Consider the following 50,998-nt stretch of genomic DNA (forward strand, 5'->3'; position numbering starts at 1 on the left):
TAAATTGTAGAATAAAACCGCGGAGGAAAACAAGTAAAAATGACAGATAAGTGATGTGTGTTTGATGAGGAGAGAGCAGCAGGCGGAGCGGCGAAAGGGAAAACAGGACGAGGGAGGGGTGATGAGACAGTCGAGAATTTGGACCTCACAGTATAAATCAGGGAAATTGACAAAGGTTGAGTCAAAAGTGAAAGTCTGACCTTTTTTCCTTTCCAACAACAAACATTAGCCATTCAACATAAACGGAGCTGACACATTTCTCAGTCATGCCATTTAACCTGCATGACACACAACGTCCACATCAGTCTGTACTGTATGTCACTACTGCGACATATTCTCATCTCGAGAGCCCTACGATGTTAACGGTCACCTTTCTGCCTCACCATTCATCCCTCGTCATGCAGAGTCTTTCTTTTTTTCCCTCCGTCTTTTGTCTTTCTTGCAGCCTGACACAATAAAGTAATGGTAGTGGTTAAAATGTGAATTAATCATCATAATTGGGAATTGGAAAAGCCTCGGAGAAGCGACAGACACCTTGACAGTGATCGTCGCTTGCCTTTCTCGTCTCGTTTTTGTCTATATCATATCTTGATCGCCAATGCTCCCCCCCCCATTGAGATGGACTGAGGGGAGATACATTAGCACCTCAGCAGGTGGCCTTCAGTCTCTTTTCTCTGCTCTATTCTCTCTCCTCTTCTTCCCTCAACACAACCCTTCAATCCTCATAGAGGCAGCAGACCAGGCATTGTCCAGCAGTGTGAACATAGTGTGTGTGTGTGTATTCACTGATGCATGCGTATGTGTTTATCTCAATACAGGCAGTCAGGTGCAGTGAGTATCATGTGTGTGCCCCCTGCACGTATATCTGCACCTCTCATGCAAATATGTAGCATGACCAGAGGACCATGAACTAAACCAAAGCTTGCAGGGGGGTTTGCGGCTTTCCTCTTGACCTACTGTTGTGCACTCATCTGCAGTAAGTGGTTTAAACCTTTCCCAGTCACAGGCCTTTTATCTCCATCACATCTCCATCTCCTCCTTAAGGCACAGACCGACGCACATACACACAGACCGACCAACAGACTGGCTGACAGAAGCCATATGGTCCCATTCACATCCAGTGGCGGGAGGTAGCCATCAAAAGACCTGTTCAGTGCAACCTCCATTCAGCCACGGGCCAAAGGAGTGAGACGCATGAAAGGTAAAAGGGAAGAGGGGAATTATGAGGAGAGGGCAAACAGAGGTAGAGAGTGGGGAGGGGAAGCAAAGAAGAGAAAGATGCACTAAGTGCTCAAGAGTACAGAGAAGGACAGTAAATCATTACAAAAAGGCACATAGTGAGGCTGAAAATGGCATGTGTAGAACTCCGGGGTGGAACATTGTTGTACGTCTAAAACTGTTCTCCAGTTTGGCTGACGTTATGGTTCACTACACAGTATTTTTGGTTAAAGCTAGGGTGAAGGGTCAGAGAATAAATCACGTTAATGTCAGCTCTAATTAGCCAATCGTCAACTATGTTTTTGCTTGGATGCACGAGGAATGTTACTCGCGCCACGTCACATAAAACAATTTCACAAGCGGCGTGAATTTAACTCACTCGGCTTCCCGTCAAACCCGACTTCATGATGTCATAAATGTGGGCCTGTAAACCGACATTTAGCAAACCTCATTGCATCTTCTTTACTGTAAAGCTTATGTTTATTCAAGACAGTGCGTTAGTCACAGGATCATAAATAGCAGTGAAAAAAAAATGAAAGAGTGCATGTGAGAGAAGAGCTGAGAAGAAGGAGGAGGAGGAGGAGGGGTTGATGGTTGGAACAAGTAAGGTGGAGGAGTGTATATAAATCAACATCCATTAGCTGGGGGGTTATAAAGTCACTGATGAAGGAGGTGGACTGAAGCTCAGGCCTTTTATTGTCTTGTTGTTGTCTTTTATTGCCTGTGATGTCATCTAATGGTATACAGCTAACGACAGGGGAGGGGAAGTATGTACATGGGAGGGGAGGATGGGGCAGTAATGGGGCTTTGTGCAAGTTGCTTACGTCTGTGTTGACACAGTATATTGATCACCTTTTGCCAAAGACCGTGTGCATTTGTGGGCTTCCTTCGCCAATACATATACCGTAAGTGCACGTCTGATCTTTATTTGCGTCGAGTCGTAATGAAAGAACAATGGCACAATCCTGCAGCCTTGTTTCTCTCAAGTGCCAATATGTGGTTTTGAGAGGGAAGTCTGGAGAGAGGCCAAGGGAAAGGAGAAAAGCACCAAGATAACCAGGAAAATAAATGTAATATCCTCAAGTACAAATATTCAGTGAAACCTCAAAAATGGCTTGCAATGCTTTTAGCCATCAAAGCCGCTAAATTCCCCTTTCCTAACCCGTTCTCATCATCACAGATGAGCAGCAGGCATTAAATATGATTACATGCTGTACCCCCCCCGTTTCAAACATCTGCCCATGTGTTGGTTATTGTCCAACATCATGGAAAACCACTGACTCAACCACTCTGTTCCTGCGTGGAACCTGAAGAACAGTAATCACAGGCAGGAGGCAGTAACAAACAAAAATCATCACTGTCAAACACATGCATGATATGCTCGCAGTCACAATGGATACTATTATGTAATAAAAACACAACTAACTTTGCGTTAGTGAACATTTTCAAAAGTTCTTATGACAGGACTGTAAGTTGCGCTGTAATGTTACATCAAAAAGAAAGAATATTTAGCGACTTTACAGACCTCCGGTGACTTTTTTGGCCACTAGCAACAAATCTACCGACTTTCTGTCATAAACCTAAATACTTTACGAGAAGGAAATGCACAATTCTGCAGCACGAGTGAGATCCATCTAACTGTATTTACTGCGGATGGAGAGTCCGACACACACGCAGACAAGAATGAGCTGTGGATGTGCAGTGCAGTGGACTGATGTGTTTTATTTTCTCCTCTTTATTTAAAAATTCAACACTTTTTTCACCCCCCTGTGTGAAATCTCTAAAGACAGGACATGTTCTTGTGATGTCTACCGTTGCTTTTCCTGGATAGTAGTTGGTAAAACTGTCAAATAATCTCCAAACACAAGACAATGAGTGAATGAGAGCTGGGAATATGACCTCATCATCGCATTCGCCGTCTACACTGAATCGCGAGGCCGGTGTGTGGACGGAACGCCTCTTATTATCTTTCCCCCTCTCTCCTGTAACCTCGGCTTTTACCACATGACTCATCTCCAGCACCTGTTGTAAGGGAGTGCAGCAGTGGGCTGCTACTGCTGCTGCTGCTGCTGCTGCTGCAGCAAAATGTACACAGCAAAAAAAAATAGCTGTTATCACTGGTGGCCTGCTCTGACCTTCACGTCTTTGTTTTACTTTCACCATCTTTGTCTTTTGTGTCCACATACAGCACTTTCAATGCAAGTCCCTTTTCGACCGGGAATATCTGGCGTATACGGTACAACATCTCCCACAAACTCAAACTTTCAGCTCTCCACTGCTTCCTTCAGACATTTCTCTCTTTACTTCTCTCCATGTAATGCTGGATTTCCCAAGCCTCCGAGTGCCCAGTGGCCAAGCTACCCCAAAAATTAGTCTCAGTCATGCAATGTGCTGTATGTGTGCTAGAGTGTGGGAAAGGGAGGGGTTAAAGCACAGGAGCTACCCACATTTCTATCACACCTTGTAGCAGCATGTCATCCCATTAGCCCAGGACATGGCTGCACGTGTGGGAGGGAACGGGAGCATGAGGGGAGCCCGAGGTGGAAGCCACAACATGCCAAATCCCAGCTTGACCAGCGCTGCTTCACTGTGACAGGACAAATCGTGTTCAGCCAAGAGCTCTTCTGTCACATGAAGTGTCAAGTAATGATCAGCGATAATCACAACTAGTAGTCACACAAATCACTTGACAAACATCACAAGTACCGCATCATTTTCTAACTCGCCTCAAGAAAGAGATAAGAAAAAGTTTTGCCTTATCGATTCTGGAACATGCTGATCTGTGCTGTCTAGCAAGTTCTGTAACATGCTGATGTGTGCTACAATCTGCCCCCAGGGGTCTGGATTTCATTCAAGTCCAAAGTGAAGGAAAAGTACGGCGGCTACTCCTGATACTGTGCGTACACTGCATAAGTGTGTGTGTGTGTGGTATATGGTGCAGTGGATGAGGAGGATGTTGAGAGATATCAGATAGGCTTGGCTCGAGGAACAAAACCCCCTCAGGGGCTCTCCTGATCCCCCTTCTTCCTCACACACACACACAGAGAGAGAGGTAAATTCTCTCCACAGAGAAGTACACACACTTACTCTTTTTCACTCTCCCTCTCTTCCTCTTACAAATACAGCCAACTCAGCTGATTTGACTGAAAGTCAATCTACCTTACGAGTCCCATCCCGTCCTTCCTCCAAACCAACAGTCCCCAATTCCCAGCCTCCGCTGCACATTTTCACGGCGAGAAACCGAATCTCTGCTCTCATTCGTCTCACCGCTCCTTACCTTCTTGACGCGGCCACTTTTGGTGCCGACGAAGACAAGCGAGTGGTTCTTGTAGACGTAGGCGATGACGGAGCTCATTTTGTCGACGGCGTCGGAGAAGAGCGGCTTGCCGCGCACCATCTCGGACACGCCGAGCGGCGCGTTCATGTCGAGGCCGCAAAAGTCGTCGTCGATGGTCAGGAGCTGCAGTGCAACGACAAAAAGGGAGTTAGTTAAGTTAGTTTGACACAAACATACGACTCTGTTTTCCTTTTTAGTCGAAAAGTAAAACTTCCCGCTTGTGCAAACTTGAGTTATTGAGTCAATTTTGAAAAGAGCTCGGGGACACACTGGGAGAAAGGTTCAGAGTGTCCTGCGAAACAGAGTGTGCTTTCCAGATAAATGTACAACTCACCCGGGAGCTCAAGATTAATACAAACAGTAATCAGTGTCTTAGTGTGAGTGGATTTCCATAAGGCACACACACACAGATTCATACATATACATTGGAAAACAGAGGTGAGTGAGAGAATTTGCAAGCATTTGTATGCCAGTGTGCTTCTGCTGATCCGAGCCATTGCGGTAAAAAAAAAAAAAAGAGAGAGAGAGGAAGACGAGAGGAGAGGAGACTACAGTCAGGTTCTAGCTGTGTAATAGCGCTAGAGGCTGCTCTGTCAGGCACAATTCCCCACTGTCCACCCAACGCTACAGCAACTGCAGAAACGCCAGTGCTGCAAGATATTCACTGTGAAACTGTGAAATGATTCAAAGTGAAGTGAGCGAATGAAAAGAAAAAAAAAGTGGTACATCGTCACACTACTTTGAGACAAATCAAGACTATGCAGCACTCTTGATGGAGGTTCATCTGTTATGCTTTCAGTGAGGACACGCTGCTGTGATTTGCTGATTATAGACAGATAGGTGTGTGTGTGTGTGTTGTGCCTCTCTATATTTTGTGTTTTGAGAATATTCACACTGCTCACTGTGGGCAGAATGACTTATGGGTTTTGATAAGGGTCATTGTTCTGTGTGTATGGCTGATATTTGAAACAAGGAGTTTTTGGTTTCCGAGCAGACGTGTTCTTAATGAATAGGTTTTCGAATGTGACGCGTGTTTTGCTGTGAGGAAAAGTACTTTGGCAAAGAATATTGGTATTCTAGTGAAACTAGTGGGTGGGAGGAATGAAAACTACTTGACACTGTAATGACTTAATGAAGGCATTATTGGACATATCTGAACGTTGTAGGTTCAGATACTGTAGTACAGGTTTACTTTGCAAAACAAAAAGGAACATATCAGCTAAGGAAAATAAGATATGGTGAAATCAAACATTATGCTGAGGGGGAAAAGCTCCCGGGTCTTACATGAAAATGCAAATAAAGGAAAAAAGATTTTTCCATGCAGCTGCTCAGAGGAGGGTCTTTTCAATGCACTATACGTCTTATTTGCCCCCGTTGTCTTCCTGGAAGTAAACCCCTGGACTCAATCAATCAATCTTCAAAGCACCAAGTGACTCCTCGCAACAATTCACTACAGGCCGTCATCATCATCTGAAGCCTCAGACTGAGCCGCAGAGGAAATATGGTGTCTGCTTTCATTAGACAAATGGAAGATGGCCAGTCTTGGCCACAACAAGCTCGAGGCAATAACACGGGGGGGTTATATGAAGTGGCGTCAAAAGATCGATGGAGACGATTCGAATTTGATTGTGTCATATGATCTAAGGGTTGAGGACATGGCGATGAAAAGAAATGGCAATGCCGGTGAATATTTGTGTGAAGAATGAAAGACATCTATGTGGACATTTTTCCCCTCTGATTTCTCCATGCACACGCCCCCTCCCCCTTTGTTTCTCCCTCTGACCTTTTCAGAATGAGCTGCTGTCAAGAGAGTGCACTCTCTGTCCTACACACCATGTGGTGGCTCTCTGCTAGACCGATGGCACTGCGATGTGAAGCACGGTCACTCTGTAAAATCACAGCGAAATATCACTGTGTCGCTCCGCTCCCGCTCCTCCGTGACACCGAGGATCTAAGATCAAAACTCATTTTCAAGCCACAACTGAGCTCTGCTCTGAGATTTGACCGACAGACACAACAACACCCCCCTCCGCGCTGCCATCGATGGTTAAGGAGCCTCATTGTCCTAGTTCAAAGGGTTAAAAGGGTTCATTTGTCGTATTCAGGGTCACTGTGATGGAACGCTTCCTGAAAAGCTAATAAAGCTATAATGCAGCCACTCCCCCCGCAGATTGATATCTTCTCCGAAAACCTCATTTTCGCCATTGTTAACACGTCGTTGTGTGCTCGCGTGAGTAAAAAGGTGACGAATATGAAGATGAGGATGCAAATCTTTTTGTGTGTACGAAAAGAAGTGCGAGTGTTTTTCATCTCTCGTCACTGACATGTTTGTGTTGGGGTTTTTTTTTCGCTGTCGGTTGCCAATCACAGTCACCAACTCTGTCCTGCATCCTGCAATATAATGAAATACGTATTTCTCCCCGTCTGTCAGCCCCTTTCAGCAAGAAGACACATTTTCATTACACCGTCACCAGGACATGACATTTGCAGCCGCGATGCCAAAGATGTCTCGAGTCAAATAAAATGAGTGTAGCCGGTGACGTCGTCGACCAGCACGACAATGCTTTCACTGTTTTCATCATGTTTTCCGTCCCCGTGTTGTAGTTTCTTTTCGACTCATCTCCTGAATGTGTTTTCCAAACTTTGAGGGATGACAAGTTTTCACAGTCTTGGCCAAGCTGAGCAATAAGTGTTCTTTCAATCTTCTTTGCCCTCCGTCTTCAGCGAGGATGTGATCCACACACACTCACTGAACAACTTGGCAGATAAAAACTCCGAGCACCAAGAGGTCTACAAGAGATCTGAGCGCCGCTGATACTGATAGGCTTAATCAACATTGTGTGTTTAACAAAGTATTCATTTACTTTACTTCTTTATAACTGAAGTGCAACGTTCCAAACACTCGACTTGACTGAGCACTCGGAAAAAAGGAAACGCTACTCTGTGTCTCAGCCCGAGTCCCGCAGCATAGCAGGAGAGAAGAAAGACAGGGAGGTTACTCCCAAAAGACAGAGGGACAGGAAAACAGAGTCTCTGTATTTGGACAGGGGCCAGGCAGAATCAGGTCACTCTCAGCCATATCCATCTCTCTGCTTCTAACTGCCTGCCAGCACCAGCACAAAGAGAGCTCTCTTTTGGACTGTGCATAGGGATCAGCAGATATACAGAGTGCAGAGAAAGAGAAGGGCCAGTGGGTGTGCACACGAGAGAGAGAGAGGGAGAGAGAGAGAGAGAGAGAGAGAGAGTTGCTCAATGCGATTAGAGGAGGGACGGAAAGAGATCCACTCTCCAACGCTCTCTGATGTATGGCCTAATCTGGGTTTGCACTGTTGTGGAGGGCCTGTACCGTTGGCCACAAGTTCACAAAGCTAATGACACATATTAAACCACAGAGACATACATTACCCTTCATGTCAATGCTCAAGATGCTCCAGAGAGTCAATTTTCTTGCACTTGTAGCCATTTCCCTTTTTTTGTTGATATTACACAGCATGCAGCGAATTCAATGGCTTCCTTCCCTAATCTTTTTTTTTTTTTTAGGTATGCCAATTCTGTACTTTTTTATTATTATAAAAAAGTCCTTTTTTGTCCTTTGTCTACTTGTCCTACTGCAGTCCTAAACGATAGCAAGGAGAAACCTTACGTTACAAAGAAATACCGTCGGAGTGAAATAAGAAAATTGAATGCCAGTGGCTCCGCTTGTGTAATTATCCACTTGGATATTCGGTATTTTCCTCTAGTCCTACTGTGCTAAAGGGCCGGCCTGCCAGGATGATTGACGGCACTCAAGAATTATGTCATGGCTAAGTGGGTCTGTGGTGTTCAATCTTAGATAGTGTCAACATTCAGTTTCACTACAGTAAAACACTGGCTGTGTGACTCCCCCAGAATGAGCGAGTCATTCCGTAGTAAAGAATAAGCTCACACGAGATTGATTACTTAAGCTTTATATTATGGTATACAATGATTTGAATGCATCTGAATTACAGACATGCTTAAGAGGAATCATTGTCTCGTTACTGATTTTGATTTTACTCATTTGAGGGACAACTATAACCACAAAGGACAGACATTTAAACAAGTGGATGACTCGTCATCAGCTACAAATAACTCTAAGATAAGTCCACATGTAGTCAATTCCCATTGTAGAAAGCTGAATCTAAAGGCTCATAGAATAAAGGTATAAATGATGCTGGAGCCTTTTAGGGAGAGAGACAGCGAGTGTGTGCGTGCGTGCATGCGTCTGCTGTTGCGAGACAGTCTATCTGCGTAGTGACCCATGGTGCCTTCAATCACAGGAGCAATGTGTGACAAAACAAAACATCACTCTGCCCTTCACACATACACACAGTGAGATGTTCCAGGCACAATTCTTTTCCCACTTCACTAAAAACGACTCTGCCAACCCACTTTGCACCCTTTTTTTTCCCCTTAATGTTGTTTCGTCTTCTGTAATTCACCTCCAACAGCATCTCATCACAACCTTCTGGCTCGTATGCCCCATTTCCATACATGCTTTTCTTTTTCTATTTCCCTCCACACAGAAACAAGTCTGTTTTGGAAACGGTGCAATCTTATACACAACTGCAGCCATTCCGCGGACTCGTCTCCTTTAAGGTTTTCTAATTCAGGCAGAAACTGAATCAGCAAGTTAGAAAGAGCACGCAATTACTTCTGAATACAGATGTATAAACATATAGCCTGGAGCACATGACGCAGTAAACAGCTCCAGGATACAGTCTCAAGTGTGCACAGAGATTAGTTCAAGGTCAAGTAATGTTTAACACGTCAATGCTTTGTGTTTTCTGTCATATTCCAACCCGTTTGCAGCCGTCTGTCTCGACATAAATCACAGGTGTGCAACACAGGGACGTCGCCTGATTGGCTTAATCACCACTGTCACGTCTTTCAACTGGAAGCTTGAGGGTTTGATTCCCGGTTCCGCTCGTCTATATGCAGATGTGGCCTTGGGCGAGATATCCTTTATTTAACCAGGTAAGAAAAGTCTCAAAATCTCTCTTTCACAAGAGAACCCGGCCAAGACGGCAGCATCGGTATGCATTTAAAGTTGCATCGTAAAAACAGACAAATACACAAAACAACCACCGCAACGCGAGCAAACGGGCCACTAATTAAAACTCAATTAGAGCAGCTACATCCATCAAGAGAACGCTTTTCTCTGTCACTTAAAAGTGATTTAAATTCACCCACGGTGATCATTGCTCCTGACAGCTGTGCCGTGTGAATGTGTATGAAAGAGTGACTAGTGAAGGACGAGGGTTTTGACTTTTCTGAATGTCTTCATATTAAACAAAGCTGGAAAAAGGTGTGCGCACCGAAACAGAAGTTGATTTAATTGTGCGTTCTCTTGGCAGGTCGACGTTGAGGAGGCAGGCTTTGATAGGCCTGTAACGTTTTGTGAATTCATGTTTTTGCGGATGCTCGCACCTGCCAACTGTTATCTGAGCAGCTACATGGGATAATAAATAATAAACACCGGTTACAAGAAAGCAATGAAATCAGGAACTAAAACAAAAACACCCATGACGATTCCGGAATGAAACTAAAACATCACGAAAAGCAAAGAGATCGCCCGGGGGAATGGATGCAGAATCCAACTAGGAGCCGCGTGCAGGAGAGATTACTCTGCATTACAATTTCATTTTTCACGACTACGACTGCTTTTGACGGATCAATTGACGGATAAAAATAAAGAAAAATAAGCCTGCTCGCATTACAGAGTACACAGCTGACAGTTTATTAGGTATAATTACTTCATAATAATATACTTTATAATAATTACTTTCAGCTCTTGCGATCCAGTGGAACGGCGATCATTTTCATTCTGTTGATGCCGCGTCAGAGAGGTGTTGATTCAGCTCAGCACTTATATTTCACACAGCGGTGGAGCTGGATCGAGTTTCATTACATTAACAAGAGAATCATTTGTCAGTGAATTTAAGCAACTGTTCTATCCAATAGTATCACATTCAGGGTTATGTGTATGTTTGATATAAGGGAAGCGACGGAAGTAGAATAGAATAAAGATATTTTATGACTCAGAAGACCCTCGACTCGAAGCTTAACTGTAAGTTAAATACTGTAAAAAGGATAAAGGTTGATAGTCATAGAGGCATTACTTGAGATCAGAAGACTTCTTGTAATAAAAAAAAAACTGCAGCTATGACAAAAGTTAGAAACCCTACACATCGGATGCATTTACATATTGCCATAAACTACAATGGCAACGCGGTGACCAAGCAAGAATCACTTCTGTCAGTGTTTACAGTATGGTGACGGAGAGAGGAGACATGTTTAATCACAAAATAATGATATTGTGATGGATTCTGACCTTTAACAAGTGGTATCATGCATGGAGATTTAATTAGTGAGCCTGGATAGCGGATATGTGGATGGAGTGGGGTGAATTGTGAGGGGGAGGCGACGGGGAGCTCTGTCTGGATGTCTGGATGTTTTTTAATGAATCCACAAGCCATTCCCTTCCTGAGGATGTGGCCGAGACTGACTCATCAGCAACCAGTCGCTGATTAAGCTCAGCAATCAGGAGGAGGACAGAGTACAGGCGGCGACACTGTTCAGCGGTTGGTCAAGCACAGAGTACAACAGAAGACTGAGAGTCAACAACGTGAAAAATGAGCGTGGACGGCAGATGGGGGACGTCACATAAGACGAGTCGCTTTCAAGCGGATGATGAAACACGGGAGGCTGTGATCAAGAGATCAAGGAAACGACTACAAGAAACAGCAGCAACCAACTAGAATAATCTAATTAATTGTAAGGAATTTAAAATGAGAAGTCGATAGCACATGACAAATGTGGAAGAATCGCCCCGTGGCATGTCAGCTAATGACATGTAATTAATGATCATTAGCAGAAAGGATGAGGATGGTCGTGGTCCATTGGGAACTTACAGGCGACCTGGTATATTTTCAATGTGCTTATGGAGAGCAGTGTAAGGGGGCAACGAAGGGGAGAGAAGGACAGACACATCATCCGGGAACAATGGAACGAGAAGACAGGCTGGGGATTTTCATAAGAACGTGACGAGAAGGACACGCGGGCAAAAGAAAAGCATAGGCAACGCGCTATGAATCAAGGATGAGAGAGAATGAGAGCAGAGTGTGAATTTATTGCGATCCCGCTGTTTTGTTGTTGTGTGTGTGTGTGTGTGTGTGTGTGTGTGTTTTTTCTTTTTCTGCTGACACAGTGAACATGGAGGGGAAAGGCAGTGGGATTTTTTTATAGGTCACATGCCACTTCACAATGATCTATGGATACAGGCCCTTTGCAGACTTATACTGTTGAGCACGATTATGTGGCTCAGCCAAGCATGGCCGTTTGTTGGAAGCTGACCCCCAACCCCACCCCTTACTCTCTCACCTCCCATTTATCCTCTCTCCTGCCCTCATACCCATCATCCCATTCTTTGCATGCTCCTGTATTTTATCCTCAAGTGTTTAATTTGTCATATTTGACATCTTACGATTACTTACTTACTGAAATCTAAACGCTAACACTTCAACTAATATGTGAATTTTAAGTAGTTAATGGGTTATAGAATAGATTGGTGAAGGTATTATAGACTAGAGCTGAGGCGACTAATCGATTACTAAGTTAATCGACAACTATTTTGACAATCGAATAATCGGTTTGAAGCTTTTTACATGATTAGAACAAGATTTCTGATTGTTTAAGCTTCTTAAATGTGAATATTTAAAAGTCAATCATCATAAAAGTCAATGTCAAAACAAGACATTTGAGAACATCATCATTTCCAGGTTTGACGAACACCGATCAACACCTTTTTAAGGTTTTTTTATATTCTGAACACCAAACGATTAATCGAGAAAAAATAATCGTTAGTTGCGGCACTATTATAGGCCAAACAATACAAGATGCAAGGGTGTTAGTACACAAACAAGCAGCTGCCACAGTTGTGAGAGGCTACTGCAGTCATGGCTGTCATCCATCTACTCTTACAGAGAAGGTATATGTACGACATGTGGTATCCACATCGAGTCTGAACGTGTTCCATCTATATCAAAATGTGTGCATGTCTATTTTGCGTTGATGTGTGTGTGTGTGTGTGTGTGTGTGTGTGTGTGTGTGCATTTGGCGTGTTGGGCCACACAGCCAAGCTACTCTAATGAGCCTGGGAGCTGTTCATCCACTCTCTAATTGGAGGAAAAACAACATGTTCAAAATACGACAGCATTTGAAAGGTTCGGGGGGGGGGAAAAAACGAGAGTGTGGGAGGAAGATGGCGAGAGAGGAAAGTGGGTAAAGATAAATGGGCATAGCCTTAAAGCGGGGGCTTCTTTCTCATCTATGCTCCCTCTGCAGTAACTGCCAAGTCAGTGACATGCAACCATCCATTTTTGTTCATGACATTTGCTCTTATTATACTTTATGGGGAGATTTTTTTTAATCACGACGATTGTCTGGAACCTTCTGTTGACGACATAGATTCTATTTCTAAAAGGACTGAATTGTGTTTACGTTTATTTTATGTCAACTGCAATTTGTAACTAAAATGGGATGGAAGTGAGCAAAGAAATGCAAATTAGGTGCAAAAAAGGGCAGGAATTTAAAAAGAAATTGGACTGCTGAATAGTGCCATCACTGGTCCTGACATTTTAAAATGTGAAAATAATTTCTATCCATTAGATCTAGACTTTTATCAGGGAAAAAAACACGAGTTTGTGTATTTGATGTCTCAGAGCTGGAAGACTGCAGGCGAGAATCTTATTTGATATTTATATTATTTTATGACTCCGCAATTAGTGTCTCGTTAATGCAGGATCCTAAAAAGAAGAAGTCTGCCTTCCACAATTCCCTCAGTTACCTTGTTTGGTGTATTCAAAAATGATCTCTCTGCTGGCTCACATCTAAGGGAAGCACAGCATGGAGTGAACAATAACTTTGAAACTGTATTTCTGCAGATACGGAGTTGTGCATCATTTAAAATGCAAAAGGAGACTGTGAGAGAAATACACAAAAGCACCCGTCATGTTTCCCCACGACTAAGTCCCTTAATATTTTCCATGTTCTTATTGTGTAAAAACCTGAAGGGAAACATATATATATGTATATATATATATATATATATATATATATATATATATATATATTAATTTACTGATGTTGAATGAATGGTCTGATTTTATAAGAGCGTTGTATTGTGTTTTTACGGCTAAAGCATCAACTCCATTTTAAAAGGGGCCCGCGGAAAGTCTTTACAATCTGTATTTTTATAGATTATTTACTAAGTGTTTATACAACAAGTTATTTTATGGCCATTACTCTACAGAAAGAAAGAGCATCATATCCCAATCTTCGCGGAAGTCACTCTTACCAGTGTGGTGATGTCATACGTGTGTGTGTGTGTATATGGGTCAGAACTCATCTATCTCCAGCAGAGTCCAACGTCACCGGTTCAGCGGGGTCTAATTTATGCAGTGGTGGTTGTGGTGATGATACTGTGGCTCATGCTGAACTGGCATAATTTCTTAGCACTAACCCCTGTGTGCTCCCCTCACACTTCCCCCCCTCCCCGCTGACAGTTCCACCTCAGGCATGATTTATCAGGCCCTCGAGCAGCAGACAAAGGCGCCTCGGCACGTGTACAGTGCCAAAGATGGATTAATAGATAAACACAGTGATTCCCTGACCAAAAACACTAGAGAGGGGTCAATTCCACAGTGTCTTCACAGTGGATTGCACAGGTCAGACTAGGAGGATCACATTTATGTGTTTGAAATATGACAAATAAGAAACTATTTGTTTTCTGAATCTTTTATCACTCAGCTCAGTTAAATCAATAACCCAGAATCATTCCGCTGCAACAGCAGAGCTTTGTCTTATTTGACCCTATTATCTACACACTATTAAGGACATGGTTTATTAAACCCCGCCGTGGACAATAACTACAAATTCACTCCGATTAGGGACATTTTCTTCTTCCCGAGGTTGGCAGTTTTTATTAATAACACAATATGTAAACATGTACCACTTTTTTTTTTGTATGTGCACACAGTGAGAAATCAAATGAACTGAATCACTGAATTTGTGAGGCTTTTATGGAGAATAGAATTATGCTAATTTGGCTGAGCATTCAGCTGCATTTAAAGGGTGAGTGGAACTAAACAGGCAGTGGATGGTTAACATCTCATCGCTATGGGATGGAGCGTGAACCCATCGAAGAACAGTGTCCCTGTGAGCCTCCCACTGTGCACCCGGCGAATGATTTTCCTCAGTCCGTCAATAAAAATTAGAGAAATTATTATATATTTGTTTTACCAAAGTCACTCTTGTGCTATTTTTCCCTTAAATAATCTGTTTATCTAATTCTACTTTAAGCCCAAGTGCTTAACACCTGCTGTTCTGGATATCACAATGTGTGAACTTGTGCATGCACAGCATGTGTGAAATACGTAAATAAGATCTATAAAAACAGTTTTAGAGAGTTTGCTCTTGTTCAACTTCTGCCATTTGCTTTTTTTTGTAATTCCCAGTGCTCGCTTTAAAATTAGAGTGCTGAAAAACCTCACACTATGCATGTGTGTGTGTGTGTGTGTGTGTGTGTTAAACAGTAGTACTCACCGCACTGCTGCAGGGGATATCTTTGACTTTGAGCCAAGCCAGGTCCAGCGTACCCTCGCCCTTGTAGCAGGACTGCAGTCGCTCCTTGATTTTCTCATTGATCTTCCGCAGAGAGAAAACACACAGTGCCGAGTCCTGGGAGGCCTGCCGTGGACGTCGCTTCTGACCTTTTGAGAAGACGGCAAACAACACGTCGTCGTCTGGTGCCACGTCGAGAGAGCGCGCCAGAATAGCACCAGCTTTGGACAGGTAGGCCGCCTCGAGTAATCGGTACTCCACGTTGCCACTAACGCATCCAATAGGCACCTCCACGTAGGAGTTGAAAGCAGTGTCTGCCTTACAAAGGCGGACTATCTTGGAAGTGTAGACCTGTTCCCGACCAGTGGACGAGGATCCCGCAGTCGGCCCGCCCCCCATTTCGGGCTGTAAAGTCAGAAAGTAGACAAAGTTCCCACTGGCAAAGCCATAAATGTAGTATATGTCGAAGTCCGGAATGACGGTGAAGGTATCTGAAGGGATCTTGATCATAGAAGCCACAAACTCATCATGAAAGACATACGCAAACATGCCGTCTTCCTCGGAGTTTCTCGCCAACTTGCGGCTGGAGATGGTGGGGAAGTATTCTGGCTTGCCGTCCACTGCAGTGGCTACGAACAACATGTCCGGAGAGGCGTTTCCATACGAAACAATGACGCCAAACACCGAGCCGCTTTCATTGACACCAGAGAGGTAGTGCTCCTTCTTGTGGAAAGGCTCTCCCAATTTGAATAGGTCATCTAGACGAAGGAGTTTGCAGATGCCCTGATAGAGGCTGCCACACGCCAGCAGCCGGTTCTCCCGGTAGTCCATCAGGAGCATCTTGTTGACGTTGTTGGTGAGTGTCAGTGGCTCACTGCAAGGTTGGACGATGCGTGGAGGATAGCACTTGCGGTTGTCTTCATCTGGGCCAGTCTCATGGGACACTTGGACCTCCAAGGCCGGGGACAGTTTATAGATACGGTTGACGGCACCCAAGTAAACGTTACCATTGCGATAGTCCACCGCCAAATGGTTGAATGTCCACTCGGGGTTTTCAGCGTGAAACGAGGAATACTCCTCCTCCTGAAGGGACACTGTGATCACCTGGGAGCTGGAACTCTGAGCCTGTGGGGCTTGCACCACAGTCTGTGACGCCACATGAAGCATCAGAGTTGACAGAAAGCAGCATACAAAAGAGCAGGTCCATGTCCTGGCCAGTGACGTCATGGCTGTGCCGATGGTGGGAGCTGTGACGAGAGGGAAGCGGGCACAGACCAGTGCTGTCACCGATCACAATCAAGCCTGTCTTGAGATGGAGGACATCATACACCTGAATAGAGAGGAAACAAACCAATTACTACATGTTCCACCCAACTGTCAGTGTACATGAGGCATTTGAAGACACTGTGACATTTGCTCTGATCCTACAGAGCAGAGGTTTAAGCAGAACATCATTAAAAGAAGACTAATGAGGGAATCGGGTAAACTGGTCACACAAATGAGACTCTGGCCCAAAAATGAATGAGGCCAGAACAGTGCGTTTAAATTTAAAATACAATGTGAAGCTTCAGTAGAATCAGTTCATCGATTGAGAAAGTGGGCATAAGAGGAAGAGTAACAACGTCTAAAAAGGATGTTATCACACTGTCTTTGCATAGACCCCTGCATCTCTGCACCCCCCTGTGCCTTTCTGCTCCAGCTACTATGCACCTAATTGATTCTCCCCTTGGACTAGCAATTTGCATGCTTTGGCGATTTCTCTCTTTTCTCCCCAACAGGGATGCTCACCTGCTGACACTGCTAGCAGAGAAAAAGGACCTTCCCTCATCTGTGTAAAGACACACAACACAGACACACTCTCACAAAAGTAGCCAGGTTTGTAACGAAGAGAAAGAACAATTAGGGACGAAAACGCAGCGTTTGCAGAAACACACTTCCCTGCAGTGCTAAGGTCATTTGCAAAGTTCCAACAACACACACGCATTCAACCACGACCGACAGGTGCAAGCCAAGAAACACACACAACCTGGTGTTTCAATGGAAATGTTGCATGTAGCAGGTAGAAGTGGTGGGTCTATATTTATACTATGCACTACGAACACCAGGGCTGCCTCAGAAAACGCTGGACACACGGTATTATTAACAAGCGCTGATTATAAGGAGGATATGACAGAATTTCCTGTAAACATGGGTGTCCTGTGTGCGTGCTTATTACATCTCTCCTGTGGCAAACTAGGTATTACAAAGTAGAGGTGTTGTCCACTAGGGTTGGCTCTGGAAGTTCTCTAACAACGATAAAAATCATATGTCAAGGTCACATTATTACCATGGAAGGGAAATGCTAGAAACACTTGTATTTAGCAGTTTGTCCTCTATATCAAATTTGTGGTGCAGGGTAAAGACAGAAACGAGTGTCCTTGCATAATTACTGTTGTGGTAATGTTCCAATTTTAATTTGCAGACGTAATAAGGGATCAGATGTTGTTCAAATGCACGCTGGCGCTACCTGCCATTGCATTGCTGCAGATCTAATCACAAGTTGAAAACGCAACCTCACTGCAATCTTAAAGAGAATCAATGGAGCGATAAAACCAAAGAGACAATTAAAGGCTGTGGACAAAATAACAGAAACAATCCCAACATCATAACATATCCCGGCAGTAAATATGCATTTACATGCTTGAGTAAAAGACTAAACCCACAAAATACAGTTATATGACAGACTAAGGGGGGGAAAAGCATGTTCACATAGTTAAAGAGGTTTCTGTTATTGTGTCCAGCCACTAAAGAGAGAGAGGCATTAATTTAAGAGGAAAAGAGCTGTTGTTACTTGAGGAGTAATGACAGGGCAGTGAGCCTAGAATGCTCCTCTAAAAATAAAAAGGGGGAACTGCATATTAATCTCACACGGGGAACAGAACTGCAACTCCCATCTCTCATTTACCTAGCAGGGGAAACAGCTTTAACAAAGTGTTCCTGTGAAATTCCCAGGCAACTTTATTCAGCAGGTATTATTAATAGAAAAAAGAGACAAGAGCGGAGGAAGGTCACATGAAAGGAGACTTGAGCCTCTTTTTTTCTTCCCACAAAGCAGAATAGCGCGCGCAGTTCAGCTCACCGCAGTACGCTTTGCAACAGTACACCGAGTACCTGATCTGACTCGCACCACAGGGTGTGCGACACGGATGTGTAAATTACGTTTCCTTAATATGCATCAGCCACGCCAATAGCTTCACGTCATACCGCCGCTGCACAGAAAACAGAGGACAGAAAACGGAGGACGCCGAGCGTTCCATGTTCCTCTCAGCGTGTGGCTGTTTTCTTACATCCTCGGGAATATGAACACGGCAACACTCAGAAACCGAGGCGACGTTCCAAAAAACAAAACAAAAAAACTCAAGATGAGCAAGACTCCCAGACGTCTCCCCTAAGAAATAAATGGGAGATTTGCAAACATGAAACCCCTGAAAGCCTGAAAGAAAGAAAAAAGGAACATCCTCATCAGAGGTTCCCTGAATGGCTGTGTGTCTGCCACATGAATCTGTTGGTGAAATGCAATTATCCTCCCTGACAGGGGGGCACACTCGTTTAGTTGCTGTTTGCCTTTGCCTGCTGATGATCAAGCACCATTAATTAAAGCTTGCAAGAGTTCTGTGGATTTACACATCACACACACAGGCTTGCACACCTATCTTTGTGGGGTCACATCATTGCATTCTCTTGCCATGTTCCAGACACTTCATTCACAGCTTCAATCGTGGTAGCCAACATTTTGGTTCTCACAGAGACTCTCAGACCTTTTGCGGAGGTATGCGCAGCTCCCAAAACACACACACACACACACACACACACATTAACGGCATATGATTTAGCTTTATCCACTTGTGTGAAATTGGTACAGTGGTACATGTCACGTATCTTTGGCGTGACATTTACATTTACTCGTAGTAACATTGACAAGCAAGTGAATGTGTGAAAAGTGTGCAGCTTCCAGAACTTTACATGAACATTAATTAACATTAAAAGCAGAGAGGCTTTAAGTCATGTGACCTGGGTGCTCCGACAGCTGACAGATACTTTAATATCAACCGCACGCACACACACACACACACAACCACGCATTCACAGCTCCATAGACATCAAAGAGTGCTAATGAATTCATGATTAGCACCACACTCTTTTCCCGGCACACGCTTTCCATCACATGGCTGGAACTGTGGGCTAAAGCAGTGCTCTGTGTGTTTGTGTGTACACTATCTCCATGTGTGAGACTCAAGACTGAATATTAGGGCTTAGAGTTTAATAAAAAATAAAAAATAATTGGCATGTATCTGTTTTCCTGCCTCGTTTCTTTGTCTTAATGGGCTGTCAGCAGTGAGCCAGAGGGTTGGAACTGTGGAGCTGCATTTACATTTATAAACATCTGACTCTGAAGAGAAGAGAAGAGACACACACACTCATTAAAACACGTCAGTATAATGTTGTAGTTGTTTTTGTGGCAGGGACCCAAAACTAGAAGTCACATCGTGCCAATAATAGGCGACACGGACCTGCTCAGGCTTTTCGCGGCATTATTTGATGGTTGAAATCCTACATTGTGTTCCTGTGAGTCCAGAGATCAGCTGCACCTTTGTCAGCTGCTTTCGACGCTGCAAAGCTAATTTCATGGAGGACAACGTTAGGTAAAAGCCATTGTGGATGTGACAGGAGACATTTCTTTGCTTTGGCTATCACTGTGCAATGGACGGCCAAGGACAGACACAACAATTCAGAGACAACAAACGCTAGCTTTGACAAGATAATCTTCAATTTATAGCGTTGATGGCATAACATGAAAATGAAGAAGCTGTCAAAGTCTGTAGTAAACAGCTTAACTTTAAGTGTGTGTGTGTGTGTGTGGGGGTGGGGGAACAAAAATAACTATCACATTCATAAAACACTGAGTCGAATGGGATTAGGAGATTATGAGTGAATAAGAAGTAGAGTAATTACACGTAATCCTTTACATGTATAAAAGCAAAAAAAGAAAAATGACAGCTGTTTGCATACTTCTAGGTTAATCTGTCACAGGGGGAGAGGAGATATTTACGTTTACAACAGCTGCATGAAGGACGTGACAGAATGAGGAGAGGAAGTTATAGTTTTACAGCACCCAGTCATGCAAAGTAAAAAGGGAGAAAGGTCAGAGAGGTTCCAGAGAGAAGTGATAGAGATGTACAACATGTCTGTCTCCAGCTACAGCGCCGAGCCCATTTGGAAGATATAGGAAACGATGGATGAACGGAGAGATGGACAGTTTGATGCTTGTTGGAATGCTGCTGGTGGATCGAGTCCTTATCTGCACTTCAACACTGGCACATTCGGTACATTGTGGACCGGGCCATCGCTAAATAGCAGATGTGGTGTTGTGCTGGCTATTTGACATTATGGCAGGGGTGTGGCCACGTCCGACCGTTCATCAACTGCCATCGGCCGCACCACCACTGTCCTCATCACTCTGTGTTTTGCAGGTGTGCACGTTTCTGGCTGATGTGATATCAGCTGGCAGAGTCGGGACGGTGAATGACTAAGCAGTGCTTCGGGCGATGCTGCTGCTCTTATGAGACTGTCGAGGTGTGCTCGGCAGCTCGGAGGGAGGATGAGTCTCCCATGACCAACTGTTTGTCACGTCACTAGGCACTGGGATTCCCAGTTACAATAACAAGGCATGCACGGGTCCTGAATGCTTTGATTAGGCTCATGATGATGTGTTTGCACATCAAAATATTCTATTTTATTGTTTGAAAATACACTGATTTGTTCTTTGCACCATAGTTTTTTTTTTTGTTTACGATTTTGACTGCGGGCGGGCCTTTAAGGAAGATGCCTGCTGGTTCTGGGGCGACAGCTCAATGGATCCGGAAGTAGTCACAGGCTTGGAGTCGCTGTCCGTCGGGAACTCGTTCTCCAAGTTTTCCCCGTCGACATCCAACAAAAAGTATCTAGCGTTTATAATCTGACAAACGTTTGATACTTAGAATTATTCTGTTGATCACAGCAATATCAATAGCAACAACAGCAGAAGGAGAAGCTGTCATAGTATTAGTGGGGCTGTCAAACCATTCTTTTTTGAATTCATTCCTTTCCATCTTGACTAGTATCAAATGAAAGCAAAGACAGTTACTTTATGAAATAGAATTTTCAATCAATTTCATCACTTCAAATCAAACAGATGAGCAATGTCTCCTTTCAGATTATATAAATGCAACAGCACTTACACTTTGCAGGAGTTGTACTTTGCTTTCTCCGTTTCACCCTAATATGTATTAGTCTAAACAGTCTAAAATGAAACAGCCAGAGTAATTCAGCGACACAGAACGAGCGAAATTATTTCCCACGGCGTCTCTCAGCAGAGTTGTTGAACACAATGATCATCTGCTATTTATCTCTCTCTCTCTCTGAGTGCAGAGCCGCAGAAACACTCCATTGTGCGCCTGATATTATACGTGATTAAAGCAATTTTAAAACATAAGGCATTGTGGTCAGCCCTTAATTAAAACGAGATTAGTTCGGTAGCGCTGACAGCCCTGAATACACGTGTTGCGGTAAACGAGAGAGTATATGGGACTTACGCAGGAACTTTGACTTTCAGCCCAAAACAGAACAAAAAACAAGTGAGTGACAGACCTAGAGAATGAAAAGACAGAGCAAGATAGAGAAAGACGGAGACGAGGACATTTGGAACGCACAGAAACGTGTGCGTTCCAAATTAGTGGATTGTGCTGACTGGAGTGGTGAATCCACCTCCCTCCCTACCTCCCTCCCTCCAAAATACTCCACCCACCGCCCTCCCCTGCCGGGCTCTGGCACTGAGCAGAGGAATGAGCGTCACTCTGCATCGCAGCCACACACTGGGACTGCAGGAAAACTGTGTCCCTGCTTTCAGCCAGCATATTCACAATCACAGAGTGTGTGCAAGTACACACGCACGCACACAAGATCCACACAAACCACAGCACACTCCAACTTGACAAGTCTGCAGAAAATACATACTCACACCGCATGCGTACAGAGCAGGAATGTCCCCCAGCATACACACACACACACACACACACAAACACACATTATACCATATCACTAAAAACAGTTTAAATTATCTTATTCCCCCAACAACACAGCACAGGCAAAAAAAATAGAATAAAATAATAAATACTCCGGGAAGGTGCCGTCTAATACAGACAGATGTACTATAAGCTCAACTTTAATGACACCAAACTTGGAAAATAATCTGATCTTCGATAAACTCCTGCATTTATTAACGTCCAGATCAGAATTCAGCGTCAACAGCATGATTTAACTAATTGGCAATCAACATATTTTGGACCCGTTGATACCAATCAATCGTTGGTTAAATATCAAAGCCTATGGTTCCAAGGACATAGAGGACAGATAGAGAAGGCAGGGTGTCCTTGGTGTTTACATCAAATTGTGGATTAGCAGCATGGATTACTGTCACCAGTTGGAAGGTCTCATCCACCACAGAGCTGTTGGCATTATATAAAGATGAAGATTGTACTGTCAACTCCGTCCGCATCACATGAAAGGGAATTCTACCTTTTTATTATTAAAGCTGATATTGAATTTCAAAGTCTTAACTCTGTCGTGGTCAAGAGAATTTAGTTTTCTGATTGACCGCATAAGTGGCTTTCCAGAGGAAGCGATGTACTCACCAAAGAGAAAGATGATATTAATGACTCCTGAAAGACCCAGGTTGCTTTAAATGGCAATGTTTATGTTGAGTTCTTGCCAAAAGTATAATTCCTCCTGACAACAGTCTGGCATGGGGATAGCAATTTGATTAAGGTATGTTTTTTCCATAGTGAGGGGATCAAAGTGCTTTTGGCTTGGCCCAGTGCCTCGCTGAACACAGCTTCCATGTTTTGTTGGTGGGACGTCTGTGAGGAGATCGTGTCCCTGTTGCTGTGCTACTAGAGACCCCAATGTTTTGGTCAAGGGTTACCGAGCAGAACAAGGAGAGATGGTGACGTGAGAAAACATGCGTTCGCAGCATAAAAGAAACAGCAAGTAACGTCACGTGCATCCGCAGGGACATGCGTGTCCAAGTGAATGTTGGACACAATACAGACAAAATGTCCTGAAAAAGACTCACAGCCAAGACAGTGAATCACTGATCCAGCAAGTGTGTGGAGCATGAACCCATTTTCTGTGTCACATAATTTCTGATGTTCTTGCTAGCTGTTTTTTTTTTTATGTCTATCTCTCTGTCTCTATATTTCACTCTGTGATACTCAGTCAGAGCATTTTCAAAGAAGGGGTCCAGGCAATGATCCAACTGGACAACTGCTCTGGATTTTAGAGAAATAGACGACATCTGCCCATCCCCTCTCTTTAACTCAATCTCTTTCATTCCAATCCCCCACCACCACCACTCCTCCTCCCGTCTTTTCCTCTTTCACATCTGAGACTTACTAATCCTCCTTAGCAGAACAGGGTTCAAACACACTGGTTTTTGTAAGCACAGACTCAGAGTCAGGCCCCTCCAGAATGTTTTCTGATGCAGAAATAATTGTGTCTTTGGTTACAATATCACAACTGTTCTGGAGAGAGGGAGAGGGGAATGGCACAGTCCTTATGGGAGTATGGCGCTCCAAAAGTCCTTGGTTACAAAGTAAGGTCACTTACCCTGACAAACTACGCGCACACACACACGCGCGCGCAGCACAAGCAGTGTCGCGCTGATGCAGGCTCAGATAGGTGGAGTGTGTTATCATCAGCCCAGATCAATGCGCTCTAATGTCATCATGACTGTTGATGAGCCCACTGGACTGCCATCAGCACATCACTCTGATTGGGTTAGACGATGTCTAACTTCCTGAATGGGCGGGGCCTCCTGAATTTGACACAGGACCACATAGCAGTGATGGGAGAATGATGCTCTGGATTCAATTAGGATGGCGTCCTGGCAAAGACACACACACACACACAAGTGCGCGCAACTCATCAGTGAGCAACAGGGACAACTTGCGACAAACTGTGCTATGAAAAGGATTAAGAGCTTCATCCACATGTATTAATTAACGGTGTAACATGTAAACAATAAACAATTACCATACTGGGCCATACTTTGAAGACCTTGTCATAATCACTATTATATCAACACTTTCTATTGATTCTATCTCAAAAAAAGCGTATACAGTGGAATCTGTTTTGCAAATGAGTGCAGCCGCGCTTTAATATTTCCCTTTAATATATATTTAACAAGCAGCAGACATGACATATTTTGTGTCAACAAAGACGACGAGCTCTCAATCATGCTTCAAACTGCCCCCTAGTTATAGTCCTGTTGTGCCACATAAGCTCATTTGGAATGAGAAAGGCAGAGATATTTTGCAGTAATTACTATAAATGCAGCTAAGAACCCCCTCTTCAATGGTGTTGCTAGGCGCTGTCTGACAGCTGCTTTCACAGAACAAATTCAAAGCCTCTAGCTCTCTTTCCTTTTCCTTCCCTCTCTCCCTCTCCTCTCTCTCTCTCTCCCTCCCAACTCCCTTATTCCCCACACTCACGGGCAGACAGGAATGCGGGGCTGTGTAGACAAATCGGCACTCGTTTCCATCGGTTGCTGACTGGCAACATCCGAAGTCCCAACACATCCTCCCTCTCCCTCTCCTTCTCCGTCCATCCCTTCATCCTGCCCTATACTGTATCTCCCCAGCTTCCACCTCTCCCTTAGCTGTTCTTGCCATCCCGGGAGTGACATCTCTCTCCCCTACCTTCGTTTGCCTGCCTCACTTTTAGTCTCAGGTCTTGTTTCCCGTATCCCATTTCCCTCTCGACAGAGTAATTATGAGTTATAGTTTGCTTGAAGCCGAAATGATGGATGTTTTGCCGCAGCAACACTGAAACAAAATATGCCAGTGTAGTGTTCTCTGTGTGTTTTGGTTTTCCGTCTGTCGCCTTCAAGGCAGCGTTTTGCTGTGGCGCTGCCAAAATATCCTGCATTCATGTCTATCTGGAGAAGAGCCTGGCTATTACATCAACACGGCCAATAATACCTGCTAATCACAGCTCATCCCTCGTTCATTCATTATTATTATCAGGATGTTGTGAATGTTGACTGATAAGAACCATAGAAGTTATTAAATAAGTGTTGACATTACCTAGTTATTTTTTTAACTCAATCGTCTCCTGCTTTTCCCTCATTATCCAAGTAATCAACTGTCATACGGATTTACATCACCTAATTTGCCTGCAATCGTTATAAACAGACTATGTAAGATGTATGAGTGGAGTGAAACGATTAATGCAGGAGCTAAAGCTCTGCTGTGGGTCCTTTGTTTCAGCTTTCCTTAAATTTTGAGTCTCCAATATTTAAAGTGACACTTCAAGCGGAACTCAGGAGTTCTGGGTAAAATAAAAATAGGGCCTTCTACCACAAATAGAGATAAACAACGAGACATGTCACCATTTTTTTTACAGGCTGTGGCGTTAAATGGACAGGCTGAACTGAACAGCACTGGGAAACTGATTTTTCCCAAAAAATGTGGGTTGAGACCCAAAGGAAGGGAAGATGGAGAACAAATATTTCACAATTTACATGTCATAGCAGGAAAAGAAGGGCTACATAATGACAATAATGATGAATGTTTTTTTTTCCATTTGAATGCCACTGGGCCAGTCTGAACAATAAACTGCAAAGACAAAAAAAAATGAAATTCAGCTTTTATTAATCTTGTTAATTCTTCCTGCTGCAACATGCAAAAATGTCAGTCAGCCACATCCAGTAAAACTTCATCATTTACTCTATTCATTGAAATAAAGACATCATGTCAGAAGTGCACACCTGGTTACAGCTTGTGTGTTGCCAAGGGGGGGAAAAAAACAAAAATGTCTCTACATGTCAAAATAACAGCACCTAAACTCACCCGCGGCTAAGTCAGTTTTTTTTGGCCGAGTCGCAGCAAACAGGCTCAGACCTGCCCCAATTCAGACATTTTGTCTTATAGCAAATTAAGCTTTAGTGATAAACAACCGCCGTGACTGTTTCACCTTTTGTTGTTTGTTCAGTTTTCATCTCGGTCTAAATCCTCTTGTTGCAATGACTTCTTGTGCTTTGCCCGTCCTTTCTCCCCTGCTGTTGCTGAACACAGCTAAGGCAGACGTGACCTCTAAGATTAACTTCTTAGACATAAAAGCTTGATATTTTAGAAGGCTTTGTGGTGATTAATAAAATGTTAAAACTGTTGCTTTTTCCCTAAACCATCCCCTTTATTTCTACACTGATTTTGAAGACACTCAATGTGAAGGTCCTTAGCATGTTAGCTCTGTGTGTTGCTGCATGAGCCCAGTACAAAAATGGGCAAGGAATAAACCACTGGACAAAACAGTCATGCTAATCCATACACGATCCCATCACACACGCAACAAAAAAGTACCGTGCACATCTGTGAGTCTCATCAGCGCGGTGGTTGATTTAGTTTGCTCAAGGCACAAGGATTACAGCTTTTCCATATAATCCATAGTGGTGATGAAGAAAAGTCTTAAAGATCCCAACTCCTGCTTTACTACTACGACCACACAGCTGGAATGAGGTCAGCAGACTGACCTGTTGTGGACCTTTAAACGGACAGCTAACTTTACTAGTTTCTATAAATATACTGCACCAAGAAAAATGCGCTAAAAGAAAAAAACGTGTAAAAAGTTAAAACTTAAGTGAAGCAAAGGATTTAATTGATACTGACGGTAAAGGAAAGATTGTTGGGGGGAAAAAAATGACGTAGTTAAATCAATTATTTGACTGCGTCAATGGGACACAGACCTGGATTATACCCGTGTCGGCTGACGTGCGTCATCTTACTTCCCACTCTGCCTCGTTCTACTCAATTAGAAAGAAAGGTACACGTGATGATTTTGTCATCCTGTTACATGCTCATCCCCTGTATAAATGACCTAGTATATTATGCATAGACCACATGGAATAAATGGAGAATACTTGAGGAGACAGAATACCTACACATGCAGCGACTCGCGGCCCTGTAGTAATGGTCTCGGGGAAAAAACTGAAAAATGAGCAGTTTGACAGAATGTGTCAAAAGTGCCCCGACAGCAGCTGAGGTATTCTAATTTTAAACACAAGAAAATGGTGCTGTACTGTACTCTAACTAAAGTGCCTGTGAGGGAGCAAAGACAGCGAGGGAGAGAAGACGAGAAAAGAGCCAGTGTGATAAATAAGCAGAAGTGTCATCTCAGGAAAAGGTCAAAGTCAAAAACGAGCGAGTCAAAAGTCAATGATGTAACACGCCGGCGAGGCAAGAAAATAGCACTGCAGTCACTATACCGTGATATTTAGGCTGCTCTCCAAAAATTAGCATATTCCAATTATCTCTAAACACAGATGTGGGCACCAATGTGCGCTAGTGTGCACACGTGCAGAAGCACTCCTCTTGTCTTGTGTCATTCTCTCATGAGAAAACAAACAAACAAAAAAAAGAAATTCAACCAAACTACTAATACTAATATTGGCCTGATGCCATAATAGACTGTAGCAGGTAACTGCCAGTAATTGTAAATAATTACTGAACAGCGTCTCCCCATTGGACCTGCTATGAAAATGTTGACAATGTTAATATTTAATTGTGCTGAACAGGGGGAGACATTTTTGCTCCGTGCATGTCAATATCATGTTGATTAAAGGAAAATCACACTAAACTACTGTACACATGAGGTAGCCTGCACTACATTTGCAGCCTATATTGTGATCATATATTTTTTTCCTCCTGCTGTGCTTGACCGGAAAAAGGGAAAGGTCAGCGCTCAAGTGCCGCTAAATCAAAAAATGACAGGCAGGTCAATGGAGGTGATGCCCTTGAACTGATGAAAGCATCGAGGCAGAGGCCCCACTCACACAAACATGACATAATCCTCAAAGAATTACAACATGTTATTCCATAAGTGAGTTTAAGTCCATCCCTGTTGTGCATTTCTATACCATATGATATAACACTTGCACTACAATATACCAATACAACAATACACATGTATAGATCAAACACTGGTGTTTCTATGCTTATCAACATTCATTTATTCTGCTATAATTATAAATATACACCGCAAACCTAATGTCAGCATCAGACTTAGGTTTGTAATGTCTTGGGGAGAGTCATCTGAGAGACGTCTCTAGGGACAACTGGCATCATTAAACGATGAAACACATACGGTACATACAGTACATGCACACAAATCACAAGCTCATTAAAGATATACGTGACATTTGTGCAAAGAGGTTCACAATTAAAACTAATACCTCCAAACGTCTTTGTAATATAGTCACCGACACGACCCATCGAAGGTTGTCCGTCAAATCTGTTCCCTACCTTTAAGACTTATGAACGCCACGATTCCACAAGTGGAAACCAATCATTATTTCAAGAGCGAGACGTTTAAGTTGCCTGAAAGGAGTCATGCAATTTGAAAAGACCGTTTGGTACACTCACTCCGTGCGCCAGCCGAACACGGCTCGCTCCAGTTCACAAACAGAGGCGAGAGTTCGTGTTTACATCGCCGCATTACGTGCCTTCCTCTTCCTCTCAACAATTCCTTTCACACCATCCCTCAAAGCCTATGGCATTAACACATCAGACAGGCTTTCTAGGCTGTTGTCGTTCACAGCGGCAAGTGAGAGCATGCAAATTGTTATCCAGCGTTTTACCTCACTTTCTCCTCCTCCTCCTCCTCCTCCTCCTCCCCTGCTTTGGTCTCTCCGTAAGTTATTGGGTTCATTTTTATTTTCTACCTCATGGCACTGCTTTTCATGAAGACATGAGGAAAACCTCTCACACACACACACACACACACACACACACACACAGACAACTATCCAGTTGCAAGATTTGCCAGTGGGTTCACAACACAAACCAATCAAAGCTCAGCTGGAACGACCACTGTGACAATGCTGCACGGTTGTACACAAAGAAAGGGGAGGGTGGAGGGGAGGGGGGCTGACAACCCCGCTCTCAGAACTTGTGCTTTTGTCCACAGTTACATTTGTAACCTCAGAAAGTGAGCCAATGGAGGAAGAATGCTTGATGCAATGCAACAAAGCAGCTCACCTTTCCCTTTTCTTGTCTATCATCTGGGGATTAAAAGCACTGCCGATGTCTCCAGCAACTCACAGTGTTCTGTGTGGGAGGCGTGTGACTCAGCGGTGGAAGCTGCGCGTTGCCAAAGTTCATCCATAGATACTTCTAGGCGCCTACTTGCAAGTGAGCATACATATACGGAACAGATTTTTAAATAGTCTAATTGTTTATTTTCATAACATAAACGTTATTTTTGTCTGCACCGACACCACACACAAAAATAGTGTATGGTGCATTTGCAAACTTCACAGATAAAACTTACCGAGTGGTAGAAGCCTCTCAAAAACCTGCCATTTCAACCCACGGTCGTCAGTGGTGACAATGTCAACAAGCATCAGTGCTCTGCTCAACGCTGCAGATCAAAAGTTGATTGTGAGTCTTCTAAGCCCCAGTTACTGCCACATGACAAAAGTCCATCACAATATCAGTCATGTCATGCAATTTCAACAATATTATGCCTCAGTTAACCGGTTACAGGTATCGGGAAGTGAAAAATATCCTATGTCACATTATGATTAGATCCTAATCGGGCTGTACGTTTGACACCCCTGCTCCGAAGCAGCCTCCTACTATTTTTTTAAGTGAGGAAGGAGGGTGTATATGCTGCAGAAAGTGGAACGATTTAATCGGTTCTGCCCATATTGAGCCAAACAGTAATGCAATGAGCTTTCAGTGTTCAGTTTAAATGGCTCCAAATCCCAACAATCATCACAACAGGGGAGCGAGTGAGAGGGAATGAAACAAATCAAACATACGTGTCAGAGTTTAAGGATGATACCATGAGCGAGTAAACATGCACTGGAGATTAAACAGGTTGATGATTCACCAGTTTAGGGGAGGGGAACGGGTGTGTGTGGAAAATCCTTCAGATTCGGGTGCATTCACCCCTTTACTGGAAAGTTAAATCTCAGCAATCAGAAATCAATACCCAACACTGTTGAGAGTCAGACTAAATCAGAATAACAAATGAAATGCTAACTCTGACCTAATTCCAGGACCGCAGCAAACTTCTCCCAAACACTTTGCAAGAGTTGGGGCCCCTGGCCAAAACAGGCAGGAACTGCATTCACACAAACACGAGCAGAAATAAATCCAGTTCTTGTCATCCACAACAGACAGGGATGAGCCAGTTTGACTCAGTGTCAGTACAATTCTAAATAAATGATTCACGAAACACAAACTCAAAATGACCTGGGGGCCAGTGAACTTCTAGTCTGGTCAGGAGGGTGAAACAAGTCCAACAGTTTGGGAAAAATGAACACTAACAAAAAGACGGAGATATAAACAGAATCCAAACATTATATCAACATAACATGTAGACAATTGTAATGAAATATACTAGACTTAAAGCTTAAAGCTTAAAAGGACGTGAGGGATGCAGCATAGAACAGTGAATTGTGCGTTCTGGTTATAGCTACAGCACAAACGTCATCTCAAATAAGTTGTGTGTGAGAGGTATCGGTTCAAACTGAGGGTCGATATTGAACACATGAAAGTGTTTTTGTACACTGTAAAAACATTCGAATCTCTGCAGCGTAGCATTCACCTGAATGTACCAATGATTAAAAGCAACAAGGAAATTTTTTCACTGTTTTCAGGTTGAAACAAGTTCAACGTTTCTGCCATTTATCTTTCATCAACGAGAATCCACTCCAGTGCACCTTACAATAAGGTCAGAGCAAGGCTGGGAACATGGAGGAGTTTTAAACGAGTACATCCTGTACTGTCAACAAACAAATATTAACCGTTTTTTTTTACATGTTAACAGCAAACACTAATCCTTAAGAGGTTCACATGGTGGGGGGGGAGGGGGGGCTTAAAATCCCATCATTTATGTACTACACACAGACATCGCAGGACGCCTAAACAACATATTAACAAGCATGGTTTGTTCCTGCAGCGTCACTCAGAGAAATGCTTATGAAAAACAGAGCCAGAGTGTGAGGAGTGTGGGCCTGAATACAAGCCACGAGCGATTAATTACAAGTCATAAAACTACAAAAAAAACAGTTCATATGCTGCTTGTAGGTTACGTGATGAATACTGAGAGCTCTGAGGTATTGTCTGGTATGGATTAATAAATGTGTGCGCACGCATGCATGCTTCCATGCATGTATGCATACTTCAGCATGCATGCCCGCGTTTCTCTGCGACAGGGAGGATGAAAACGGAATTAGGGGCTTAATCGGCGCGTGGACTTAAGGCGACGGCGCGGGAGCAAATGAGAGTGAGTGAGAGGGGTGGTGGGGTGGGGGAAATGCCCTAAGACTGTCTGCAATTTTCTCATCATTTCATGCATCTGAAACAAAACTAATTTGCTGCTTGTCATGCTTGGCTTAGCACACACAAACATAAGAGCCAATATGCCACAGCGTGTCATCTGCTGCTGCATCAAAGAGAGCTGTTTATATATCACGGCGAGCAGCACCGTATGAATCATAGCGACCTGGAAGAAAAATGCTTAACATGGTCTGATCAAAAAGCAGCAACATCGTCCCGATTCATATCGGGGGAAACAGCTACGTCCGCGTCTCCCTATAGGTCACTCCAATGTCACAACAGATAGGGGTATATTTTCTTTATTTTGCCCAAATAAACATGCAAACACACAGATAAACTTATACGCTTGGCAGAGGGATATGGGGAGGAGAGAGCTGAAGGCACAAACCGTCAGCGGGAGAGAAGGATTGGGGGAAAAGATGAAAGGAAGCATGGGAGACGGCTGCAGGGAGAAAATAAAAAGTGGTGGCACTGTGATATAGTAGAATGTACATGTGCTGGGTCCTATTATAAAAGTATGTGACAGCTTAATAGGACTCTGGGTGGCAATATTGGAAAAAAGAAAAAGAAAAAAGAAGGCTCTGAAAAGTGGGACGTGTACGCATGAACTCACTCACTCACACATAAACACACACAATTTTATGTATCTCCACTGCATCACACATGTGCTGAGTAAAGTGTTCGGAGAACAAAAGGTTCTCATTAAATTGGATGCTGTGACGTGTATTGATTTCCCCCCCCCACACACACACACACACACACACACACACACAAAAAATTTACAGCGCCCAATTGTTTGGAGATCCTCACTTCAGAGATTTGCTGTCATTGCTATTGTAAACGTCAATATGCAGCTCTATGGTGCATTACCAAAGGGTTAATTACATACTTGTAAGCAATTATTCTCCTAATGTAGCATGGAATCCTCCCCCAAATTGGAATTTAGATGAAATCCACCAAGCCTTTCAAGTCCCTGATACCATCTTTCTAATGAAGTGTCAACTAATACATAATAGACTTTGAATCGTACATGGCACGCGGCGTGTGGAGTCTAATGTGAGGAGAGGTAACAAAGGGCAGGGGTTTTTATGTGGCTAGGTCAAAGAAAGGTAACTGTAATTCAAAATACACTCATTTATCAAAGCAATCATCCCTAACCTAACACACTATCGGTCTCTTGGCACACTCAAAAAAAAAAAAAACACACGCAAATTACACTATATTTAAATTTACTTTATCCCCGAAGCCACTGTTAAGAGAATCAGGCCTGGCTGGAGACAGATTATAGTTGGAAGGACAGTTGGTGACATGGAAATGCATTTTCCAATCTTCTCTTGTTGTGTTTGGTGGCATAAGGGGAGGGGGGGGGGGCTTGACAGGACTTTCGTCTGTGGCTGGTAGTCCCGTCGTAGCCGAGGGGAGTGTAAGCGTGTGAGAGAGTGGGAAAGAGAGCAACAGAACCAGAATGAGAACAAACACAGAGCTCCATTCAGGTCCAACCCACAGACGCATCATTCAGTGGAACATGACGATACGTCTCTGTGACCAGAGTATTCATATAGGGCCAGTCACAGATGCATCATTCACACACACACACACACACTTCCGCCTCAGTCTTACTCACTCCTTATATTTCCAGAGTATCATTCTCAGATTTCCCCCATTCATATTAATTCACAGCTGGCATAGACTTATATTCCAGAGGCTTTCTTACAGAGATTACTCCTTTGAGTCCACTCACTGCCCCAAAAATTTAATAAATGTCTCGACTGCCAAGGTTGGAGCGAGAGTTTATCCATTAGTGAGCCATAATATTGACAAGGCCACGGTCCCCGAGTCTAAACCCCAGCCTTGTAGCCGTAACATTGGCCAACAGACAGGGGGTAGTATGTCAACGTGAGGTGCTTACAGCCCGATAAAGGCTGCTGTTCCAAGTCCTATAGGCAGCGCTTGATGGACAGCACATGGGAAGGGGGTGTGTTTGAGCGGTGCGGCAGTGCCAAGAGTTCTTGCAGCTTTCAAGAGTTTAGGACCGAGCTGGAATTTGGTAAAACGACAAGGAGGCAAGACACAGATGAGATAGGATTATCAAACTGCTCAAGGACTGAATGTTTTCCTCTTGAGACCTTGACAGCAGAGGAAGACACACACACACACACACACACACACGTTTGAATATTCAGAAATGAGCTGACGTACACATTAGCACTAAAGAAAAGAGGCAAAGAAACATAAAGGTGTGCCTGCCAGCCACAGCCACAAAGAAAACGCAGGCGGAACTTCAGCCTGCACTGACAGTTTGCCCTGTAGGCAGGCATATTATCTCTGCCTCATTGTCACAGTCTGTTAAACAGCAACTAATGGACCACGTCGTATCAACCAGCACCACCTAATGCTCGTCGTTAATGTTGTTTTCAGCGTTAAACTTTGACGTAAATGAGGTGAAAAAAATAGATTAATCTGTCGACTGATTTCTTGATAAATCGATTAGTTGATGGCTCCATAACATGTAAAAGATGTAGAAATAATGATGTTCTCAAATGTCTTGTGTGGTCTACCAACCATAATTAATCTGTAAATTAATGACTTTTTTTGTTATATGGAGCAAAGAACTCTGAAAAAACAAAAATGCATTAATTTGGTGATCAAAATATTTGCCAATTTATTCCGTTTTATTTAATTATTGGAACGAATGCTGTGAAGCTATTGATCCGATTGTGAATCAAGGTTTCTCCCCAGCGTGGCACAACCCATGTGCATTACCATCCATAAATAAAGACTTTGCAGTGTGTTTGAAAATGAGAGAATATTGTGGTCAATGATGTTGCAACCACAGTATCAAGCGGGATCAATCTCTCCACTGCAGCAGCCTGTGACCACACTGCCCCTCATGGATTCTACAGCATATAGCCCCTCTCCCTGCAGCCGTGCTCTGTTGACTGTGCACTAAACAAGTGAATAAGCCATCTGCTGGGCTATTTAAAACACAACGTAAGTATCACTGCTTCTCTTCTGAGATATCTTCAGTAAAAAAAAAAAACAGAGCTGTAAGTATAGATATCTTGACATCAAATGAGTTATGGGGGCGTGGGGGGCAGTGAATTGATGCATTGAGTCTGGAGTGCAGGTGGACAGAGGGAGGGAGAAACCAGCAGAGGGGCTCAGAGTCCTCGGTGTGACTGCCGTACAAGGCATCTACATTTTGCATATAGACCGGAGCAGCTGTTTTCTGTGTATGAGGCACAAGACATGATGAAAGCACGGGGAGGGAGGGAGGGAGGGAGGGAGAGGTACAGCAGGAGCAAGATGGGGGACAAAAGTTTATGAGCCACATTTTGGAATCAAAGACCTACATCACACTGCAAGGCTTGCACCAAGCTAGAGAGTGTTAGACCAAGGAATCAGCTCCATCTCCCATCAAACCTACAGCTGACAATGATACAGCTACAGCCAAAGCATAAAGAACGACTAAACACGTGGACAACTAGAAAAAAAAAACCACAATGTTTTGATAAGAATGTAATATGCCGCGTGTGTACAGAACCACATGCATCGTTCAAGACAACATGTACTTTCTTAAACTGAGGAAGACGTGCTTGTCACTATCTCCTGACTCCACGGAGCGTGTGCAGTGCAAATTAAATAATCTTGAACTAATAACAGTCACAAGGTTTGTGTAGCAGTGTAAAAAAACAGCCTTGAGATTTTCTCTTTTTTTTCCCCCAACAGGCTAAACACATCACATAGTTGGTTGTCCACAGAAAGACCTGACTGCCATTTGAAACACTCAAGTGCCTGAAGGTTTCTTTCACATTACTGGGTCAAAATAAAATAGCTTCATCTTAAATTCCACCCTTCACTGTGACCTTAAAAGACGAGTACAGTAATATGTAGGTAATAAAAGTACAGGGGATTAAGATAAGGTCACGTTAAACTCAACTGCAACCTGCAGAACACCACAGAGACGGAGACCCCCAGTAGGGATATTAAAAATGTTATTCTCTGTTCACACAAATGTTACGAAAGTCAAGTTCTTCTTTGAGGCGAGCTCCGTCTGAGTCTCATTGGTCAAGTTTAAAAACTCTAAAGGGAGGACACTGCCAATCCTGAAGCCACATAGTGAGACCCACCAGTTATGGCACAGCAGATATCATCTCTTACATCCACAAATAATCCTCACAGTGGCTGCAAAAATCTAAGGGTGTGTACAACCATGAAACCTCAAATATAACCTGTGTAGAAAGGACCTTCATGTGCTGAGCTTGAACAGTTTCTCGTGCCATAAAAATGAATCACTTGGGATTCATAAACTAGAATATATATGCAAAAAAAAATCAACCTTTATATACATTTTTTTTAAAACATATCGCGGGAATTGCAGTTGCTAAGCACCATGTGAAAGCATCCTGATAATAAACTATGCGTATAGAATAATCACATAGTTTCAAATCAGACCCAGGACTGAAAACACAACTGCAGTCCATGGGTGTGAACGCGCCACTAAAAAAAACTGATCCTGCGCACTGGGTTTAATATAAATCCAACGCGGACTCTACGATAAAAAAAACAGTTGTGGTTTTAACCTTCAGGAGTTTTACACTGCAATAGAGAGGGGGGGAAAGCATGTCATGCAGCTTTTCTGTGGCTCACAGTGGACGCGGACACCTCATGAATGATGCGAGGCGCCAAAATAGCGGCAATCCAGCGAATATAGTGGGTCCCAAGTTGCGAGAAATAGCAGGTCATTAAACTGTTCTACAATTCTCCGCGGGGCTAGTTATATGGACCAAGATGGACAGGTTCGGGGGGTGAAACCCGCCCCATCTGCCCGAGTGCGCTGAGCATGCATGGCGCAGCCCAGCACAGGTGCAGCACGCACGGCTCGGATCACCTGGCTGGTGCAGTGGCAAACTCACACCCCAACCCTGACTAATAACAGCAACCAGAGCACGCTGCAATCTGCCGTAACTGTGCGTAATAAGTAAGACGGTGACAAGCGTCTCTCCTTACCTGTAATCTATGCAGATATCACTTCACAGCCGCAGCCGCATCGACACTGCGGATAAGAGGCACGTCCGGAGCAATTCCCCAACTCCAGTTACTCCCCAAAAAAAAAAAAATTGAGAAACGTGTAATATCCTAACGGAAGGGAATGTGTCCACTTTTAATCCCCGGGAAGGCGATTCCTGCACGAGAGAGGCTGAAAACAGCAGCAGACTTCCAGCAGCCTGTCCCCCCCCCCACTGCCTCACCGATCAGCCGGACTCTACTACGCCGCTTTGAGCGCACTGAGACGCGGCAGCTGCACCTCCCATCCCTCGGTGAGTACGCACTTGGTATGCCGCCGGAAAAGCCGCTGCGCCGTACACGGGATACCGCAGAAGGCTGTGCTTGTTCAGAGAGCGTGTGTGTGTGCGTGTAGATGTGAGTCAGTGCGGTGCTCCTGCTCAACTGAGATGCTGAGGGTGCTGCAGCGGAGTGCGAGAGAGAGAGAGGGAGAGAGAGAGTGCGGGAGGGACACAGAGAGAGGGAGATCAGGGGGAGTGCGCTACTTCTGAGTTTACAGCAGCCTCACAGCGGATCTTGAGGGGAACTGAGTGGTTGGCGCTTTGTCGGTTGCGAAAGAAGCCTGTTTTCTTCCCATGAATCCTGACTCATCCGCAGTAACATCTCAGATCAAGGGGGGAGGGGGGGGGGAGAGAGAGATTGCGCTCGGGGTTACAATTTAAACTGTCAGGCAACAAAAACACTCAAAGAGCCCCAGTGCGCATTAATAAACATTATACTTAACAATGTCTGTGTCAGCACATCATTCATTACAATCATCAGGTTTATGAGCTCATTTCATTTGCTATGGAGTCAGAGACAATGAGGCGTCAGGTGGGATGAGATCATTTCGCCATAGAGTCCACAGAGAGTGTCAACATATTTGATTTAAATGTAAAAGTTTATTACCCCTGCCAAGGATTGTGTTTCTGTTCTTTCTGGAATGATTACATTATGGAAGACCCCCTAGACAACCTGCATGTGTGTAAAACTCCCTAAAAATCACATTTAATTTGTTGTTTTTAATGACAATGTCGAGGTCAGCTTATCAAACATCCATCAGGTATTAAAATAAATATCTATGTAAGTAGGGTTAGGGTTACGTCCTGACATGATTAACACGTGCACCAACTTTCGTCCATGTACGTGAAACATTTCACATTTCACAAAATAAAAATCAAACGATGAAAGTGTTAGCCCCTCCCACTTCTTCTTCACCTTTTCACCGAACAACTTGCACGTGTAAATTTTTACCAGGATCGACGTGGTTGCAAAAATAGGTGAGGGGATTGGGAAAGCCCTCAAAAACACAATTCATTTAAAGGGAAAGATAAAAATAAGGGTGGTGTTCACTAGAGCCCCTTTAACCCCTGAAAAATCTGTGCACGCCCCTGTTGGTAAGTAGTTGAAGGTGTGCTGCTCTGTTATTGTTTACAGTTTGGTAGTTTTGCGCCTTTGCAAATATTAAATAAATCCAATAAGGGATTAATTTATGCAGGGTGGGTATATGTCCTGCAGACATACTGGTTCATAAGGGATTTAATATTTGACAGTGCCAAAAGGGGAATTTACACAAAAACCATGGGTGAAATGATCAGATCAAAGGGTTTGAATAATACCAGGATCATTATTAAAGACAGAGGTTATACAACAGAGCGACTTAATCGTGACACTTACATAGTAGTGGGGGATTACAATCTGTATTTTTGGCCTGATGGTGATCTGTTAACATTTACATTTTGAGCAATTAATATATTATGTCATTATGTTATCATGTCCTTAGATTAATCAGTAAGGATGTGTCCATAAAATGTACTGCAAAGCAACATTTCTCACGTTAATCTTAATTCAGATTGCATCAAATGGCACGCCACACTGACGCACGCGGAGGTTTGTCACATGAGATCACATGAGCAACTTCCAACAATGAGCCACGTTGGTCTCGTGTGTTAGTGTTTCGAAACGTCCACAGTCAAATAAGTCAAATAGGGACGCACAATGAGCTCAGAGGAAGATAAAAAAAAAAACAAGAATAATTGACGAAAACAACTTCATGAAAGAATTAAATCCAGCTGACTGTGAGAACTGAATGTCCAGATCTGACCGTGGAGTCAACATCCCTCAAACTCAGAGGCAGTTTGTGCTTTGAGGGGGTCTGAGGGTGGAGAGGTGTCAGCGCCTGCTGCTGCTCCTGCTGCTGCTGCCACATCCTCCCTCTCTGTCCCTCGCTCTCTCCCTTCCAGAGGACTCCCTCAGCTCTGAAACACTACATCAGAGCCCCACCTACAGGCCGCGGAAATATTGCAGCCACTGACACAGCTTGATGCAAAAACAAAAAACCAAAAAAAACAAAACGCTTACTGACTCTGTAGTGCTCTGAATAAATGAAGAACAACATCCATCAGTACAAACACACATGAGGCTGATAACTTCAGAGGAAAGTCAACTGCAACATTGTGACAGAGCACGAATGACGACATGTGAATACACAAACAGAAACAACAGAGTATTAGTCATATAAGTTACTCTGTAGCAAAGCCACACACTGCACAAACAATAACTATAACAGCACCTGCCAACACTGGCATTCTCTAACGCAAACAACAACAACAACAAATAAACAAAACGTTTCCATGAACGCTAACCATGACAAACGTAACTCTGACGCCACATCTTCACAGACACAACACGGATAAATAATAACAAAATAAAACGTACTTACCTCAAATATGTCCCGCGGCTTTTTAACAAATAAACAGTCCCTGTTGTCCAAAGGCATCTTTAGCAGCAACTTACAGTAAAAACACTAAGTGTAATTATGAGTTTTTAAAAATGTTTAAAAAAAACAAAAAAAAAAACAAGCTGCGTCGCATTATTAACGTGAGCCTGGAGTCACGTGACTCTGCAATCACTGTCACCTGTGTGTGTTTACTAAACAGCTGTGAGTGTTCAATTATTTACAGGATTGAACACACAATAAATGGAGTTATTGTGATTTTACAGCATTTTTGTGATAGTTAATGTAATACAGTAGTGTTTTTGTTTTATTTCATTGTAAAACTAGTATGGGTGTGGCTATAATCCCCAAAACTGATTTGAGTGTGTGATTTATTCAGCATTTATATGGAAAGGTGCTACTAAATCACTGTAATATATGCCATATCTGTGAAGTTACAGTAAACAATTGTCAATTTTCAGTAGTTAACAGTACAATTATGGTCAAATACCATATCTAGAAGACAATAGTTTACTGTAAATCATGTGTAAAGTGTTATCTTTGGTGAAATTGCAGCTTCAAGTTTAAATAAATGAAGCCAATATTTTTTGTTTTCTTAAAAAAAATGTATATACTGTATATGTAGATATATATAAATAAACTTGCAATCATAACTTTTCCACTTTTTGTTTCAATTAAATGTTCTCTGATAAGGCGATGGTGATTAATGGCTGACATTAAATCGTGATTTTAAGCCTTATGTCTTTGTGTGTGTGTGCATTTTTACGATGCGTATGTGTTACCATTGTAAACTTTATGGATCTCTCTTTGAATTTAAAAAGCTCTGTGGGCTTTCGATGCTTAAACAACTAGAACCGACAAAGCTTTAAAGAGCAGTGGCAGGAACCACTGCTGTGTTTAAAAATCAAAGGGGAAAAATGAACTAAAATAGCGTTTATATATATATATATATATATATATATATATATCTTATATATCTCAACGTCACCTCTGACTGACGTTTATAGTAAACCAGTTCACACAATAAGTCAACATTGTGTGTGTGTGAGTGTGTCCACAATTTCCCCTCATGTCTTTGACGGCCCATTATTGTCAGAACGTCTGTGACAGACCTGTGTTCATTTATTATACTTTGGCCCTCTCTCGACAGACCCGTGATGGCAGCTCCGGAGTCATTTGAAGGGTGAAGATGCATAGATATGAACAAAAGCTATTGACTTGATTTAATTATTCAATCCAAGCACAGAGCTAAATCAACAGTCTGTGGATCTCAATATTAGATAGCTTTCAAAGCACAGCAAATCAATAGTGCTGCAATCTACAGTGACAATAGTCATTCCGCCAAGGGTCAGAAATGCACGACCTTATGAAATTAAAGTTAAGGTCACTGGTCTGTGTGTAGATCAAACATGCTCGGACTGGATGATAATGACGCTGTATAATTAAGTTTTATCATAGGAGTATCATCCTGTCTGTGTGCTGTGCGAGCATATTTTAATTCAATTCAAGGACACGGGGGTTTGCGTTGGCAACATTTTTAACACACACGGTGCTGTAAACATAACCAAAATCTATATCTTTTGGATTTAAGGCGATGTTTTCGCTTCCTCTCTCGTTATTCAAACCAACTTGGAAAAGCAGCTGTACCAATGACCCTGTTGTCATTGAGAAAACAAGCAAAAATAAACTTCGAAAGAACTCTGTTACAGTTTTTTGCCTGGTACCAGTTGTTGGGAAAATACGAAAAATGCACTGGCAGCTTCCAGTCGTGTCATACAACCCCTCTTCTCTCCATGTTATCCTAACACTGTGGTGCATATAAACAATCGTGTGCACAATCCATTGTCAAAATGAGTTCATATAGTGCCGATTAAGCCTGTCCCTCCGTTTCTCAGTGTATAGCTGTCTGTGGATCTTATGTTGCTTGCAGACATTCCCACGCTGTACACCCAGGAGGAGATTCGATTTATGTCAAGACAGATGGAGGCAACAGCAACAATGTCCAGTAAAGCTGGATTATGAGTGAAAACACAAAGAAGTGTCAGCAAGAAAAAGATTCACAAGTGAATTCAGCAGCTTAAAAAAACAACTCTCCACTTGTACAACAGTTTGATGGGATAAAGTTCCAGGGGTGTCAACTCTGTTTCTCTCTGATATTTAATTTTAGTGTCTTTTTACAAGACGTACTTTGAACAAAACCTGAAATTTCTTGAGAAAAATAAGTGCAATTTCAACAACGCTATGCCTAAGTGTGTGCATTAGAACTTACAGATCACAGTGGATCTACAAATGCATAAAACATTTAGTTGCAGGTACCTGGAACTGAAAAATATCGTATTATGATCGAATCATAATGCGAATTTTTCACAAATCCGCATCCTGCGGGCCAGCTTGGGCCAGATCATATGTTTGACACTTTCTGCCCCCACCTACCCCTGCGCTGCTGGTGTACACAAAAACACTCCATCAGTCAGGTCTGATAGTTTTGCTTCACTGGCTCTGTTCACAGTAACATCATCAACAACAAAAATCCCCCCCCCAAAACTCATGCACTACAGCTGTCCCGTATAAAAGTGGATTTCTGTAGTAATGCCTGGTATTTGGGGGGAATAGTTCTGGACTTTAATCCCGCACTGACACAGACGTGTATATTCTGACAAAGGCAGAATCCTAACAACGCGGATTATTAAGAGTTCAGCAGCTCGTGCCCGAGTGAGGAACCTGTGTCTGTGTGAGGGCAGGGGAGGACGCTCGCTCGGTGCCTGGCTCTTTATTAAAATGCACTGACCAATTTGACTTCCCCCCCATTTGTCTTGCAAATGAGATGATGACTTATGGAGGCAACATGAACAGCTTTGATGAAGCCTCCTTTTTTTTAATGCAGTCAAGTGGGTTTGCAGGGAGGTGCACGTGTATCCGTGTGTGCGTCTGTGTGGGTGCTGTTGCCAGCTGGCGCAGGGTTACTTCAGCAGCCCTCCTCATCTTCCTGGAAAGCGTGTGTGTGTGTGTATGTGTGTGTGTGCATGCATGTTGTGTGTGTCCACACATACAGTGAGCCCGCGTCGCATCTCCGTGTCCTTTTAAATGAACTCAGTGAACCCCTTTAAACGCAGCTGTACACGGTTTATCTTAAGCCTGTGGGGATCCACGGTGTCGCATTGTTCCCGGGGGGTCTTCTTCCCCCTTTTCTCCCTACAAGCCCCAACACACAGTAGTGTCACCCACATAATAGACATCCATCACACATCTGTTACAGTATATCCTTCAATATGACAGGCCGTTAAATCACATGTACAAACTGTGCGTACATATCGCTTTATGGTCAATTTACATGTCATTTCTATCTGCTGGGATGATGATATTTATGGGCTGCCAATGGTGACGCTGGATTGAATATGTCCGTCTTCATAAAAGTGTCTGCCCACTCCCTTCACTCATTCGCGGGCTTACTTCGTCTCGGAGTTAAATCACCCCGAAACGCTGGGTATGCCGGCCTCGTCCATGATATCTCATATTCGTTGGAGATGTCTTAGCGCGTCGCTGTTGCTAATGAGTGAATGAGTGAATGAATGACACTCTGGTATGTGGTTGATTTAGACTGTAACTAGGTTTTCACGTATTTGACTGGATCATGAGGAGCTGGATGGTAAATTATATTGAAGATGACATTTTCTGTATATCTGGTGTGTGCATGTGGGGGTGTGTGTGTAGATGGGTGTGTTGAATATGCCACTCAGTCATATAATTAGTTAGTTTGCATATTGATGACTTACTAGGATGTCCCGTAAATGTGTCTGACTGTGTGTCTCAGTTTTATTCCATCATGTCATGTGTGTGTGTGTGTTTACTCATCCTTGTATTATCTCCATCAGCCTCCCCATCAGGCTAGCAGCTGCCTGTCTGTCTGTCCATGTGTAACTGTGTGCATGTGCATGTGTGTGTATGTGTGTGTGTGTGTGCAAACAGGGCCAGGTGAATCAATGTTCTGCCAGACTTTTCTCAAGAGATCCAAGCTCATGTCCAGAGATCCAGACCCAAGCCCCCTCCTCCACTGTGCCTCTATCTGCTCCCCCCAGAATTAAACTCTTCCTTTGGGATGGACAATGCAGATGGGGGTTGGAGAATAAAATAGGGAGACAAAATGTGCTTTCAAAGAGATAGGACAACCAAAAATAAAACGAGGGCAAAGCTGCTACAGAGCACGAATATCAACCCAAGGTCACATCACCCAGAAGTATTAATCTAAACTTCTTCTTTTTTAAATGAAAGAAGTGTAAGAATTAGTGACATCCAATGGTTAGACTGAAGATTACAACAAACAGAGGACTCCCAAAACACGTGAGGGAACAGCGGTCGCCTTTGCATACTAGTTCTAGTAGAAATAATTCACAAGCAAATTGCTCATTTATTCAGAGCCGCTGTAGAAACGTTGCAGCTCCGTAGAGATGGAGGGCTCTATAAAGCATTTGCCTACATTCAGAGGGTTTATTCGAGTGCAAAAACCAAACAACACACAAACACAAACACCCTTATGGTAAGTATATTCAAATGTTGTCAGTAAACCCTCTTCAAGGTCACACACTGGACTTAAGACAGTCACACAAACAAACACCTACATCAATTTCCAAAATAATATAAAATAATATATATATATATATATATATATATATATATATATATATACATATATATGTCTGCATGAGAGAAAAGGTCTGTGGAAATCAAGCCTGAACACGAGCAGCCAGTCAACGAGTTCCCACTCAAGAATTGCCTGTGCCGTAGACTCAACATTTTCAATTGTACCAACATCTGGTGATAAGGGGCTGAGCGGACGCTGTGGGGGCTCAGGAAAAACCACTAAAGGTACAGGCTGTGTGGTTAGACACAGGCACTCAACGTTCGGCTTCTATCAGTTTCTAACAGCCAAACCATTGGCTCGACGCGTGGCCTCCAGTCCTCATTGCCGAGAGTAAAATGATATCAATGTCTTCACAGGGCAAAGTAGACTGATAAGGACCAAGCCAGACCGTCCAGTTGGAGAGAGAGAGAGGGAGAGCACTTATATTTCACTCATCTACACTCTCTCTTTTTGTCACACACCAGCAAACACAACACAACCAGAATCCTCTGCCTGTGGTCGTCTGTGGATAATCTATCAAGAGCATTTCTCAACAACTTGACTTGGAGCTTTCAGCACAATATCAACTGGCACCGTTCCACATTACACACAGGCACGATTCCTCTTTTTATATTCCCCTTTGTTATATATTGCATACACACACACACCAAATTCATGTGTGTGTGTGTTCATGTCCTCTTTTCTAGGTCTTTGGATGTTGTTGTCTCGTGACAAAACTAAACAACAATTAAAGATCCACAAAGAGGCCCATTTTCTGCATTAAAATACACTTGTGGTGACTGAATGACATCATGTACATGTATGTAAATAAAATCCTTCACCCAACACAGTTGTAAATATGCATGTTAGTGTGTCCACAGCGGGGAGAGAAACATTTACTTACCCACAAGTGCCGCCGTTAATTGTTTGAACGCGGAGGTCTGACAGGACACCGAGTCTGACAGAAGAGATGTAAAAGGTGTGATTATGCACGCACGCATGAATACGTGTCATAAACAGTGCTCCCCATAAAAGTGCTGTGCATGTGTTAACATAAGCAATGAGCGACAGACTGTATCACAGTCAATTTGCATGGAAGTTTTAAAGGGGAGCGCTGCACTGCCCTTTGTTAACCAACATGACCTGAAGATGGTGCAGCACTTAGACAAAACCCTCAGATATTGTTATCATAAACAAACTGAACAGACAAATAACACATTTGACTGACTAAAGCACAGTGTGACATAATAAAAACTCACCGTCACAGGTCCTTGTGTTTGTTGTGGATCTAATCTAAACTTTTATATTCCTTCCTAAAGAGATTTGAATCACAGTTGTTGTTGTATTGTGCGGGCCCACATAGCCACCGTGCTGCCAGCAGGTGGCGCTATGCACTTGATTTAGTTTTCATGTGCTGATGATTGATTGATTGATTTCCAGCCGCGTGTCTTTTGTCACATGTAAAGTTTCGAGCCGATCGGTCAAAGTTACACGGCCACTTCCTGTTTTGCGGCGAATGATCGAAATTCGCCACAATTTCCAATAGTTGCCGTGGCCACGCCCTTTTGAATCTGCGAGACATTTTGCTAACTTTCCATCTTTGATGTGTCTAGTACAAATAAACACTTTTTTAAACGTTGGATTAATGGAGGATTTTCATGCACGGACGAGTTTGTCCATTTACGAAATGTGTAAATCGCTAAGATGGACGGCAAATTAAAAATGACCGACTTCCTGTTGATATGAGGCCATGGTCCCGATAGACTTTTTTGTTCGTCTTGGGCTGCGTCATGTTTCCACCAAGTTTTGTGAAAATTGGTGCAACTTATTTTGGCTTTCTCCTACCGGGGTTCACCTTTGGGGGCACTACTGAGCCATTTTGCACCGTATTATTTAGTTCTGATTTTTGTGCCAAATTTGGTCCGTTTTCACCAACGTTTAGTCTCAAAAATACTGTGTATTTTTTATTTATCAATAAATTGAAGAAAAATGACCAAACACAACTGTATTTAACTATATTTAACTATATTTAGACTGTGTACTGTCTAGTACAAGCTTCCATGCCTTCCACAGCTCCAGTTAAAGCATCATTTGCCACTATTTTACCTGCAGGTAGAAAAAAAAGGTGCAGAAATGAAAAGTGAAAGCGGTATTTTAGTCTGTCAAAAATAAAGGGTTGTGTGTAATGTGTGTCTCATTCAGAGACAGGGACTTACATGAATTCTACGTGTGACAGTGTTATCACGACATGAGCCGAGTGTCGCCACTCATTAAACGAATTATAAATAATTGAAATGTTTTTTTGGGTTTTTTTTTTTAACTGAACAATTTGTAAAGTAAATAGCTGAACACTCTCAACATGATTCACGACATCAGACCGAAACCTGCTGCCACTCTAAAGATGATTGACAGAGTATTTAATTTGGTGACTAACAGCCGCCGCGCGGGCGAGAAGTGAACTTAAATTATTTATAGTTCCTAGTTTACACCAGAAATGTAGAAATGTGCTGTAATTTCACTTCACGTAATTAGTTAATACTTCATCTTTTAATTTAACTCTTCCCTGTCTACAATTCTATGGTGCCACATAAATCACGTGTGGTTTAAAATGATATTGGAGATGAGTGTGATGGGATCATTGCAGCCTCACATATAGGGGTTTACATTAGAGCTATACTGTGGTGGAAATATTCTCGTGTCGCTATTTTAATAGTTCAACACTCCACGGCGCACATATCAGTCCTTGACATCTTGCAAAGAACGTGCACATTTTGCTTGCGAGTGGGCACGTGCACTCAAACACACAGAATAAGACGGCGAATGAAGGGAAAAGACTTCAGCAAGCTGACAAGCAGAAGATTAATCCATCTTTCCAAGCCAGTCACTCCCACTCCCTCCTCCTGTTTCTCCTTCCAGCCTCATTGTTTTCAATAAAGTGTCAAGACTGGCTATTTTATAATCACATTTGCGACTTGGGATCAGGGATTCAGATGCAATCAATGTCTATTAGAATCACAGGGTTATTGATTGAAAGAGGAGAGACGGCTCGTGAGCGATCGGCCCCATTTCCATCCGCACTCCCGTCCTGGCACTTACTGTACACATATTTACACACTTGCCAAAGCAACAATCTGTACATTCCCGTCTACACATCAGTGGCGCTTTGCTGCTGGCAACCACTGGATACTGTCTCGCATGTGGACAGAAGGAAAAGGAAATACAAGTATCCAAAAAGAGTCCGACTTAAGTCGCAAATTTGATTCTTTTGATTCTAACATTGGTGAAAGACTTAGACTTAAGTGACTTAGACTTAAGTGAAATGACTCGTAATGACTTGACATATGGAATATTTTTACATTTTACATTTAATGCTATAATTTGCTTTTTTTTCAGAAAGTAAAACACTGGGTGTCTGCTTTTTGCAGGCTTGGCTTATGTGAAATTCAAGACAGGAAGTCAGTTGGTTGCTAGTTTTTATCCTAATATTTGAAATTCATTTCTATGGTCAGTATTCTTTACATTTTAGTCTCTGTAGTTGTACAGTAATGATATCATTCGGTTACAGATAAAACTCATTTTAACATATTTAATATCCGGAATATCTGGGAAATCATCTTCTATATTCATATGACTCGACACAACTTGCTTGATTCGAAGTGTTGCATTGCTCATCGTTCTTCTCCTCAGTGCTATGGATGTTTACTACACCTAATGTATCAGAAATATGTCTTTTATATTCCCAAGGGGCAGATGTCCCAACAACACAGACAGGTGAATAAAGAAATCATGTAAAAACGGATCAGAGAGAAGCATAATCAGTGTGGTGCTGTGATGACACCTTACATCTCTGGTAAAAAAGAGAGCAACCTACTGTTTTACTGTTAGACGACTGGGGACATTTGTCATGTTTAATAAGAATTGTGGTTTGGTGCATTATGAATGTCAAAAACATCAACTCTATTGTCATGTGAGGGATGTCGTATTCTGTGAATCACTAATAAAAACACACACGGAAAAAGCAACAATAAGCAGCATATTCTAGTAACAGAAAATGAAATAAAGAAAAAAGTGCTAGTGCAGAAATTGGTGCATTGCAAGTTTTGGCTGTAGCAGTGCCATCATCGTTTACCCTGAACTTTTGATTTGATCGCATGTGTGTGTGTGTGTGTGTGTGTGACGTGTGTGTACCAACATGCAACACAATTAAACATTAATGAAGTGTAGGGGGCTGCTTCTGCTTTTAAGCTATTCCCCTATAGGTTTTTTTCTTTTCCCCAACAATACATAACCTTTATTCACCTCTGTGTGTGTGTGTGTGTGTGTGTGTGTGTGTGTGTGTGTGTGTGTGTGTGTGTGTGTGTGTGTGTGTGTGTGTGTGTGTGCACAGTGCCTGTCAGCCAGGATCTGTGCAGCATTTCCACAAGGTGACATTTAGGGGACAGTTTCACACACTGAGGATATGGTTCCTTTAACCGCTGTTTATCACCTGCTTCTGGAGACGCCACCTTTACAGTAGCTATATATCAGGATACATGCATGTGTGTGTGTTTGTGCGAGTGTTGTGTGTGTGTGTGTGTGTGTGTGTGTGTGTGTGTGTGAGAGAGAGAGAGAGAGAGAGAGAAGGAGAAAGACAGAGAAGTTGTTAGAATACAACCTCAAAATACAGGAAATGTGTTGGTAGGATGTACTGAAATAATTAAACATTTTTAGAAAATACTTACCTTTGCAGGTAATCTCCCCCCTGAAGCTTGAACCTATTAAACCTGGAACGGAACCCTAACTAATGTGATTGCTCACACCTGTGTCTGTTCATCTATTTCCTGTCCAAAGTGGCTGCTAAAAAAGCTCAATTACACCTGGTTTATTCTACATACACATGCTCTTTGATTTAAATTCAGTGGACAGTAATAAAACGCTGATACAGAAGTCATTTCATTCAAAAATGCCAAAGATTACAGAACAGTTTTGCATCAGTATGGTCAACAACAAAGTCAGTGGTAGCCTAAGACCTTTAAAAACAGATTCTTTTTATAGTATATACAAAGATATTTGATGGTGCTTCATTCACAGAACCAAGTAGAGTCCGGGTGTTTGATTTGTTCGACTTGTCCTCAAGAAAATACAATATGTGCTCGGGAAGATGAGATCAGTAATAAGTCATGTTCGCTTATAAAGGTAAAAAGTCTCCGGTTCAATAGCCTTTATTGTTTACCTTCATATGAGCTGATGAATATGCTCCTGAGGTTAATTGGATTTTTTACTGAAAGAGTCTCGGGCAACAACCCTTTCACTAAAGGGAAGGATTATTAATGTCAATTCATGTTTTGTTTGGAGGAAAACTGTGTTTATCAATAAGGAAATATAACAGTTTGTATACAAGGTAAGGCGTACACAGACCTGCAACTATAATTAAATACTCTTCAAGTCGTTTTTATTCTCTCTTGTCCTGCTTTGGGCGAGTTAAAGGTCAAAAACAGGTAAGAGTACATAAATTAGTTTAACTACACTTCTGTCAAACACACACACACACGGATTAGATGGGTGTTCTTTTCATAAGGTATTTGATGAAATATGTAATTTTTTAGGACCTTTTCTGGCATAAACACTGACCTTGTAAGGACCAGTAGTCCTTATGGAGACAACCTGGCTCTAACGAAACAGAATCATGGTTAAATGAATAATGCTTTGTTTAGATCAGGGGTGTCAAACTCAAATGGCCTGGGGACCAATGAGCGTCTAGTCAGGTTAGGAGGGGGCCGGTCTACAGAGGAAAAAGAGGAGGAGGAAAAACAACTTAAGCGATATGAGCTTAAAATTATAACACAATATTCCATCGTGGTATCACAATAAAGATATTCATGATGATATTTCATAGAATTTCAAAGTAAAAGGGCTCGTTTTGAACAATACTTCCCAATAATAACATATTCATGATGCAAAATAAATCTACTGTCAATGGATGTTTTTTTTTTTACATAGCACTGCAAGTGATATTAGCACTTTGAGTATTAATATCAAAAGAAAAACAAAAAGGGAAGTACCGATAATAGTGCAGAAGTCACAAAAAAGACCGTTTACTTCCAAGTGAACTTAGTAGTGACGTAGTTCCAAATTTCATCAGATTACCTATAGATTGTACTGGAAAAGGGAATAAAAGGCACTTTACTGAACATTCTTATCGTCTCTGTATATATGTTGTTTACATAGTAAAAAGCCACAATGCTCTGTGTTCTCAGGGTTGGGCCACATGTAATCGAAAGGGGGGGTCGCTTGTGGTCTGCGGGCCTCCAGTTTGGCACCTCTGGTTTAGAATGAATGAAAGTCAGTGCAGTTTCCAAAGAACAATGGCTAAACAAACCTGTGTCTTTGTGTGTGTGTCGTCATCATCATCATCATCATCATCATCATTGTCATCACACAGTCACCAAAGTGTCTTATAGACTATGCAGTGTTAAAAGCAGGTGTGTGTGTGTGTGAGACAGGTTGTTGATTTAGTCACTGCATAGCACGGTGCACCACCTCTTTAATGGATAATTGAGTCGAGGACTTGTGTTGACAGAAAACTACACACACACACACACACACACACACACGGATGAATGCTCATGGACGGAGAAACATGTGGACCACATTCACTGCCATTATTGATAAGAATCCCTTTGATTTTTCTTAATTTATTATATTATTTGAATGGAAATGAACCATAAGATTGTGTTTGGTTACTGCCTCGTGTGAAATGTGTGTTGCATATAATGGAATTTGAGGAAATGATTTGTGAGACATGTGGTGGGGTTTAATGAGTACTTGTTTGATTTGGGAATTGGAAACTGCAAAGTCTTTTCTTCATGCTGATTTGCTCTGTTTAATAATAATGTAAACACAGCAAGGTTAATGTGAACGTGTGTCGCCGCCGCCGTCGTCCCCCTTCCCTCCCCCTCATTCATTCTTCTTGCCTTCTTTGAGCTCTTTTGTCCTCATACCTG

The 50,998-nt window shown here is 42.7% G+C and overlaps 1 protein-coding gene across 3 annotated transcripts; it reads right to left on the reverse strand.

Moving 5' to 3' along the window:
- Positions 1-4,011: 4,011 nt before the first annotated feature.
- LOC122760962 (plexin-A4-like) lies at positions 4,012-39,445 on the reverse strand. 3 transcript variants are annotated; one of them, XM_044016169.1, is made up of 3 exons: positions 39,383-39,445; positions 15,179-16,526; positions 4,012-4,678 (listed from the first exon to the last, which is right to left on the reverse strand). In XM_044016169.1, the coding sequence occupies exons 2-3, from the start codon at positions 16,421-16,423 to the stop codon at positions 4,379-4,381; spliced, it is 1,545 nt and encodes a 514-aa protein (XP_043872104.1). In that variant the 5' UTR covers positions 16,424-16,526; positions 39,383-39,445; the 3' UTR covers positions 4,012-4,378. The 3 variants fall into 3 exon arrangements, with proteins under 3 accessions (XP_043872104.1, XP_043872101.1, XP_043872102.1); XM_044016166.1 differs by lacking the exon at positions 39,383-39,445 and adding an exon at positions 36,625-36,715; XM_044016167.1 differs by lacking the exon at positions 39,383-39,445 and adding an exon at positions 28,690-28,851.
- Positions 39,446-50,998: the final 11,553 nt, after the last annotated feature.

This window comes from Solea senegalensis, unplaced genomic scaffold (genome assembly GCF_019176455.1).
Source record: "Solea senegalensis isolate Sse05_10M unplaced genomic scaffold, IFAPA_SoseM_1 scf7180000014229, whole genome shotgun sequence".
NCBI lineage: Eukaryota > Metazoa > Chordata > Actinopteri > Pleuronectiformes > Soleidae > Solea > Solea senegalensis.

Coding starts and splice junctions, on each gene's coding strand:
- LOC122760962 (XM_044016169.1), bottom strand. CDS start 16,423: ATGACGTCACTGGCCAGGACATGGACCTGCTCTTTTGTATGCTGCTTT. Junction 4,679..15,178: donor ATATCCCCTGCAGCAGTGCG/GTGAGTACTACT, acceptor GTTGCACTGCAG/CTCCTGACCATCGACGACGA.